The sequence below is a fragment of the Chiloscyllium punctatum genome, chromosome 36, assembly GCF_047496795.1.
Source record: "Chiloscyllium punctatum isolate Juve2018m chromosome 36, sChiPun1.3, whole genome shotgun sequence".
NCBI lineage: Eukaryota > Metazoa > Chordata > Chondrichthyes > Orectolobiformes > Hemiscylliidae > Chiloscyllium > Chiloscyllium punctatum.
Window position 1 is genome coordinate 69390717 of NC_092774.1, and position 72089 is coordinate 69462805.

At 45.8% G+C, this 72089-nt stretch overlaps 1 protein-coding gene across 2 annotated transcripts; it reads right to left on the reverse strand.

Annotated features, from left to right (window-relative positions):
- Window positions 1–35575: 35575 nt before the first annotated feature.
- LOC140460639 (uncharacterized) lies at window positions 35576–43804 on the reverse strand. 2 transcript variants are annotated; one of them, XM_072555256.1, is made up of 3 exons: window positions 43689–43804; window positions 38511–38665; window positions 35576–36873 (listed from the first exon to the last, which is right to left on the reverse strand). In XM_072555256.1, exon 3 carries the CDS (start codon window positions 36530–36532, stop codon window positions 35636–35638), a length of 897 nt encoding a protein of 298 aa, XP_072411357.1. In that variant the 5' UTR covers window positions 36533–36873; window positions 38511–38665; window positions 43689–43804; the 3' UTR covers window positions 35576–35635. The 2 variants fall into 2 exon arrangements, with proteins under 2 accessions (XP_072411357.1, XP_072411358.1); XM_072555257.1 differs by lacking the exon at window positions 38511–38665 and having other exon boundaries at window positions 43689–43783.
- Window positions 43805–72089: the final 28285 nt, after the last annotated feature.

Here is a 72089-nt window from a genome sequence, read left to right on the forward strand (position 1 = left end):
TGAATGACATTTCCATCACTGAACCTCTTACCAGCAACATCCTGTGATTTAAACCTGTGACCTCCTGATTCAGAGAGAAGGCTGATCCCTTGTAGCAGCTGGTCTGGTATGTATGACTGTCACCAACACTGTGGCAGTTTGGGAAATCCATTCTTGTTGGGCCAGTAAATACTTAATTCACGCTGCTCAGCATCAAAGGAGTTGACAGTGTCATGACAGTGTCAGTATCAAAGGAGTTGACAGTCAGTAATTTGATTTACCTGAAACAGGTGAGATGTTTCCTGCCTCTGTGCCAAAAGCAAAGATCATGTCCAAAGAATCTGTCCCTAGTGGAGGTTTACGACGAACAATTGGAGTCCAAGACCTTTGTCCTTGGTTACTGAGAGCTTATTGCTCGAGAGGTTGGAACAAGGGGACACCTATCCAGTTCTTGGTCAACTATCAACTATCCAGGGGCAGAGGGGCATCAACTTGTGCAGAAAGGAGCAGGAAGAAGCTAAACAGCATTCATGGGTTAAAGGAATGAGTGGAAAAAATGTTTAATGTCACCCAATACGACAACATCAGAACCATTTACTTTTCACCCAAGAAAGACTGATTGGAGAACTGCTAAATTATTAGCAACTAAGCACTATAAAAGGGGAAAAAAGACTTTGGAGACCAAGTACACAAATCGTCAAAAGTAGCAGACAGGTACAAAAATCAATTGAAAAATACAAATAGAGGCCTCTATTACAAAGGAGATGAAATACATGGGGTTTAAAGTTAAGTTTCAGTTCCAAGCATCATAGAATTCTAACATCACAGATAGACACCATTGGCCTGTCATGTCTGATAATTGAATTCTGGTGGAGTTTCCTCGCTTTCAAATTTATGGTGTTAAATTCTAACACCACCTCTGCACACTTCTGGAGACCTCGAGTTTACAGAATCACACCACATTCCTCTCTACCTCCTCCAGGAATAACTATTTCTCCTGAGATACTGCCAGTTCCTCAGATTACTTGGTACCCCCGAATACAATCCGCATGTCAGGAAATCTCTGGTGCTGCCCCGACACCAACAGTCACCCTTGGAACTGAAGAAAATGCAGAAATCTAAGGTGCAAAGAGACTTGGGTGTTCTAGTCCGGGATTCTCTCAAGGTAAACTTACAGGTTGAGACAGTAGTTAGGAAGGCAAATGCAATGATGACATTTAATTTGACAGGACTTGAATGTAAAAGTAGGGTTGTACTTGAGGCTTTGTAACACTCTGGACAGGCCATATTTGGAGTATTGTGCGCAGTTTTAGGCCCAAATCTCAGTAAGGATGTACTGGCCGAGGCGTGTGTTCAGAGGAGATTCACGAGAATGGTCCCAGGAATGAACATCTGAACAAATAATGAATGTTTGAGGACTCTGGGTCTATATTTAATGGAATTTAGAACGATGACGGGGGATCTAATTGAAGCCGACAGAATTCTGAACAGACTGGATGTTGGGAAGATGTTTCCTTTGGTAGGAAAGGCTAGGAGCCGAGGGCACAGCCTTAGACCAAAGGGAAGACCTTTTAGAAAGGAGGTAAAGAGAAACTTCTTCAGCTAGAGTGGTGAATATATAGAACTCACTGCCACCGAAGACTGTGGAGGCCAGGTCATTGAGTACACTTAAGCTGTGAAAGATAGTTTCTTGAGTATGAAAGGGATCAAAGGTTACTGGGAGAATGGGGTTGAGAAACTTATCAGCCCTGACTGAATCGCAGAGCAGTCACAATGGGCTGAATGGCCTAATTTCAGCTCCTATGGTCTTATGATACTCTGATGTGTGGAGGGGTGAGGAACGGGGGGGGAAAGAGATGAAGAGAGGAATACAATTAAGGGGAAGCTGGATACAGATGAGGGAGAAAGGAAGAGAAGGAAATACAAGAAGCGTACATTAAATTAGAGAACGCATAGGAGATCTGGCATACAGAGGGATCTGGGCATATAGATCCCTGAAAGTGGCAAAGCAGGCAGGCACGTGGTCAAGAAGGCATACAGCACGCTTGCCTAGAGTGGAAGAGTTAGCGAGATATGTTACAGCTATTTATTCTGGCCACATTCATAACATTGCGTGCAGTTCTGGCCAGCATGCTACCGGAAGGACGTGGATGCTCTGGGAGAGGGTGCAGAGAAGGTTCACGAGGACGTTGCCTCTCATGAAAGCAAAAATCCTCTTTGGATTTCTTTTGATAAGCGAAAACAGATACTAATGTGGGTCTTTTGTAAAAGCAAAGCATAAAGCAAACGTGTGATAAGTGGGGGATACCAGTTTGCTGATGAGGGATGGGAAGGGGCAAAGAAGAGGGGTGGGTGGAGGCTCAGGCAGAGCGAAAACACTGATAGAGGCCAATTGAGCCAACCAGCCTGGCCCTGTGCTGGAGACTCAATGGGACAGAGACAAATGTATCTATTTCAGACACAACCTGCAGGGGTTGGACAAACATTACGCTCCATCAAGGGTAAAAATGTCCTCCATTTGCTCCTGCAGATCAATTCCGTAGGGAAGGTGCTGTCAGACATCACTGGAAATAAAGTGGGTGCGAGATCAGCAAGTCCGACAGAAAGGATCCTCTTGCACCTCCCACTTCACCCACTAAACAGGGTTCAAGGAGTGACTCAGCGGCAGTAACAGCAGAATATACTGGCACTAGAGTGTGTCCAGCAGAGATTCACACGGTCGATCCCTGGAATGGTACGCCTCACATACGATGAATGGCTGATGATCCTGGGATTGTATTCATTAGCGTTCGGTAGGTTGAGGAGAGATCTAATAGAAACTTACAAGATTATGCTTGGCTTAGAAAGGGTGAATATTGGGAAGTTGTTTCCATTCGGCGGAGGAGACTAGGATCCAGGGACACAGCCTGATAATTAGAGGGGGTTAATTTAGAACAGAAATGAGGAGACATTTCTTCAGCCAGAGAGTGTGGGCCTGTGTAATTCATTGCCAGGGAGCGCAATGGAGGCCAGGACGTTAAATGTCTTCAAGGCAGAGATTGATAAATTCTTGATTATGGAATTAAGGGCTACGGGGAGAGTGTGGGTAAGTGGAGCTGAAATGTCCATCAGCCATGATTAAATGACAGAATGGACTCAATGGGCTGAATGGCCTTCCTTCCACTTCTGTGTCTTATGGTCTGAATTCATTGATGTTGACTAGATATTCTAAATTAATCTAGTTCTAAATTAATCTAGTCCCAAATGCCAGCACATGGCCCATACCCCTCTGAACCCTTCCTATTCAGAAACCATCCAGATGCCATTCACATACTGTAATTGTACCAGCCTCCACCATTTCCTCTGGCAGCTCATTCTTTACGCTCACTACCCTGAGTTAAAAAGTTGCCCTTAGGTTTCTTTTAAGTCTTTGCTCATCCACCTCACCCTAAAGCTATTACACTTTAGTTCTGGACACCCCCAAACCCAGGGGACAATATCTCGTCTATTTACCCAATCCATGCCTTTCATGATTTTATAAGTGTATACAAAGGCCTTTGCCACACTCGGGGAAAACAGCCCAAAACAATTCAGCGCAAACCCTCCAACACTGGCAGCATCCTTGTAAATCTTTTCTGAACCCTTTCAAGTTTCACAATGTCCTTTTGATAGAAGCGAGAGCAAAAGTGGCCTAACCAATGTCCTGTACAGCCACAACATAACCTCCCAACTCCGATACTCAGAGGATTGGGAAAGTTGTATTTTGTGGGTTTTGAAAACTGGAAAAGAATGGAAGTATAACCTGAACTTTGGAGGGTCAGTTTGGAAGCATCAACACTTCGGGGGGTGGGGGGGGGGTGCAGAAAGATGAGGGAACGAAACCAAATGTGCCGCAGCCAACACGGAGCAAGAACAGAGGATGTAAAACTGTTGCAGCCAGCTTGAAGCTGCAATGTGGATCATTGCACGTGCTGTACTTGAACCTGATGCATTTATTTGGGGGAATCAGATGCATTTTAAAAATAAAAATAAAGTATCTCCCCCTCCCCAATTGCTATCATCCGTCCCTCCTCACCCGGGTAATTAAGACACATACCTGAGTTGGCAGAGTAGATTCCCTCCTTGGATTCACTCCAGTTGCTACAAGTGAACAGATTACCACCTCCCTCTCTCCGTCCCAGGATGAGGAGTTGCCCAGAGGAGGGTGTTTCACATTGAAACTGATACGGCCACTTCTGCGTTGTGATGTCAAAAATGGGGCAGGGAGCGGGGACAGGCCGACAGCAGAACTCTGCAGCAGATGGAAGGAGAGCAGTTTGCAAAAATCCCTTCCCTTCAAAGAATCCTCACAGTGTGGAAGCAGGCCACTCGGCCCAACAAATCCAAACCAACGTTCTGAATGGTAATTCACCCATATCCCTCCCCTTATTGCCCGACATTTATCCCAGAGTCATACACCGAACTTACACATCCCTGGACACTATGGACGGAATTTAGCATGGCCAATCCACCCTTGAAGATCTGGATCCCAAGCAGGACCCCTCCGTCTCGAGATCGGTCAAAGAACAAACGGGATGCGGACTGTAAAAAGCAAAGTTATTAGTTTAATAAAGCAAGGCAGTCTGACGCAATTCTGTACAGCAACACAGAAGTTAAAGCTTCTGAGCTCCGTGGCGAAATTGCAGAATTACTTTCGAAAAAAACATGTAAATGATGTGTAATTTAAGAGAAAGCACAGCCTTAAAAGACCAATCAAATGTAATAAGGTGACATGATTGACAGCAGGGTAGTCCAATATTTTCTAGGAAACAGATTGTTTTACTCTCAAAATCATCCCGTGCTTGCGAGTTCAGACAAGCCCCTTGCAAGGGGGAAGATGATAAAGATCGAACTTGCCCTGCTGTGTGGACTTGCCATTGCCAGCATTGGTGCACAAGGGACAGTTTACCTGTGCGATCCTGAGCAACCAGAGACTGTGTGCCAACTATGCCAGGAAGATGTCCTCGTCTGCTGAGGGACTGAGCATTACCAAGAATGACTACTGCAGTGGTCAGAGATTGAACAGTTCATTTACGGAACAAGTCTAAATGGTCTTTACCCTGTCAAGGTGTTGTGTGCCAGTTTTATACCAGTTGTGCTATGAGCTACTCTGGTAAGCCTTGCCCCATCCAAATAGGTCACACCGCAAAAGAGAAGATAGGGAAATGTTATCTTTCGATTACAATTTGTTTCTTCAAAGTCACAATAGTATATTTGGCAGGGATGAAGTGGTCTGTTATGTGCTGACTTCAGCAAAAGACTCTGAACCCGACTGACACCAATGTCTTCCCAGTTATGGGATGGGTGGAACTGTTCTGGGACAATAACCGCATCTCTTACCGAAAGACCTATCTATTGAACAGCCTCAAGGAAGTCACAAAGACAGGCATGCCTCTTATTGGCAAGGTCCCTCCCTTACCTACACTAAACCTGGTTATTATTTTGAATAAGGTAAGTACTCCTCGTGCTGTAACTGTAGGAACATAGTCTCCCCTGAGTTTTGCATAGAATGGAAGAATCCAAATACAAAACAGTAATATCACTCTTTGGGATATGCAGCTCTCAGTGACTTTTTTCTGTAGGAGCATTTTCAGGAGTTATTAGTCATCAAAACCGTACTTATATCGTTTGTGGTCTCCACCTTTTGGATAATGAGACAACTGCTGCTTTATTGAGATGAGGATTTAAAATTTGAATTTAGGCTGTTAGGAGCAACAGGTGTATGGAGGTTTTCATTAACCACAAAATTCAATTTTAAATAATATTTTTAAATAAATATAACAAAATGGCTTCAGGTTATGATTTGACATTGAACTTGAATTGCTGCTTTGCTGAGTTGGTTGGATTTAGAAATAAAAGAGAACATTGGAGTTTGCATAATATGAATCATAAGTAATTTGGTATTCGAACTAATCTTGAACTAACAAGCGTGGGATGATTTTGCGCGTAAAACAATCTGTTTCCCAGGAAATATCATTGGACTAACCTGCTGTCAATCATGTCACCTTATTACAATTTATTGGTCTTGTAATTCAGGCTGTGCTGTCGCAAAAATAAATAATGCGTAATTTTCAAATGTAATTGTGTAATTTTGCCACGGAACACAGAAGCTTTTAACCTGTGTTGCTGGACAAATTTGTGCAAGGCTGCCTTATGTCATTAAGCTGATCACCTTGCTTTAAATAGACCGTACTCCTAGTGATTCTTTTGACCGATCTCGGATCGAGAGAGCCGATTGAGGGGGTCCAGACCTTCACCCTAACCTGCAGAACCCCGAACACTCTGGATAAACTTACCTCGGCCAATCCACTCTAACCTGCACATCTCTGGACACTGGGGGTAAATTAGCATGGTCAACATACACTAACAAGAACATCCTCGGGCATTATCAGTAATTTAGCATGGCTGAACCCCCCCTAACCTGCCCATCGCTGGACAGTCTGGGGAATTAAGCTCGGCAAAGGCCGAGGTTACCACGAGGTTGGAATTCTCTCCCAGAAATGACAGTTGATGGTGCCCTCACCAAGATGGCCGCCCGCGCTCCCCGCCCCAAGACAACATGCGCCTTACCCTCACAAAGATGGCGGCCGGTTGCCCGGGCAACACGAGAGCTCCTTCGCCGGTGAAGTAAACACTGGGCCTGTGGTGATTTTATTGGAGGCCTCAGGCCTCCCCCTAGGAGTTTATAAACTCCCCAGTCTCCCTCCTCCCGCGGTTCCCAATCCTACCCTGTCTCACTGTCTCCTCTCCCCGGGGGCAGGAGCCAGGTCTTGGCGCTCGGGCCTGGCGACCTCCCCGGGATGTTCCTGAAACCTGGTCCTGTTCTGAAGGAGGATCACCGGGACCCGAAATGATTTCTCTCGGCACGAGCTGCCGGACCTGCTCAGCTTTTCCAGCGGTTCTTATTCCTTCAGCCACCGGCACCATTCTCCTCCCACACTCAGTAACACCGCCTCAGTCCCGCTGCAGGACCTGCACTGCACATGCGCCAGCTCACAAGGGGCGGGGCCCAGGTATGTGACGTCTCCTGGGTTGAGGGGGCGTGGTTGGGGAGGCCACCAAACAATCGGTGACAATGGGGGCGGGGCGATCGTTTTGCCGGCCCCCAGCCTCCAGAAAGGTGCTATTTCAAAAAGTTTCAACGTAGTGTTTTTTAAACTTTTCAGCCTGTTGTGAAATGTTATTCTGGACCTCTGGAAGGGTCAAACATTAGGAAAGGTTTAAACATAAACAAAGGGATATTAAAAAATAAAAATAAAAATAGTTAAGTTAACTTACAAAAGTGACCTCACACTAAATATCAAAAAGGACAGCAAAAGCTTCTGTTGGTATGCGAATGGGAACAGAGTCGCTAAGCTAAGAGTGGTACCTTGGAAGATGAAAACTGTAAGTTCATGGGGGAACATTGAAGTGGCAGAGATGATCTCAATTTTCATGTTGGCAGACAACAGAACTATTCCTATTAGAATTGGCAAGTCAGAGGCTATAGAAAGGGTAGAACTTAAACAATCAACATTGAGAGGGTAAAGGTACACAGGAAACTATTTGGATTGAGGACAGACAAGTCCACTGGTGCTGATGGCCTACACCCTGGCTCCTGAAGGAAGTGGCAGCGGAGATAGTGAACTCATTAGTTACAATATTCCAAAAACCTCTTAACATGGGAAAGATTCATTGCGTTTATTTAAGACTGATATATATATATGTTCCTGATTGTCAAGGGGATCAAAGGGTACGGGAAGAAAGCTGGAGAATGGAGTTGAGAAACATCTCAGCCATGATTGAATGGTGGAGCAGACTCGATGGACTGAATAGCCTAATTTCTGCTCCTGTGTCGTATGATCTTATTGTTCCATTGGATTGGAAAAATGCGAATGTAACACCTGTATTCAGAATGGGACGGAGGCCATATGTGGGAAATTGCAGACCAGTTCGTTGAACATTTGTTATAAAATCATAGAGATGTGCAGCACGGAAACAGACTCTTCAGTCCAACTTGACCATGTCAAAAGATATCCTAACCTAATCTAGTCCCATTTGCCAGCATTTGACTCATATCCCTCTAAACCCTTCCTATTCATTTACCCATCCAGATGCCCGTGAAATGCTGTAATTGTACCAGCCTCCACCACTTCCTCTGGCAGCTCATTCCATACAAGCACACCCTCTACATGAAAACGTTGCCCCTTAGGTCCCTTTCACACCTTTCCCCTCTCATCCTAAATCTATTCCGACTAGTTCTGGACTCCCCCACCCCATCGAAAAGACCTTGTCTCTTTATCCTATCCATGCCCGTCATTGTTTTATAAACCTCCATAAGGTCACCGCTCACCCTCCGAACCTCCAGGGAAAACCGCCCCTGCCTATTAAGCCTCTCCCAAATGCTCCAACTCTGGAAACATCAGTGTAAGTCTTTTCTGAACCTTTCAAGGGATCAGGCAGGAAAATGGGGGTGATGAGCAGTCTTGATCGAATGACGCGGCAGACTTGATGGGCTGAATGGCCTAATTCTGCTCCTATATTTGTGAACTTTTGAACTCTGGAGCAGGCAGGACTTGAACCCGATCCAGGGTTAGGGTCACTACCTCTGTGTGACAAGACATCCAGAAAAATATCAAATCCTCCCCATCGGGGAATTGCACCCCCAGTCTCCTGAGTCACAGTTGGGGATACTAACCACTACACTACCGAGGATGCTGGACAGTTGCAAGATGATGGAGATAGGGTTGGAGAATAGGTGGGTGTTTCAGGAACTATTATACACATGAAAGTGTGAATGGCATCCTTATGTACTGTGTAAAAACAAGGAGTGCAGATGCTGGAAACCAGAATCTAGATTAGAGTAGTGCTGGTAAAGCACAGCATGCCAGCAGCATCCGAGGAGCAGGACTAAGCCAGCCAATGATCTGACCTGTGCCACACAAACACAGTCCCCCTGGAGTGTGACCAGATGTATGTTCAGGCTGTAGGAAGAGATCCAATTCCCAGTTTGACCTGGAATGTAATCCAAACGGACACACAGGGAGCGGTGATCCACTTGCTCCACATGTGGGAAGGGATTCACTGAGTCATTCAAATTCAAACACATCATTGACTTCCTACTGGACAGAAAGGATTAAACTTCTCAGCAACAACCGCTTTAAAAAAAGTTTCATTTTTATAGTCGTAGTGAGAATCACAGTTTCTCAAACTGTGGGACAATACTAGTGATGTTGAGAGACCAGGTTTGGAATGCATGGCCGCCCAGGTAACAATGGTTGCTATGGGGCTCACAGTGATGACTGAGGGGCCGTCCCTTTAGATGCTCGGTTGTTTCTGTGTTGTTGATGAGGCGTGGCCTCATGGACTGCTCTCTGAAGTCAGATTCAAAATAAGTTTTGAAAATTATGAGAAAAATCATACCCAGAAAAGACAGTGAAAAACTGTTCACCATGGTAAAAGCATTGAGAATAAGAATGCAGATTTCAAATCCATTACAAGGAAGAAAATGTGATGTGAGAAAGAAATTTCACACAGTGAGTAAATAGATCTGGATGACATTGCATGGAACAGTGGTTGAAGCAGATTCAGTTAAGAGCATTGGAAAATTATTTGATGACAAGCAATGTACCAGTTTCCAAGGAAACGTCAGGAAAATGGCACAACATCAGAAAGCTCATTTCGAGAGCTGCATGGACACGATGGGCTGAATGGCCTGCTTCTGTGAGTTAGTAATTCAGTGGTTCATAATTGCTTATCAGGTCTTCGTCAGTTGTGAACGTCAAGCTAATATCTGCTATTTTGTATGGTCAGTCAGATCAATGTTGTATAACTGAAGGGATTGGGACTAGGACCCCAGGTATTCACAGTATGTGTCAATGATTTAGATGAGGGAACTAATTGGAATATGTCACAAATTGCAGATGACACGAAGCTGGGTGGAAGGGTGAGCTGTGAGGAGGATACAATGTTATTTGGACAGTCTGAGTGAGTGGGCAAATATATGTCAGATGCAGTTAGTGTGGATAAACGTGAGGTTATCCACTTTTCTAGCAAAAATAGAAAAGCAAATTATTTGAATAACTGTAACCTGGGAGATGGGAAGGTTCACCAAGAACTAATCCAAGATGGAGGACTGGAAAATTTGTGGCTGTAAGAGTTGCTCCTGTTTTGAGGTACTTTCAGTGTTGGAGGCGATTTCCTTGAATTCCAGGAGCAGCAATTAATGTTTTATATGCTGATGCATTGTTTTGGAACTTTAGAGTAAAAAAATCAAGACAACAGCAATTTCAAAATGGAGAAAGACAGCCAAAGGCAGCAAGCACATGGTCTGTAAGGGACAGAGAGAGAGAGAGAAACGTATACTACTAACAGATACAGCAGTTAATCTGCATCATTACTGCCTTTGCTGTTTGAAATCATATATCTCTGAACGTCTTGGAAAAATTAACAAACAGCAAACAGCTGATCTTGGAGGAACATGTGTAGGAGAGCTCACAGCACAGGAACAGATTACTGCAGAGTTTTTAACGTGTAACCTTGCCGTAAGTCTGCAGTAGTGAATAGAGTGGATTCTTTCTTGATGATATGTTTTGAGATTTTAGAAGTTCACCAGCGAGTCCACAACAGGGAATGGCTAATCACCTGCTCCAGGCACAGGAAGGGATTCATTAATTCTTCCAGCCTGCAGACGCACTAGCGGGTCCACACCGGGCACAGCATGCTCACCTGCTCTCAGTGCGGGAAGGGCATCACCCCCTCCTCCCACCAGCGGAGGCACCAGTGAGTTCATGTGCCATCACAGGGAGATTGAAGGAACAAGGGCCGAGTGCCATTATCGACTGGACTATCAACCCAGTTCTGGGGACTCCTCGGGACTCCTGGGTTTGAATCCCACCACAGCAGATGGCGGAATTGGAATTCAGTCAGAAATCTGGAGTTCAGAATCTAATGATGAAATCATTTTCTGGGGAAAGAAAACCCTCTGATTCACTCATGTTAGAGTCTGTCTGCAACCCAACCTTGAGTCAGATTGGTTCTGTTTCCAAAGTAGGGATTTATCACATGTCACATGGATTGACTGCCTGAAGATTGTGTGCTTTTTGAGCAAAATATAATGTATCTGCAAATAAAATTCTGCAATTGCAATTTCACCCCATAAACTGATGTGTGTGCATGCATGAGAGTGTGTGTGTTTGTGCATAAGAGAATGTGTTTGCATTCGACCATGCTTGGTAACGTGTGTTGAGTAATGGGGCACAAGTCTGTGTGAGTGGGGTCACTTGTAGTGTGACATGAAACCAAGGTCCGTGTTGAGGCCATCCTCATGGGCTCCGTACTTGGCTATCAGTTATACAACACACATTGGAGAGGGCAGGGTGGGGCCTGTCTTTCAATTTGCAGAAGGTGGGAGGCTCTGGATGCTGTGATCCAGGGCAAACACATCCTGGAGGACATTCATTCAGAGAGATGGAGCTGGAAGCCAGGCTGCAGACATGTTGAGGGTAAAGTGGGAAAGTTAACCAGACACTTTATTCTGGGAGACGGTCATTCCCTTCTGGAGAGAGCCTTTTGTTTACATCAGTGGACAGGGTCAGGAGGGTGTAAGTGCAGGTCTGGCAGGTAAAGGGGATCTGAGAGAGGGCTGCAGGTGGGAGGAGCTAACTAGTTGGGCAGTGGGAGTAAAAACAACATTGGGGAGGGGGAGGTGGTGGTAAGGGACAGAACAGTGACAGGGATGGTCTCTGTTCTCTGCAGTTGTCAGCAGGAGCCCAGATGGCATTGGTGTCTGTTTGGTGCTAGGATTCAGGAACCGATGTGCTCAGGGCTGGAGAAAGTTCCAGTGGGTGTGGTCCAACAATGTCAGGAGGAGAGAGCCTCTGCTGAGGGCACATGAGAAGTAAGAAACTACTAGGACAAAGCAGAACATCAAAGCTCTGGGCGGCACGGTGGCTCAGTGGTTCGTACCACTGACTCACAATGTCAGGGACCTGGGTTCGGTCCCACTCTTGAGCAGCTGTCTGTGTGGACTTTCACACGTCCTCACCCTTCTGTCTGCATGAGTTAACTCTGGGTGCAGTTCAGGGTGGATCGGCCGTGCTAAAGTGTCCACATATGTGCAACTGAGGGTTGGTTAACCATGGAGAACTGCAGGAAAAACGGGTGGGTCTGGATGGGATACTGTTTGGAAGGTCAGTCTGAATTTTATGGGCCAAATGCCCTGTCAGGATTATATGATTCTACTGCATTAGCCAAGCATCTATTTAGAAACAATTGCCTCAGGTCTGCTGTGGGTGGAGTGGGTTCCAATTCATGAGACACTGACACCAGTTCAGAGGAAGGTGGGATTTGTGCTGTCAGTCCCCCATTTTCTGCACCCCACCCTCTGTCCCTTGTCATTTTCTCTCTCTCTCTACCCCCACTCCCCTGTCCATTCTCCCTCCCTTCTACCATTCCATGCTTTCTCGTGCCCTCTTTGATTGCTGTATCTCTTTCTCAGGAAAGAGAGAGAATCGATAGTGATGACTCTACCTGGAAGACAGGGGTGCGCAAGAAATGGCTGATCTTTAAAATTAAGAACAGCTAAAATGATATATTCAGAAACATTGTTAACATCTAAAAGCATATTAATTTATTTTTTAAAAAGCTGCAGTCATGTTTCTGAAACTTGCATTGAAATAACCGCATACAGTCATACAGCACAGAAACAGATCCTTCAGTCCAACTCGCCCATGCCCTCCAGATCTCCTAAATTGATCGTGACCCATTTGACAGCATTTCGCCCATATCTCTCTCACACCTTCCTATTCAGATACCCATCCTGACCCTGATGCCTTTCAAATGTTGTAATTGTAGCAGCCTCCACCACTTCCTCTGAGCAGCTCATTCCATACACACACCACACTCTACATGAAAGTTACCCCTTAGGACCGTTTTAAATCTTTCCCCTCTCACCCTTAACCTATGCCGCTAGTTTTGGACTTCCTCTACCCTGGGATAAAGACATACAAAGCCGGACGAAATTCAAAAGGAATAAAATGTCGATCCACAGGGAAAAATAAAATTGTGGCTGCAGCTTTTTTTCTCCTATTGACATTTGGACGCTTAAAATCTGTCAGTAACGCCAGCACCCCCACAGATCGTACTGCGCATGCTTCTTGGTGTCAGTGACAACTGCGCATGTACTGCGGTGTCACCAACAACTGCGCATGTACTGCGGTGTCAGCAACAATTACGCATGCACTGCGGTGTCAGCAAAAGCACTGAGCATGCTCGTCGCTGTCCGCGGAAGCGGCGCTTGGATTCCTTCTGAAGGACCAATGGTGAGACCCGGAGGACCGGAAGGAGCCTGGTCATCCTGCCATTCAGAACAGCCTCTGTCTGAACGCGGAAGTTGGGCTGTGAGTTTCTCAAGATGCGGTTGTTCCTCTCTCTCTTTGAATGAAGATTGAGTTTCACCCCAGACTGCAACTCTGTCCAACATCTGTGGGTACGGCACTCTCTTTTCTCACCCACTTTTTCATTTCTGTTTCGTTCTGGGATTCAGTTGCTGATTTCCACGAACTGAAGGGAAAGGGAGTGAATCCAGGGAGGGGAAAGACTTTGGAAAAGTTGGTCCACGTCTGTGTCTCAATTGGCAAACGCACAACAAATGCAGTACCGCAATGTAAAGTTAAAGCTTCTTGCTTTTAAAAAAGGCAGAAAGGATGTGCATGGTTTAAATGATAATATACTGGTATGTGGAGAAAGTGAGGACTGCAGATGCTGGAGATCAGAGTCAAGTGCAGGTCAGGCAGCATCCGAGGAGCAGGAGAGTCAATGTTTTGGGCACGAGCCCTTCATCAGGAATGATGTGTGGATGTACAAAGGGTCCTCAGCGTCCTTCTGCACCAGTTGTCAGACAGGTGCAGCAAACAGTCAGCAAGGCAATAGGAATTGAGTTCAAAAATGGGGTTGACTTCCTGCAATGGGGAGGGGGGGAGGGGGGGTGGGGGGGAGGTGGTGGTCATTGAATATATTCAAGGCTGAGGTCATCTGACTTTTGAACAACAAAGAAGTGGATGGTTATAGGGGAAGGCAAGAAAATGGTTTTGAGACCATTACAGAATCATATAGCACAGAAATAGACCATTCAGTCCAACTAATCCATGCTTTGTTTGCATACTAAACTAATCCCATCTGCCAGTGTTTGGCCCATATCCCTCTGTCACAAAGCTGGTCCTTTTTCTAAAAGCTGGTCCTTCTTCTCAAGGATACCGTGTCCTTGGTTTTTTTTCAGAGTGGCGGGAAAGTGGCCACGGACTCCAAAACGGGTGGTTTCGTACAGAAATGAAGAGGGTATTAGTTGGCTTTTTAGTTTACACGTCAACAGATGAGACTTTAGGCCCAAGCTTTTATGTTTTCGAAGTGACCTGCATGATGAAAGACAAGTGATCTGTTATGAAAACTGAGGCCTTGTTTGAGTGAGTTCAGCAGTGGACTGTGTGGAGAATAGTTGTTAAACTCTCTCTCCTTCTGCCCTTCTAACTTCGACCTGTCAGCCTCTGTTTCAGTTTTACTGTATGTTTAAGGGGTTTGTTTATTGGGACTGTTGTGTACATTTGAGTTCTGTAGGTACTCTATATTCTGTTCTTTGTGTTTCATTCTGTATTCTTGTGAATACATTTATCTGTTTTAAATCCTGGTAGTCAACCTAGCTAACTTTGGGTAATTTTCACTGTGCATTTACTGAAACAAATAGCAAAGTTACGGTCTGCGCTGCCTGCTTAAGAATGTTTTGAGTGGTCTGGCCTAGTCCTTAACACATCCAAACCTTTCCCATTCATGTCCTTATCCAAATGTCTTTTAAACGTTGTAACTGTACCTGCATCCCTGCTTCCTCTGGACATTCATTCCACACACAAACCATTCTCTATGGGAAAACAAAGGTGTCCCTCCTGTCTTTTTAAAATCTTTCTCCACTCACCTTCAAAATTTGCTCCCTAACCTTGAAACCCCCACTCTAAGGAAAAGAAACCCATCATTCACCTCACCTATACCCCTCATGACTTTATAAAGCTTGATAAGATCACCTCTCAACCTCCTATGCTCCAGTGAAAAAGGTCCCAGCCTATCCACCAAGATGTAGGTATATTCATATCCAGTTCAATGTTGGTGCAGGCTTGAAAGACCAAATGGCCTACTCCTGCTCCCAGTTCTCTCTCACTATTTCCAGGACAACAAGAGACCATAAGACCTAGGAGCAGAAATTAGGCCATTCAGCCAATCAGGTCTGCTCCACCATTCAATCATGGCTGACAAGTTTCTCAACCCCATTCTCTTGCTTTCTCCCCATAACACTCAATATCCTTGATACACAAGAACCTATTTATCTCTGTCTTGAATATACTCAGTGACTTGCCCAACACAGTCTCTGTGGCAATGAATTCCATAGGTTTCGCACTCTCTGGCTACAAAGGTTTCCCCTTTATCTGCGTTCTAAAAGGTCTTCCATTTACTCTAAGGCTGTGCCCTTGAGACCTAATCTCTCCGACCAATGGAAACATCTCCCCAACATCCACCCTGTCCAGGCCAATCAGTATTCTGTATGTTTCAATTAGAACCCCCAAGTGTGGGCTGTAAATCAGCGTAAACCAGACCCTTCAGGATGAGGTACAGCATGGATTAGGTTCAGCAAAGTGAGAATGGAGGGAGAATGTGGGAATGGAGATTTTCAGCATTTAGGAAATAAGAGAGGAAAGAAAGTTCAATCTAAATTAGAATTGAATGGATGGGCTGATGGGCCGAGGAGTGGCAGATAAAGTTTCATTTAGATAAATGTGAGATGTTGCATTTTGGAAAGGCACATCAGGGCAGGATTTACACATTTAATGGTAAGGCCGTGGAGAGTGTTCCTGCATCAAGAGACCATGGAGTGCAGATTTGTAGTTCTGTGAAAGTGGAGTCACAGGTAGACACGGTAGTGAAGAAAGCGTTTGGTGGCGCTTGCCTTTATTGAGCAGAGCATTGTGTACAAGAGTTGGGAGTCATGTTATGGTTGTACATGATATTAGTGAGGCCACTTTTGGATCACTGCATTCAGTTCTGGTCTCCTATGTTAGAAAGATGTTGTGAAACTTTAAAAGAGTTTGGAAATGATTTACAAGGCTGTTGCCAGAGTTGGAGGGTTTGAGTTTTCGGGAGAGGCTGAAAAGACTGCGGCTGTTTTCCCTGAAGCGTAGGAGGCTGAGAGATGACCTTATAGAGGTTTATAAGGAGCATGGATAGAAGTCCAAAATGAGGGAGAGAGGAAAAGAAATTTACATTGCAGTGAATCTGCACAGTTACTGGACGTTGCAGTGCATCTGGGAAAGGTTAATGAACAGCAAACTTCACAGCTGACCATGGAGGAACCTGTGTGGGGGAGTTCACAGAACAGGAACAGAGAAGTGTATAGTCTTTAACGTGTAACTCAGCTGTAAGTCTGCAGTCGTGAATGGAGTGGATTCTTTCTTGATTATATGTTTTACTGACATCTGTCTCTTGATTAAATTTTAAAAATATAAACCACAAGTACTGTGTTAGCCCGGAGCACTTTTTTAGAGCAAAAAGACAGTGCTATTTTCTGGGTCTGTAGATTGTGAAGGAGCAAAGGTGGCCTTTATGAGAGTGATATGATCTTCCTGTCAGATGTGGGAGATTAGGGAGAGTATCCATGTTACTGGTGATTATGTCTGCAGGAAGTGTGTTTGGTTGCAAATCCAATTCGATTGTGTGGATAAGTTGCAGCGACAGTTCGAGGTAATGAGGATTTTACAAGACCTGGGGGTATGATGGTTTGGCAATGATAGGAAGGGAGAAAAGCCGCAGCTACATTCAGGAAGATGGGTTAACTCCAGGAAAGGTAGGAGGGGTAGGCAGGTAATGCAGGAGTCTTCTGTGGCTGTCCCCATTTCAAACAAGTCTGCTGTTTTGGAAAATGTAGGGGGTGATGGTCTCTCAGGGAATGTAGCACGAAAAGCCAAGTTTCTGGTCTCGAGACATGCTCTCATGTAATGAGGGGAACATCGGGTTCCAAGTCATCAGTTGTGATAAGGGGCTCTCTAGTCAGAGGTACAAACTGACGCTTCTGTCGTTAGCAGCGAAAAATCAGAATGGTGTGTCGCCTCTCTGGTGCCAGGATCAAGGATGTCTCCGAGAGGGTGCAGAATGTTCTCAAAAGGGAGAGGGACCGGTTGGAGGTCATTGTACACATTGTAACCAATGACATAGGAAGGGAAAAGGATGCGATTCTGAAGGGAAAGTGTAGAAAGTCAGGCACAAATTTAAAAAAAGAGGTCCTAGAGTCAAGAAAAATCTGGATTACTGCCAGTGCTATGAGCTCGTGAGGGTTGGAATAGAGAGGATAGAGCAGATGAATGCATGGCTGAGGAGCTGGTGCGTGGGAGAAGGGTTCACATTTTTGGATCATTGAAATCTCTTCTGGAGTAGATGTGACCTGTACAAGAAGGATAGATTGCACCTGAGTATTGGAAGAGAGCTAATATACTGGCAGGGAAATTTGCAAGAGCTGCTTGGGAGGAATTAAACTAGTAAGGTGGGTGCGTGGGGAGGTACCCAGGGAAATAGTGAGGAAAGAGATCAACATGAGACTGGTACAGTTGGGAAAGGGAGTGAGTCAAACAGTCAGGTCAGGAAGGGACAAAGCAGAGAGCAAGGTAGGACTAACAAATTAAATTGCATTTACTTCATTGCAAGAGGCGTAACAGGGAAGGCAGTTGAACTCCGGGCATAATTAGGAAGATGGGATATGATATCATAGCAATTACAGAAACGTGGCTCAGGGATGGGCAGGACTGGCAGCTTAATGTTTCAGGATACAAATGCTGCAGGAAGGATAGAAAGGGAGGCAAGAGAGGAGGGGGAGTGGTGTTTTTGATAAGGGATAGTATTCCTGTTGGACTTGAGGAGGATATTCCTAGGAATACATCCAGGAAGGTGATTTGGTTCGAACTGAGAAATAAGGAAGGGCTGATCACCTTATTGGGATTGTGTTGTGTTGGTCAGTGGGAAATTGAGAAACAAATTTGGATGGAGATTTGAGTTACCTGTAAGAGTAATTGGATGGTTATTGTTAGGGATTTTAACTTTTCAAACATAGACTGGGATTGCCATAGTGCTACGGGTTTAGATGGAGAGCAATTTGTAAGAAACGGACCGAAGGGGCAAGTTTTCATGCAGAACGTGGTGCGTGTACAAATTTGCCAGAGGAAGTGGTGGGTGCTGGTAAGAGTATGACATTTAAAAGGCATCTGGATAGGTATATGAATAGGAGGGGTTTAGAGGGTTATTGGCCAAATGCTGGCAAATGGAACTAGATTAATTTTGGATATCTGGTCGACATGGATGAGTTGGACCAAAGGGTATGTTTCTGTGCTGTGTCTCTCTCTGACTCTGGCTTGCCACTAACGTTTGCCACGTCTCTATGTTCAGTTTCTTTCTGGTGTCGGTGTCAATACCTTGTTGTCTCATTCCGACCCCACCTCCCCCCGGATTGACAATGATGACTTTTGTAATCTCTTTTTACAGACTATCTGAAGACGGATGTTTCAAAATCAACAGCTTATGCTTGACTCTCCTGCTCCTCAGATGCTGCCTGACCTGCTGTGTTTTTCCAACACTACACTTTTCGACTCTGATCTCCAGCGTCTGCAGTCATCATTTTCACATCAATGTCTGACAGTCACTCAATCCATCGGGACAGCAAAGATTTTCAACTATGATTCTGTGAGATGGAGCAATGCTTTTTGGTTCCTTTTTCATGTTTTCAGCATCAGTGGGACTGGATGAGAGACCCTACTGTTGCAGCGCACTGAGTGTGGAGCCAGAAACAGTTATACGGCCTGGAAAGTGGAATTCACACCGGGGAGGGGCTGTATACACGTTTGTGTGCGGCTGAAGCTTCAGCCATGGAGAAACCCGAGGAATCCTGCCCCATGGAGAAACCGTGAAAGTGTGGCGACTGTGGGAAATGCTTCAGTTTCCCGTCTGCCCTGGAGACTCATCGGCTCAGTCACACCGGGGAGAGGCCGTTCCCCTGCCCTGAGTGTGGGAAGGGCTTTAAACGCTCCTCTGACTTGCTGGACCACCAGCGGGTCCACACGGGGGAGAGACCATTCAGCTGTCCTGAGTGCGGGAAGGGCTTTACCCAGGCCTCCAACCTGCTGAGGCACCAGCGGGTCCACACCGGGGAGAGGCCGTATGCCTGCCCTAAGTGCAGTCGGAGGTTCACGTCGTCCAGTAACTTGCAGAGACACCAGAGGGGGCACCAGCAGATTCCGCCGGCGACACTGATGAGGGTCACCCCCAGGACTGAACCTCCTGCCCGTTCTGACAGTGGGTGCAGTGGGAGCGTCAGCGAGCTCTCTTTGTTTTCTGCTAGACAGCACCCCCACACCCCTCCCATCTTCCCCCAACCCCAGGTTAGCTCACGGGCGGCACAGTAGCTCAGTGATTAGTGCCACTGTGTCACATCGCCAGGGACCGGGGTTCGATTCCACCCTCAGGGTGACTGTCTTTGTGGAGTTTGTACATTCTCCCCCCATGTCTGCAAGGGTTTCCTCTGGGTGCTCCCACAATCCAAACATGAGCAAGTGAATTAGCCAAGCTAAATTGTCCCAGAGTGTTCAGGGATGTGTAGGTGCAGTGTATTGTTTAGGGGGTAATGTAGACTAGGGGAGTGGGTTACTCTTCAGAGGATCTTTTTTTTTTAAGATTAGATTACTCACAGTGTGAAAACAGGCCCTTCGGGCCAACAAGTCCACACCGACCCGCCAAAGCGTAACCCACCCAGACCCATTCTCCTACATTTACCCCTTCACCGAACACTACAGGCAATTTTGTATGGCTAATTCACCTAACCTGCACATTTTTGGATTGTGGGAGGAAACCGGAGCACCTGGAGGAAACCCACGCAGACACGGGGAGAACGTGCAAACTCCACACAGAGAGTCACCTGAGGCGGGAATTGAACCCGGTTCTCTGGCGCTATGAGGCAGCAGGACTAACCACTGTGCCACCAGTGTGGACTTGTTGGGTGAAAGGGCCTGTTTCCCTGTAGGATTCTGTGAGCTTTGCTTGCAGTGTTGCTCACTGAGCCCAGGACTGCACGTTCCCACTGAAGTTATCCGCACAAACCTCAGATGGCATCCAAACCAATGTACCAAACTAAAGGGGTAGCCATGGGCACCCGCATGGGACCCAGCTATGCCTGCCTCTTTGTTGGGTACGTGGAACAGTCCATTTTCCTCAGTTACACCTGTTCCTCCAGGACATCGATGACCATATTGGTGCCACTTCATGCTCTCACAAGGAGTTGAACAGTTCGTCGTCTTTATCAACACCTTTCACACCGACCTCAAATTCACCTGGACCATCTCCCTTTCCAGGACCTCTCCATCTCTGGCTACCGACTAACCGTGGACATCTACTACAAGCCCACCGACTCCCACAGCTACCTAGATTACGCCTCCTCCCACCCCACCTCCTGTAAAAACACTATCCCTTATTCCCAATTCCTCCGCCGCATCTGTTCCCAGGATGACCAATTCCACCGTAGAAAATCCCAGAGGGCCTCCTCCTTCCAAGTTCGCAATTTCTCTTCCCACGTGGTCGACAATGCCCTCCAGCACATCTCCTCCACATCCTGCAACACCGCCCTTGAACCCCACCCTCCCAACGGAACAAGGACAGAACCCACCCCCAACCGTCCTCACCTTCCACCCCACCAACCTCCGGATACATCACATCAGCCTCTGCTCCCTACAAACGGACCCCACCACCAGGTATATTTTTCTCTCCCCACCCCTACCAGCATTCCAGAGAGGCCATTTCCTCTGCGACTCCCTCGTCAGGTCCATGTGCCCACAACCAGCCCACACCCCACTCCTGGCCCCTTCCCTGCCACCACAGGAAGTGTAAAACATGTGTCCATACCACTCCTCTCACCTCCATCCAAGGCCCCAAAGGATCCTTCCACATCTGACAGAAATTTCCCTCGACCTCCACCAGTGTCATCCACTGTATCCATTGCATCCAATGTGGGCTTCTCTACGTCGGAGAGACAGGACGCCAACTTGTGGATTGTTTCAGAGAACCACTCTGGGACACCCACAAACCCCACCGCCCTGTGGCTGAACACTTCAACTCCCCCTCCCATTCCATCAAGATCATTGAGGTCCTGGGCTGTCTCCATCGCCAAACCCTTACCACCTGACACCTGGAGGAAGAACACCTCTTATTCCACCTTGGGACCCTGTAACCACATGGGATCAATGTGGAATTCAAAAGTTTCCTCATGTATCCTCCTCCTCCTCCTCTTCCCCCTCCCATCTTATCACAGCCCCAAGCCTCCACTTGCCCTCCTGACCTGTCCATCACCTTTCCCATCTATCCGCCCCACCCTCCTCTCCGACCAATCATCTTCATCTGCTTATCGCATTCTCAGCGACCTTCTCCCCAACACCCCCCCCCCACCTTCCATTTATCTCTCAGCCCTCCCGGCCCACAAGCCTCATTGCTGATGAAGGGTTTATGCCCTAAACGTCAATTCTCCTGCTCCTTGGATGCTGCCTGACCTGCTGTGCTTTTCCAGCACCACACTCTCGACTCTGTCCGCCGATGTTGTCAGAGATATAGGACCTGCTCCAAACTGATCCACAGTCCAGTTGATGGGACAGGAAACCGCTTCCTTTCTCGAGACAAGTCTCCCGGAGAGAACTTGCTGGTTAACTGATGTACTGAACTTCACAGTGCCCCACTGCTCTCAGTTATCTGGAAGGTGTCCACACATGTGCCTCAGGTGGTGCTCGAGACCTTTAATATCTCTTTGGGATTGATCCCCATTCATTTGAGGCTGTGTAGTCATACAGCCTGGAAACAGACCGTTCAATACATGATCCCCAACTAAACTAGTCCCACCTGTCTGCTCCTGGCCCTTATTCGATCGTCATAGTTATAGAGATGCACAGGACAGAAACAAACCATTTAATCCAACTCATCCATGCTGACCAGATATCCTAATATAATCCTACCGAAGGATGCAGGATTAAGAGTTCTCTTTGGCAAGAGACCTTAACAAGGTGTAGTAATGGACTCAAAGTATGCGATCATATTTCATCTCCTATTTTAGAGACATGGTAACTAGATTTAGCCTGTCTACAATAATGTATATAAAGAGGAGGGGATCATAACACAGGTAATGGAAAAATGAATAAGGAATGGAAGGGGTGAGGGGCGGACTGGTCGCTAAAATAGTGAAATGGGGGGATTTCATTCAAACCTAATTTAGAGGTATGTATGAAAATATAGAGACTGCAGTACTGAACATGACAGTAAAATGTCCCTTTCCGAAAGTAGCATGTGCAAGAAATCAGACAGAGATACATAAAATCCTGACAGTGCAGAAAGAGGCCATTTGTCCCATTGAGCCTGCACTGACACACCAAAGAGCATCCCACCCAGGATCATCCCATTCTCCTGCATTTAGTATGACTAATCCACATAACCGACACATCACAGAGCAATTTCGCATGGTCAATCCACCTAACCTGCACATCTTTGGACTGTGAAAGGAAACCCATGCAGACAGGGAGAACATGCAAACTCCACACAGACACTCACCTGAGGCTGGAATTGAACCTGCATCCCTAGTGCTGTGAGGTAGCAATGCCAAGCACTGTGCCACCTCAATGTGATATAAAATTTAAACAAATGCTCTAAGCTGCAAATTTGTCCATGTGAAGAACTTACTGCAAATGATTTGAAGCAAGATGCATATGAATTGTGTTTTGGGAGAGATCCAGAACATAGTTCATTAATGATTGAAAATCTTCGACCTTTGGAATGGTCTGCGAGAGAGTGTGTTGGAGTCAGATTCAATTATGGCATTCAAAAGATAGTTGGATCATTAAACTGAAAAGGAAAGTAATCAGTGTTCGGTGAAGAGTAGCACTGGATACTGTGGTGATTATAATTAGGTCAGTCAGGTGAGTTCCCTTATTGGGGGTGTTCACCTGCTCTTAACATTTCACTTCAAAAATCTTTAGGTTCCCAATATCTGTCGGGCGCTTTCTCTGTTCAAGTGTCTACTCGAGTGACTCAGTGTCAAGTTTTGTTTATGAATTGTTCCTCTGATATCTCATGAGAGGGGCTATGATATTAACAGTGGTATCTAAATAGTTGTGGGTCACAATGTGCTCAAGTGAGAAAGAATAAACTGACCATTCTTAAATATTCATTTTAAACCATGGAAATAAAATTAATGTTTGGAAAATATACAACTTGTCATGTGTGAAGAAGATCAGAAATAGGAATGGGAATAGGTAATTGACTGTTGAGATGCTCTGTCTTTCATCACCATCCATGGCTGATCATTTATCTGAATTCTCTTTCCTGCACGTTTTGTTTTCCATGTCTTCACCTGATGAAGAGGCTACGCTCCAAACGCGTGCGATTTCAAATAGACGTGTTGGACTATAGTTGTGTCACTTATGACTGAAAAAAATTGAGTATGTTATTACACAGACTGGAGCAGTGGGATTTAAACCTGAGCCTCAGGGCTCTATGGGAGACTACAGCTGCATCACAAAAAAACCCTGTCGTAAATAGGTCCTCTTCTGTTGAATGAGAGGAAACACCTTCCTCCTCAACATGAGACATGACCACTGTACCCCCACAGGCCATTACAGTAAATTGAGCCCATCTCCTGTTGAATGAATGAGTGAGAACACCTTCCTCCTGAACCCCTCGAGCCCATTGCAGTAAAGGGGCGGGGACAGTGAAGGGCCTGCGTACCTCTCCACCAATCCCAAAGGCTGCGGTCGGTGCGGACGAATCGGAGAACGACATTCCGGGTTGTGGTTTCCCTTTTGACTGCAAACCGGTCGCCATTGGTCAGGTGGAGTAAGGTGCGCTCTGATTGGAGGGAGCGCGGATGACGTGCATCACTGAAGGAGGAGACGGAAAGAAGAAGAAAAACAAAGATGGCGGCGCGAGGCTGCGGTTTTCTCATCGACTCAGCGGGCGGTTTCTGACGGAGGGAGGGGGGCAGACAGACATCATTTACCTCAGAAAATACCTTTAAAATACATTTCAAATTAAAGCCGGAACTTTTCAAACAAAAGTTGTGAAGAAAAGGAGACAGTCCCCGGTGGGGTTTATTGTTTATTTTTGTATAATTTCCGGGGCCCGGGAAGGGGGAGGTGACGGTTACCGGGTGAACGAGAAAACAAATTAAAAATGTCGGCGGTGGAGGAGAGAGAGCCGGCGCCCGCGGCTTCTTCGGCGGCGGCCGGAGCCCAGGAGCTCAACAACCCCCCGGAGCTGGAGGAAGGTCCGAGCTCCAAGAAGCGGGGGGTCCGGCTGGAGGCTGGATTTGCTCAAGGCTTGTATCTATTAACTTATTTAAATGGTACCTACTGTATGGGGCTATGGTTTACATTAAAACCGGACGATCATGTCAGAGTGTTTGTTTATATTGAGCAGTTGTAGTTGGTAAAATACACTCCCTGGAGGAGCACCTTCTATGATGCTGCATTTCTTGCCTTCTGCCCTTCCCCCATTTGTTATCTCACATCTTGATTTTACATGCTTTTTGGTCAAATTTTAATTTCACATTAATCAGCCTTGGTATTCACTGTGTATTATTAATTAATCTGTTGGAGTGTTGTAAAACAAAATTAATGGTGTAATTTCATTTATGATGTCTGAGTTTGACATTGAATGTGCAGGTGTGAATACCAGTAAGTTGTAAAAATAAATCAAGAGCTTGTCCTTTTTTAACAAAAAGAGGAGTTTAATGATATTATTCGCATTGTCTCCTTTGAGCATGATGATTCAAGTCTGACCAACAAACCATTTCATGCAGCCAATTAAAGTCTAACTAAAGTTTAATTAAAGTCTAAGAAAGTAATTCTGGCAGGCTAAGATTTATACAACCCAAACTACGATTGATTATCTTGTGTATTCTTACCTTTAAGCCGTATCGAAAGGCATTGCGTGGCAGTTTGAGACTGAAACATGGCTGGAAAGAATGTAAATTGATGAGGAAAATCAAATGGCAGTGTCTGGGGCCACAATCTATCAGTCTGACTTGATTGCATGAGTGGTGGTTCTTCAAAAGCACCTTCCAAGCCATGACCTCAATTACCAAGAATAGACAAGTGTGAACACAGGATTCCGACTGCAAGATATATCGCATTGTTTCTTTGTTATTGACCAAAATGCTGGAACTCACTCCTGAACATTGTTGCAATCCACATCATATTTGTGAAGCAATTTAAGAGGCAGGTCAGTTTGGGAAGAGTTGTTGGCACAGCCAATGATATTCACATCTCGTGAAATAGTAAGCAAAGAGCCCAGGGTGATTGATGAGGAAAGTCAAAGTGGCAGAGTCTGGGGCCACAATCTATCAGTCTGGCTTGATTGCATGAGTGGTGGTTCTTCAAAACCACCTTCCAAGCCATGACCTCAACCACCAAGAACAGACAAGTGTGAGCACAGCATTCCGACTGCGGAATATATCGCATTACTTCTGTTATTGACCAAAATGCTAGAACTCACTCCTAAACATTGTGGTAGTCCACGTCATATTTGTGAAGCAATTTAAGAGGCAGCTCAACACCACCTTTTCAAGGACAATTTGGGAAGAGTTGTTGGCACAGTCAATGATATTCACATCTCATGAAATAATCAAAGAGTCCAGGGTGTTGGAGGCTGTATGTTAGCATGGAAAGAGGATTGGCTAACTACCACAGTTGTGGTAAGGAGCATGATCAGGATGGCAACTTGTAACTAGTGGTGTACCACAGGGATCAGCGCTGGGGCCAACATTATTTGCAATATATATGTAAGAATTACTTGGATAAGTAAAGTGAACGTACTATTGCTAAGTTTGCAGAAGAGACAGTTGATGTGAAAGCAGGTGGTGAGGATGACATTAGATATCTGGAGAGGGATATAGACAGGTTAAGCAAATGAGTGAAAGCTTGGCAGATGGGAAAATGAGGTAATGCAGTTTGTCAGGAGGTGAAGAACTGAATATTAAATGGAGAAAAGTTTAGAATAGAGGAATTTGGAATCACGTCCACGAATGTCTTCATCCAATTTCAGTGAGTAATAGGGAGGCAAATGGGAGGTTGGCCTTTTCAATAGAGTATAAATGTAGGAAGGTTATAGTAAACCTATTTAAGGTCTTAGTCAGGCCACAACTGAATACTGTGAACAGTTTAGGGCCCTTTACCTGAGGAAGGATATATTGGTATTGGAGGCAGTCCAGAGAAAGTTGACCATGATGATATCAGGTATGGAAAGAATGTCTTATGAGGAGAACTGAATAGGTCGGGCCTGTGCTTATTAGAAGTTAGAAGAATTAGAGGTAACTTATTGTCACGTACAAGATTCTGAGGAGACTTGACAGGCTAGATGTGGAAAAGTGAGTGAGTCTGGGACCAGAGGAAGTAACTTCCAAATAAGAGATTGCATTTTTAGGACAGATTGGGATTTCTCCTGAGGGCAGTCATCTGTGGAACTTGATACGACAGAGTGCTGTTGAGCCTGGGTTGTTCTTTGCATTCAAGGCTGAGATAGTTTTTTTATATATCAGTAAGTGAATTGAGGATTATGGGACAATGGCAGGAAAGTGGAGTAAATGTTTGCCAGAATAATCATGATCTGAATAAATGGCAGAGTCAACTCAATGGGCTGAATTGAATAGTAAATAGTAATGAGGAAAAGGATACAACTGGCAATTACAGACCAGTCAGTGTTGGGAAGCCTAGAGATTGTAGGGAGTTGGTGGCATTTGGGTATTGTTACTGGATTTAACATCTGGAGTTTCAAATTGATACTGCTATGGCCCCGATGCAATTTGAAATCAATTTATGTATCTGGAGTATAAAGCTTATCGCTGCTTTGGTGATCTTATCAATTGTCATAAGTACCGATCTTGTTCACTAATAACCTTTTTTTAAAGGAAGGAAATCTTCAGTCCTTTCCCAGTTTGGTGAATGTGTCACTCTTGATCAAAAGTCATGTGGTTGACTCTTAACTGCCCTCTGAATTGGCACTTGGTTTGTTTTGGGAGACAAAGTGTCACGTTCCATGAATGAATAAAGAAAAATATTCAGGACAAGATTGTCAATATCACTGTCAGTGAAGGGAAGATTGTGATCTAGTGATACTGGTTAAGTAGCCCAGAGATCTGTCTTCTGAGAACAAAAATTAAAATCCCATCATGGATGCTAGTGGACTTTAATTTCAATGAATAAAAAGATCTGGAAGTGAGAGTTTGTCTCAGTACTGGCAACCAGGAAACCATTATTGGCTAAGACAATGAATTACAGATGTTGGAGATCAGCAACAAAAGGCACAATTGCTGGAGAATCACAGCAGGTCTGGCAGCATCTGTGGAAAGAAAACAGTTTAGTGTTTTGAATCCAGCCTAATTTTGAAGGGCCACCGGACTCAAAACAGTAACACTGTCGTCTCCTCATAGATGCTGCCAGAACTGTTGCTTTTGTCTAATCATTACTGATTGTCGTGAAAGTGTTCTTTAAGGGAGGGAAATCTACCATTCAAAACCCTACGCACGTCTGTGCACGCTCACATCATGTGACTCCAGACCTACTACAATGTGGTTGACACTCAACTGCCTTCTAGCATGTAGCCAATTGCTTGGTCCAAAGGCCACGAGGGATGGTGAGCAAATGTTGGACGTGCAAGCAACAATTGCATCCCTCAAAATATTTTCATATATATTATAAAACATCGATTAATGAAGGACAACCAAAATAAACTGCTATGGGAAAGTCATGCCCAACTAACTTGATTTGCTTGTAGTTATAACTATTGTTTTAAAATCCTCTTCAGAGAGGACATTGATTCCATCATTGTTGCAATACTGCATGCAATTCTGTGCTTTCTGCTACAGGAAGGGTGTTGTGAAACTTGAAAGGGTTCAGAAAACATTTACAAGGATGCTGCCGGGGTGGGACGGTTTGAGCTACAGGAAGAGGCTGAATAGACTGGGGCTATTTTCCCTGGAGCTTTGGAGGCTGAGGAGTGACATTTCAGACATTTATTAAAATCATGAGGGGCGTGGGTAGGGTAAATAGGCAACGTCTTTTCTCTTGGGGTGGGGGAGTCCAAAATTAGAGGGCATAGGTTTAAGGTTAATGGCAAATGGAGTTTAATATAGATAAGTGTGAGGTCTTACATTTTGTATAGTCAAATCAAGGTAGGAATTTCATGGTGAATGGCAGGACCTTAAGGAGTGCAGTGGAACAGAGGGATCTTGGAGTACAGGTTCACAGTTCTCTGAAAATGGAGTCACAGGTAGAAATTTTTTGGCACACTGGCCTTCATCAGTCATGGCATTCAGTATAAAATACCAAATTAGAGTCAAGTTAAGCACACATACCAACAGCCACCGAATCTGTTTCATATGCAGTATTTGAAACCAAGAGATGTAGGGGTGCAGGTTCATAGCTCCTAGAAAGTGGAGTCATGGGTAGATAGGGCGGTGAAGAAGACTTTCGGCATGCTTGCTTTCATCAGTCACAGCACTGAGTACAGCAGTTGGGATGAATTGTTGCAGCTGTCACAGATTCCACACAACAACACAAGATGGGACCCTGTCCTCCCTTGACTGACTGTCCCTTTGCATATCAGGGGGAAGACCCCTTTAATTGTGATAATCAGGAAACATGCCATCCTTCAAAAAAAGGGCTGTGTTCACAAATATTTGGACAGAGGAAGGAAGTTGCAGTCTGGGTGAAGATCAATCTTCATTCAGAGAGAGAGGAAGAGCAGCAGCAGCTTCAGAAGTTCATGGTCCAACTTCTGAAAGGACCTTGTCTGATTTGCAGTTGTTTCTGGGCTTGTAATATCATACTGCAGCATATTGTAGATCTTCAGTAAGAGTGTCAATACTGCACTACAGAGGTCCATTTAGCAACTTGAGTCCATATGAACTCTTCGTGGAGGTCTGCAGTCTGCCCCATAACCATGTTGGTTTACAGTTACATATAGATCTACACAAAGATCTTTGGGATTGAGAGGAAAGAATGTTCCACAGTAACTAGAATTACGTTCATATTTTCTATCATGGACTGACTGTGATGACCTTTGCAATCACTTCACAGGAATATTACAAGAGAAGAATTTGGCGGCAGAAATCTCAGACCAAACCTCACATCAAAGTCTGACAGTCACTTGATTCACAAGGACGTGGATATTGATGGCCTTATAAACAAAGGGGAGAAGGTCTGTCTGCTTTGTTAGGTTTTAAACGTCAGTGTGACTGGAAACTCAGAGTCTCCCATACCCACACACCAGAGTAGTGACTGGAACAAGCTTTACAGACTGAATGAGAGTGTTCCAATTATCAGCGGGTTCTTCAGTAACACCACACACAGGCTGTAAGCGTGAGCGAGTTTTCAACTGATTGTTCAGGTCTGAGACAGATGAGGGCACCTGCACCATGGAGAAACCGTGGAAATGTGGGGAGTGTGGGAATGGTTTCCCTTTGCCATCTGCGCTGGAGATTTATCGGCGTTTGCACACGGGGCAGTGACTGTTCACCTGCACTCAGTGCAGGAAAGGCTTCACTCAGTTACACCACCCCCTGGCCCACCAGTGTGTCCACACCAGCAAGAACCCGTTCATCTGCCCCGTGTGTGGGCAGGGCTTCACTAGTCACACCACCTGCTGCTGCACCAGCGGATCCACACCGGGGAGAAACCGTTTTCCTGCTCCGTGTACAGAAAGGGCTACACCCGGTCGTATCACCTGCTGCTCACCTTCTGCATCCACACTGGGGAGAAGCCGTTCACCTGTCCCATGTGGAGCAATGACTTGTGCGATTCCTCCACCCTGCGCAAACACCAGCACATCCACACCAAGGAGAGGCCATTCACCTGTCCAGTGTGTGGGAAGGGCTTCACCCAGTCGTGCAACTTGTGGAGACACCAGCAACTTCACAAGTGAGATGGCGCAGGGATTCGGGTTGGATTCTGCTGTTACCATAGCTGAGAGTCACATCTTGAACCCTGTTTAGTGGGTGAAGTGGGAAGGGTAAGGGGTTCCTTTATGCTGACTGGCTGTGCTCTCACCCACTTTACTTCTAGTGGGGGCTGACGCTCTCTGAACCTGGGATTGCACCTTCCCTACGGAAACAGTCCACAGAAGCGGCTGAAGTGCAGGTCGATCTGAAATACATACATTTGTCTCTGTCCCATTCAGTCTCCAGCACAGTCGATCCAATTGGCCTCTGTCAGTGTTTATGCTCCACCTGAGCCTCCACCCGCCCCTTCATCAGCATACAGGTATTGCCTGCTTTTAGAAAGTTAACTTTACCCCCTACCCCCTCCCCACCCAAGCCTGTGCCAATTCTTAATCCTAACTTAGACCTTTCTATTTATTACCGATGCGTGGTTTCTGTCCCTGTATTCACCTCCCATTCATGTGTCTATCCATATACACCTTAAGTGTTGCTAAGGTGCCTCTTTCCACTCCATCCACTGGCAGTGCATTCCAGGCATCCACCATCCAACTGTGTGAAAAATCTTCCCTTTCAATTCTCCCCCAGACTGTCCCCCTCTCACCTTGAACCTGTGCCCTCTTGTAGTTGACTTTTCCACCCTGAGTATCTAACAGACTATCTGGCCCAACACCAAACATCCAAAGAATAATCCGCACAGAACCATTTCCCTACCCCTATTACTCGACATTTACCCCCTGACTAATGTACCTAAATTTCACATTCCTGAACACTGTGGGACAATTTAAGCATAGACAATCCAACTTAACCTACACATTTGGATTGTGAGAGGAAACCGGAGGAAAGCCATATCGACACAGGGAGAATGTGCAAACTCCACACAGACAGTCACCTGAGACTGAAATCGAACCAGTTTCCCTGGCACTGTGACGCATCAGTGCTAATGATTGAGCCACCATGCTGCCCCCGTCCAGCCAATCTGTGTGTCTCATCATTTTGTTGAGGTCATCCCTCCACCTCCATCTTTACAGTGAAAATAATCCAGGTTTATCCCATCTCTTCTCATAATGAGACCTCCAGACCAGGCAACATCCCAGTGAACCTTCTCTATACCCTCTCCCCAGAGAATCCACGTCCTTCCAGTAGTGTGGCGACCAGAACTGCACGCAATATTCTGAATGTGACCGGAATAAATAGCTGTAACATAACTCGCTAACTCTTACACTCAAGGCAAACGTGGTGTGTGCCTTCTTGATCACGTTACCCGCCTGTGTTGCCACTTTTGGAGATCTATATAGTCAGATCCCTCTCTATGCTAGTGTTTCTATGTGGTCTGAAATTTATCGTACAATTCGTGTATTTCCTGTGTATCTGTATCCAGCTTCACCTTAATTGTAATCCCCTCTTTATCTCTTTTCCCCCATCCTCACCCCTCCACACATCAGCATATCATAAGGCTATAGCAGCAGAAATTATGCCATTCAGCCCATTGAGTCTGCTCCACCATTCAATCATGGCTGATAAGTTTCTCAACCCCATTCTCCCCGTAACCTTTGATCCTCTTGATACTCAAGAACCTAGTTATCCTATCTTATATATATTCAATGATCTGGCCTCCTCAGCCTTCTGGGACAGTGAATTCCATAGATACACCACTCTCTTTCTGAAGTTTCCTTATCTCTGTTCTGAAAGGTCTTCCCTTTACTTGAAGGCTGAGGAGGAGGCAGAGAGGAGCATGGTGTGCACCTGTAAACTCCAGAACTTCCCCAACTTCACAAGTCAACAATAACGCTTTCTGGACCAAGAAACGAAAGGGCTGACGAGAAACTGTGACACCACAGAAAGTGAAATTAGGCCATTCAGCCCATTGAGTCTGCTCCACCATTCACTCATTCTTGAGTATCAAGGGGCTCAAAGGTTACAGGGAAAATGGGGTTACGAAACATATCAGCCATGATTGAATGGCAGAGCAGAATCAATACGATAAATGACTTGTTAACCATCCCTGGGAAGAAGGAGGCAACACAGTCTCTCCAAGATCTCAAACCGAAACGTCCAAAGAGTGGCACATTGCCCTTTAATCTGTAAAGTCAGTGTGATAAGTGGTGTAACCTGCTGTAGTGTTAAATGTAAGTCCCTGACACTTTAAAATCAACAATCAGCAATTTATTGAACCAACTCTCACGGTGAACAAATGAACGAAACTACTAACAAACTGAATAAATCCTTCTTAACTACTGAGTATTCTGGAATAAATCAAGATTCTTCTGGTATGCTGTTCCAATCAATACATGTCCCACTCAAATAACACAAAATAGAATTTAATCTCTCAGATTACAACCAGGTTATGTGTCTTCCGGAATATTCTGTGCCATCTTCTGTGGGGGATGCCTCCTCCGATTCCTCTCAGGAATCCCCTTCTTTATTTTTCTAAATGATGCTTTCTCGAATACACAGATGACTGAGAGCACCAATTCTTTATGATAGGATTGGTCCTGTTGTCAAAACTTTAGGATTTAAATTTAATAAGTTTTTGGTAGCCAATGGGGCTGATTTAAATTGATTGGTGAAATTGAAAACCTGTTGTCTTGTCCTGCTAACTGTACAGCCCTTTGATACAAATGTTTCAGTTCAGGTGCTTTCTGTTGTGATGATGCTGCTCCTTTTAAGAAGATTATGTTGTTCTTGGTTTATTTTCAGGAGGGGTTGTAAAAGGCAGAGCTTCTCATTCGTCTAGGATTAAGGATTTCGCTAATGGTTAACAGATACTGGCTAAGGCAACAATCAGAGAAAAGGGTTTGACATTTTATTTTCTAAAACACTTCTACAATGAAAGGGCAGTTGTCCCATTCTTTTCCCCTGGTTTGGGTTTTAGCAGGCAGTCTGTCTGAAGCTGCTGCAGGAAGAGATGTTTCCTGATTCAACAGATGTTTCTGGCTGACTCTGAAGCTTCAGGGAAAATAGTACCAGCGTATTCAGCCTCTCCCTGTAGCGCAAACCTTGCAGCCCTGGCAACATCCTTCCAAACATTTTCTGAACCCTTTCAAGTTTCACAATGTCTTAAAAAGATGTCAACTTTGCTCGACTACTGTGGGAGAATTTTGTGCATGATGCGTTCTGTCTGAAAGAGCCCTCCCCTGTGCTGTGACAGAGCTGCAGTGACTTTCAAAAGCCTGACAAATGCTGTTATCAGTCAAAGATTCAGTGGGAGAAGCTTCTCAATCACATCTGTAATTGGAGAAAGTGTTTTTAATAATGAGACATGAATAAAGGATGCATTAATTTTTTGTTCTAAAGATTTACTCATACATCTCAAAACAGAGCATATGAACCCGGTCACAAGAAGTCTACGGGAATATAAGACACCACTGCCTATTTACTGACCAGGACCGACTTTACACAGAAAACATGGACATTTTAAATGAATGGGGTGCCATTCGTTTTACGATCAGGTGAACTTAGGAGGCACAGCATTGGCTTAGAAATGAGAGATCCTTGACACACACACAGCCAAAATCATCACTGCCATTATTATCTAATCAGAATTTAGGCTGGAGAGGCTGGGATGTTTTTTCACTGGAGCAGAGGAAGTTGAGGCAATATTTTCAAACCAAGAGCGGTAGAGATGGCTTAATGGTAGCTGTCTCTTCCCTAGGGGGAGGATTTCAAGACCAAGGATGCGTTTTTATGGTGAGAGGAGAAATATGGAAGAAAAGATGTGGGGCAAAATATTTACAGAGTGTAGTTCGCCTGGGGAAACAGCTGCCAGTGGAAGTGGTTGAAGTAGGTACATTAACAACATTGAAAAGGCCTTTCAACAAATACATGGATAGGAAAGCTTTAGAAGGATATGGGCCAAGTGCAGGGAAATGAGGTTAGTGTTCACAAACATTTTGGTCAGCATGGACCGGTATGGGCTGAAGGGCCTGTCTCTGTGCTATAGTAATCGATGACTGGTGTCTCTTTGTCACTCTGACAGTGTTGAGTTTCCACATGAACCAGGAAAAAGTGAGGACCGAAAATGCTGAAGATCAGAGTTGAGAGTGTGATGCTGGAAAAGCACAGCAGGTCAGGCAGCACCCGAGGAGCAGAAGGATCGATGGTTCAGTCATAAGGACATCCAGATGAATATCTCACTAAATCATGCTGAATAAAATGTGATCTCATTCGTCAACTCTGATGCAGAGGTGCTGGGGGTGGACAGGTCAGAAGTCACACAACACTAGGTGACAATCCCAATAGATAGATTTGAACTCACGAGCTTTCGAAGCACTGTTCCTTCATCAGGTGAAGTGATGAAGGAGCAGCACTGATGAAGGAGAAATGCTCCCAAAGCTTGGGATTTCAAATAAACCTGTTGGACTGTCACCTGGGGTTGTGTGACTTCTGACTTCTTCAACTGCGCATTCATGTTGAACTTGATGGGATACTTTATCCAACTCGGCGTAGTTCAATCATATCGCTTGGAGGAGTTCATTTGAAACCTTCCCAGAGGTGAATTCAACAAGATTGAATTATTCAAAGTTACTCAATTGTAAACTTACATCTGGACCGGTCGTCAGAGAGGTACAGCACGGAAACAGATCCTTCAGTCCAATTCGTCCATGCTGACCAGATATTCTAAATTAATCTAGTCCCATTTGCCAGCACTTGGCCCAAATCCCTCTAACCCTTTCTATTCATGTCCCCAACCAAATATCTTTTAAATTCTGGAATTCTACCAGCCTCCTCCACTTCCTCTGGCAGCTTATTCCATACATGCACCACATTCTGCATGAAAAGTTTTCCCTTTAGGTCCGTTTTAAATCTTTCCCCTCTCACTCTAAACCTATGCCCTCTAGTTCTAACAACATCCTGATAAATCATTTCTGATGGAGATGTCAACGTTTCGGGTAGAACCCTTCTTCAGTCCTGAGGGATAATATCTGAAATGCTGACTTCTCCACGTCCTGTTGTGCCCAGCCTCCTGTTTGTCTATTTTAGATTCCAGCATCTGCAGTTTTTTATTTTGTCTCTAACAAATGGTGGAGCAGATTCGATGGGTCAAAATAGCCTAACTTCTGCTCCAATGGTCTTGTGGTCTTAGGATTGTGCGGGTCCTAGGCTCAATGAGCAGCAGCGCCCACTGGAAGCAATGTTCACAGAATCATGGAGTCCCTGCAGTGTGGAAATGGGCCCTTCTGCCCAACAGGTTCAGAGCGACCCTTTGAAGAGTAACTCACCCAGACACATTCTCCTACCCTATCACTCTGCACTTACCCCTAACTAATGCACCACACCTACACCCCCTGAACACTATGGGACTATTTGGCTTGGCCAATTCGCCCAAATATGCGCATGTTTGGAATTTGGGAAGACACTGCAGCATGCGGAGGAAATGCACACAGACACTGGTGGCCGGGGCGGGTGGGGGCGGGGGGGGGGGGCGGGGGAGGAATACGTGCAAACTCCACACAGACAGTCACCCTGAGGATGAAATCTGCATCCCTGGTGTTATGAGGCAGCAGTGCTAACCAATGAGCCACCACCACTCCCAACCCCCCCCTCCCCCCCTCCCCCAGTAGAAAACAAAAAAGCCTATCAGCTCTCCCACTGCACCCACTGTCAGAAAGGGCAGGAGGTTCAGTCCTGGGGATGACCCTCAGCAGTGTTACCGGCAGAATCGGATTGTTGGGAGCATTGGTGCCTCCGCTGGTGCTTGTTCAAGCTGCAGGACATTGTGAACTTCTGCCCACATTCAGGGCAGGCAAACGGCCTCTCCCCAGTGTGGACCCGCTGGTGCATCAGTAGAGTGGAGGAGACAGCAAAGCCCTTCCCGCACTCGAGGCAGGTGAATGGCCTCTCCCCAGTGTGGACCCACCGGTGTGTCAGCAGGTGGGAGGCCTGGGTAAAGCCCTTCCCGCACAGAGAGCCGCTGAAGGGCCTTTCCCCAGTGTGGACCCGCCGGTGCTTCAGCAGTTCAGAAGAGCGCGTAAAGCACTTCTCGCAGACAGAGCAGGTGAATGGCCTCTCGCTGGTGTGAACCCGCCGGTGGGCCAGCAGGTCAGAGGAATCGCTGAAGGCCTTCCCACATTTGGGGCAGGGGAAGGGCTTCTCACCGGTATGGACCCGTCGGTGAATCACGAGGTGGGAGGAGCGAGTGAACACCTTCCCACAATCTGGGCAGCGGAAGGGCCTCTCCCCTGTGTGCACCCGCTGGTGCCTCATCAGGGCAGAGGAATCACTGAAGGCCTTCCCACACTTGAGGCAGCTGAAGGGCCTCTCCCCTGTGTGCACCCGCTGGTGCCTCATCAGGGCAGACGAATCACTGAAGGCCTTCCCACACTTGAGGCAGCTGAAGGGCCTCTCCCCTGTGTGCACCCGCTGGTGCCTCATCAGGGCAGAGGAATCGCTGAACGCCTTCCCGCACTCAGGACAGGAGAATGGCTTCTCCCTGGTGTGACTGCGCCGATGTGTCTCCAGGGCAGACGGGACACGGAAGCCTTTCCCGCAGTCGCCACACTTCCATGGTTTCTCCATCGCCGAAGCTACAGTTGCATACAAACGCGTGTATGTCCCCTCCCTGCCTTGAATTCCTCTATCCAGCCAGATAACTGATTCAGGCTCCACACTCAGTGCGTTGCTGCAACAGTAGGGTCACTCTTCCAGTCCCACTGATGCTGAAAACGTACTGAAACAGGAACCAATTGGATCATAGTTGAAAATTGTTGCAGTCCCGATGGATTGAGTGGCTCACAAATGCTGGAGAATCAGAGTCAAAAACTATGGGTCAGGCAGCATCTGAGGAGCAGGAGAGTCAATGGTTCAGGCATAAGCCCTTTATGTGTTGATTTTGAAACTTCATCTTCAGATCAAATACTCTGAAAAGAGATTACAAAAGTCATCACTGCCAGTCCAGGGTAGAAATTCAGAACTAGCAATTCTACTTTCTGCAGAACATTGTTTTCTTTTGTTATTCCACAAAACTGAAAGCACCATCCCACTCTCTCTCTCTCTCTGTTCTCACTCCATTCTAATTCTCCTGAAAGTGCTGATTCAGGATCTGACAGGGACAGAAGAGCAAAACAGTCACAACTGACATCTCTCTGAATTTTGGATACCTCCATCTGAAACTTAATATCTTCCACGACATTGGGATACTGTTGAGAGTGAGTATGTCTGATTTTGGGAAGCAAAAATATAGTGTGTACATTCAGGACTAACTGCAATTCAGCAGGAAGCCGAATGTGCTGGAGCCAATGCGGAAGAGGAGGACACAAAACCTTGAAGCTGCAATGAGGAATACTGCATGTGCTGTACTTGTACCTGTTGCATTTATTTGTGGGAATCAAATGCATTTTAAAAATAAAAACAAACAAGATATCTACATCTCCCCTTTCCCAATCTCCCAATGCTGTTCTGGACACAGAGTGAGAGAATTGGGAGGAGGAGTTGGCCATTTGGTCTTTTGAGCCTGCACCAGCATTGAACAGATCATATCTGGATATGAATATACCTACAGCCAGGTGGATAGACTGGGATTTCTTTCACTGGAGCAGAGGAGATTGAGAGGTGATGTTAGAGAGGATTATAAAATCATGAGGGGTACAGATGAGGTGAACGGCAGGTGTCCTTTCCCTTGGGTGGGGCTTTCAAGATTAGGGAGTAAATTTTGAAGGGGAGAGGAGAAAGATTTTAAAAAAGACATGAAGAGCTCCATTTTTTTCACACAGAGAGTGGTTTGTGTGGATGGGTGTCCAGAGGAAATGGTGGATGCAGGTACAGTTACAATGTTTCATAGACATTTGGATAAGCACATGAATAGGAAAAGTTCAGAGGGAAATGGGCCAATCACTGGCAAATGGGACTAGTTGGGTTTGAAAACATAGTCAGCATAGACTAGTTGGACTGAAGGGTCTATTTCTGTGCTGTATGACCCTGTAGGTGTTCTGTACTGGTCTTAAAACCATTTTCTTGGAAATCCAAGATGGCGGTGGTTTGAGTGGTCTGCCACCCCCAGCAAGGTGGACCTTTACCCCCTCCCCCCCACCTCATTAACCATCTGTAAGAGAAAAAAAATTGCTAATAGAAATTTACTGAACATCTGGAGCTGCTATAATTGTGGTTTGCCAGCTTTAAGACCATAAGGAAAGCAAATGAAGGAAAGGAGCCGACAGAGGTGCAGCAGGCAGGGCATTCCCCTACTGCATCAGGGGTGCCTGGAGCCAATGCTCAAACTCCCAGGGCCGTCCCTTTAGATTTAATGGGGCAGCAGCAGTTACTCTCGGAGATGGCAAACTCTGAGATAAGATTGAAGCAGCAGTGGAACCACTATCTACCACGCTGGAAAAGCATAAACAGAAAATTCAAATGTTGGACAGAAGAGAATAGGCAGTGGAGGAGAGGACCGTGGCAGAGGTCTCAGGAGGAAGGATCCAAACGATGGAAGACCAGGTTCGGGTCCTTCAGGAGCAAGTGGACGACGACCTGGAAAACAAAAGTAGAAGAAAAATCTTACAGCTCGTGGGTCTTCCGGAATGCAAGGAAGGTGAAGACCTCGTTGGATTCCTGGGGCTGGAGTCGGAGTCGGGTCTGTTGAGTGTGGGGCGGGCCCACTGGATCAAAATGCGGTCAGGGCCGGACCCGCGCCCCCGCACGGTCCTAGTGCAACTCCTGCATTATAAAGAAAAACAGTTAGTGATTGAAACAGCAAGAAGACAGGTAAGAGATCCAGAGGCCTTAATGCACAAAGGCTCAAGAATAATGTGTTTTTAGGACTTCTCGGGAGCCTGGATGAAGAACAGAAGAGCATTTGATGAAGTTAACAGAAAATTAAGGGATCTGAACATTCAATATTCCTTGAGGTACCTGGCCGTGTTGCATTTCTCTCATGGAGGGACGGTATATAATTTTGATTCAACAGAAAAGGCGAAGGGCTTTGTGAATTCACTGAATTAAAGGACTCAGGTCGGGGTGAAGGCGGGACATCATTACAGACAATGCTACTTTTTGCCCCTTTTTGTTGTGGTTATCGGCTTGATATGTACGGGGGGGAGTTCTCTACATAATTGGGGTTATTTGAGTGTTTGCTTAAGTTATATGTGGTTGTTAGATTTTTATTTAGAGTAGTTTTTAATAGGAGTAGTTTTTAGACTTTATCCAGTTAATGTCTTTGTCGCTCACCACACCTCAGATAAGCTTCCTCCTCTTGGGTAACCACGGGCTGCCCTGGATGACCATGGCTACTGATTCATTCAGGTGGTGCACCTGGAAGGTAAAAGGGAGCCATTCCCCCATTAAAAAGATGCTGTTAAGCCTTAGAAAGGAAAGGGTGGACATCACCCTGCTGCAAGAGACACATTTAAATGATAAGGAACATCTAAAACTGCAGCGGGGGCGGGGGGGGGGGTTATGATAGGGTATTCTTCTCCTCCTTTAGCTCCAAGTGTAGAGGAGTGGCTATACTGGTAAGAATGAACCTCCCTGTCCAGGTAATTGAGCAAATTAAGGACGAACATGGATGGTCCATCATTCTTACAGCTCTAACACATGGAGAAGAGTATGGCGTCCTGAATGTATATCGTTCCCCGGTGCACCCTCTTAAATTTCTAATTGATGCAGTTGCTAAATTAATAAGTCTAGGGTGCGCCGCATGGTCATTGGAGAAGATTTTAATCGCCTAATAGATCCCGAGGTAGACAGGGTGCGAAGGGGCCAGGCAGATACACCGACACAACCTAAGCAGTTGGTGGACATGTGCGAGGAGTTGGGATCTCCACCCTAATGTGGAGGCATCTCCACCCTAATGGAAGAGACATAACTTTCTCTTCCAACCCACACAAGTGCCACTTGGGAACTGACACTTTTTAATGCCATTGGATTGCTTGAACAGAACATTGGCTTGTGAAATTGGCAATATAGGTGTCTCGGACCATGTGCCAGTGTATTTAGATGGTAAAGTCAAGGGTGGTGGAATGGATGCACAGCACTGGTGCATGGACCCATTCCTGTTAAGGCGTAGCAAATCCGTTGAGTACAGCAGAAGAGAGTTCAAGGCCTTCTGGGATATCAACCCAGGTATGGCCAGTAATCCAGCAATACTGTGGGAGGCCACTAAGGCATATTTATGAGGCCTGATTATTTCGTATTCAACAAATGGAAGGAGACAGAGGGAGGAGCAAAATCAGATGCTGGAGACCCGGCTGCAGATAGCTGAGAAAGCATATTATAATAGGCCTTCCCTGGTCAAACTGCAGCTCTCCGGACTGCTCTCGACTCATTGCACACACAGGTGGCAAAAAAAGGGTCTCCTTTGCTGAACAAAGATTGTTTTAATCTGGAGATAAGCCAAGTCGATATCTGGCTAGAAAGAAAAATGCTTCCCAATCTTTTATGTCTGTTAGAGAGAAGGCTGGCACAGTGAGTTGAAGAAGATCAATGTTAGATTTATGGAATACTTTGCACAGTAATATCGGTCAGAGGGAGACGAACACGGTGCAGCGAGGATGCAGTCCTTTTTTGAGGACCTGCACCTCCCCAGTATAAAGGCAGAACAGGTTTCCCTGTTGAATAGGCCTATTACGATACAGGAGGTGCAGGAAGCAATAAAGCATCCCACTGGGGTCAGATAGATTCCCAAGTGAATTCTATAAGGAATTCATAAATGTGTTCGTGGAGCCGCCTCTGGGGATGTATTGCTATTCATATACACAGGATTGTCTTCTGCACTCTCTTAGGGAGGCTAATATCTCCCTCATTTTAAAGGAGGGGAAAGAGCCTGAAGAATGTGCTTCACGTAGACCCATTTCACTGTTGAATGTAAATTTTAAAATTGTTACCAAGATGCTGGCCCTGAGGTTGGAAAATGTGTTGCGCTAAATTATGAAAGATGAATAGACGGGTTTTGTCAAGGGCTGTAGCTCCTCCAACAATATCAGGAGGGTACTGACCATAGTGCAGGTATGCCAGCAAAGATTGATCCCGGGTTCAGTGTCTCCCGAGACGCAGAAAATGAGTTTGACCAGATAGAATGGCCGTACCTATTTGGGATCCTACAGCGTTTTGGTTTGGGGGGGTCCTTTGGTCGATGGGTGGTGGAGTTGCATAATGATCCTAAGGCAAACATCATCACAAACTGCACTAAGTCAGATAACTTTAATACTGGGAGAGGTAGTCGACAGGGGTGTCCTCTTTCACCACTGCTACTTACCTTGGCAATTGAGCCATTAGCTGGGGCTGTCAGGAGGGATCCTGAAATAGTGGGGCCAGGGGTGGGAATGGGCGGGAATAAGATCACCCTATAAGCTGATGACATCCACTTCTCCTTGGCCCATCCGGAGGAGTCCGTTCCTCGATTGATTCAAACAATTAATGTATCTGGAGTTTTTCGGGCTGTTGGATCAACTTTACAAAATCGGAAGCCGTGCCAGTGGGGGGTATTAATGGAGGTGCCTGATCTGAAGGATGGAATGCAGTTCCTGTTTAGACGGTCGTCAAAAGGGTTTTTTGTATTTGGGAGTTTTTATTACCCCTGTCTTCCACCAGCTGTATAAAGCTAACTATGTACAATTACTGGAGAGGATAAAACGGGGGTGGGGGGGGGGTGGTGGGGGTGGTGGTGGTGGACCTTCTAGACTTGGAGATATCAAATAAGTGCTTTATCAGCAAATGTGGGTGACTGGGCACGGGGGGATTCAGGGTCGATTTGGCTTGACACTGAAGCTTTGCAGTCCCCTAGTTAATCTATTATTCATGGATAAGATGAAATCCGTGACCGAGCAGTGTAAGAGTCCAATCATTTTAAATACGGTGAAAGCCTGGAAGATAATGAGGCAAGACAAGGGCAATTGGCTGAAGACTTCGCCATTTACCCCATTGGCTGGAGCCCAAGGATTTCAATCTGGGGCTGTAAGTCATGGGAGAATAAGGGAATCTCCTGTCTGGGAAACTTATTTGAGGCGGAGATCTTGATGTTATTTAGCCAGCTAAGTTAGAAGTATGGATTGTCTAAGAGGAACGTTTTCCGGTACTTTCAGGTAAGGGATTATATACAGAGGAAGACCACGCTCCTGGCTCAGCTTTACAGGCCACATGTGGAGAAAAGAGTGCTCTGGTGTACGGGTGCTCTTTCAGTTAATATTTTGCATCATTTACAGAAGGGACGTGCCTTAGGGATGTGGACGGACTCTGGAATCGACCTTAGGACATGGAATCGGGAGCTAGGAGAGGATATTTCATTGGAAGTATGGGAAGATATATGGGAAAATGTAAGGAAAATTTCAATATGTAACAAAGCAGAGGTCATGCAATTGAAGATTTTACACAGGGCTCATTTGGCGCCAGAGAGGCTAGCGAAGTTTAAGAGAGGAGCGTCACCAGGGTGTCCCAAATGTAAAATTAGTATAGGCACTCTCCCACACTGTTGTAAGATCCAGAGATACTGGAGTGCATGGTAAGAACATCCTGAGGATTGAAGTTCTTTTGGGGTTGCCAAATTTGCTCTCTCTGGGGGAACACGGGAAGAGACTGTAACATTCTTACCCACTGTGCGAGAAAGCACATTTTAATGAATTGGCCATTGGAAAAGCCCCCAGGTCTTATGGGGTGGCATATGCTGGTGATGGAGCATCTCCCCCAAGACTACCTCACAAATATGGTGCACCACAAAACAGAACACTTTTACAAGACATGGTGGCCCTTTCTCAATTATATTGATGCAGACTTTTCCGCAATATTAATTAGGGGTGTGGTACAGCCATGGGAATCAGTCTGGGCAACCGTGGGGTCCTGGGAGGGGGAGATTGGGGGAAAAGAATATTGGGAGAATGACTGGTGCTCCCAGGATTGGGAGCCTCAGTGGAGGTGTGGTGAGTGAAATAGAATAAAGTAATGTGATATAATCTACTTTAAGTTAATATGCATTCAGTTTAATTTAATTTTTATTTAATTTGATTATAGTTTAGCTTAAGCTCAGCAGATATGGTTGTTCTGGTAGGGTAGTAGGTAGTTCATTATTAATAGCATTGTGATATGACATTGTTGTATTGCCTCTATCTTTCTGGACTTTGGTTTAGTTCTTTTCTGTGTCTAGATGTTTTGTAAAGGATTTGAAAAAGTTTCCAATAAAATATTTAATAAAAAAATTCTTGCCTTCCCCCATAACTATATTTGACATTTAAAAGTCAGATGAACTCAGCTTTGAATATATTCAATGACCCCTAACTGCAGGGAGACATTTCTGAACTCAATTTCTCTTGCTAACATACCATTTGCCTTGGTCATTGCTTGCTGCACCTCTGTGACAACTGGCATTGACTGGAGTAGAAAGCCTGAGTAGAAGGCAGCTGAGGCACCTTTGTACATCCACACATCATTCCTGATGAAGTGCTTGTGCCCAAAATGTTGACTCTCCTGCACCTCGGATGGTGCCTGACCTGCTGTGCTTTGCCAGGACCACAGTTTTCAACTCTGATCCCCAGCATCTGCAGTCCTCACTTGCTCTACATCCCAATATATCACCATTTAAACAATGCATCTCCTTTCTGCTTTTATTTCACAGGAAAGGCTACAACTGCACACTGTGTTACTGCATTTGCCACGTGTTTGCTAATTAAGACACAGACATGAACCAACTTTGCTGAAAGTCGAGTTGAACACGAGAATGGAAAAGGGGGTGAGAAAAATGTGTTGTACTCACAGATGTTGGATAGAGGAAAGAAGTTGCAGTTGGGGTAAGGCTCAATCTTCATTCAGAGAGAGAGGAGCAGCAACGGCACCAACACAAACTCATGATCCAACTTCCGCATTCAGACAATGGGGGCAGGCTCCTTCCGGTCCTCCAGCACATTCCATTGGCCCATCAAAACAATATCGTGCGTCGTTCCCGCTGACAGCAAAGAGCATGCGCAGTATTCTACTGACACCGAGAAGCATGCGCAGTGCTTGCTGACACCGAGAAGCATGCGCAGTATGCCAAGTGGAGTTGCCGGTGCAACTGACAGATTTTCAGTGTCCAAATGCCAGTCAGAAAAAAGAAACGCTAGAGCCACAATTTGTTTTGTTTCCCTGGGGCTCAACACTTTATTCCTTTTTCATTTTGTCTGGCTGCTCAACATTTGTATGTCTTTTCCCCAGAGTAGAGGCAGTCCAAAACTAGAGGGGGATAGGTATAAGGTGAGAGGGGAAAGGTTCAAAAGGGACCGAAGAGCGTGGTATAGGTATGGAATGAGCTACCAGAGGCAGTGGTCAAGGCTGGTACAATTCCAACATTTAAAAGGCATTTGGATGGGTATATGAATAGGAAGAGTTGAGAGGTATATGGGCCAAATAGTGGCAAATGGATCACTAGATTAATTTAGGATATATTGTCGGCGTGGACCGAAAGGTTTGTTTCCGTGCTGTGCAACTCTATGGCTCTATTTCTACATAATTTGAACCAATTTCACAAGACTAGGATTCGGCCCTTGCACCCTTCCAGCCTGTCCTCAACTGTGGCCTAACTACACAGATTTTTTATGGAAATTTCAAAAAGATGGCTGCAGCTTTTTTTTTTCAACAATTGAATATGCTTTCAGACTTTACCGATGTTTCTGAGTACATCGTTTTAGCTATTCTCAATGTTAAAGATCAGCTATTTCTCAAATCAACCCCTCCTGTCTCCCAGGTAGAGTCATTACCATCCACTCTCTCTATGCTTAGAGGTCTCGAGGCAAGAGAAAGGATGGGGGTTGGGGGTGCGGGGTCAGAGATTGGATGGGAGGCAGAGGCTTGGAGGGAAAGACAAAAAGAAAATGGACACGGGGACAGACCATCGGGGATAGAGAAAGCCTGGAGGTGCACAGGTTGGGGGGTAGAGGGTTTGGCAGAGAGAGAGAATGGGGGGGGTGCAGAATGTGAAGCGAGAGGAATTGGGGGTTGCAGAGTGTGGGGAGAGAGAATGGATGGGGGGCAGAGTGTGGGGGGAGAAAGAGCAAAAATGAATGGCAGGAGAGGGTGGGGGGAGGGACAGAATGAGTTTGGGGAGAGGGACTGGATACAGGAAGGCAGAGGGTGGGGAGAAAGAGAAGGGGAATGGATGGGGGGCAGAGGGTATGGAGATAGAATGGAGGGGGTTGCAGAGAGTGGGGTAAGAAACAGGAGGGTGTGTGAGAGAGAGAAGAGACGGGAAGCTCGGGATAGTGAGAAAGAATGGACGGGGCCGCTATAGTTGGCGATGGGTAAATGGACAGGGGACGCTGAGGGGATGATTGGGTCTTGATTCAATGGGGAGGTGGTGAATGCATACCACCCACTCCCACCATCCCCCCCACTCCCAGGATCCCCTTCTCTGTACATGTGCAGTGCAGATTTTTGTAAGTGACACTACACAGAGTCTGGAACACTGTGTGAGCGCAGTCACCCTCACGTCCTGGCATCAGCAAACCACTGCCTTTCTCTTTTAAAAACTAAATAAAGACATGGGCGACATACTGGGGATGGAAGAAGTGGCTGAGAAACTGAACTGAGAGTCAGCGCTTTCAAGAGAGGGGAGCTGGGCAAAAACAGGAGGACGGAAGGATGAATTCGGTTTGGAATCCATCGAAAGGTGGAGGAATTGGGAGACAGATTTTGGGTAGAACAAAGAGAAGGATGTTCCGTACAAACCAGAATTCTCTCATCTTATTTTCTGCCCTGCACTGACAGCAGTGATCTGATCTCTCAAGGTATTAGCAGAGAAAGAGATTTGCTGTTCAGGCATGCACAAGGAATTTACTCAGGGCCTGAATATCAGCAGCATTTGAATCCAGGAGGGGAAATGTTTGTCTGCAGGAAATTATTCCAAACTTGACATGCATCGAGAAGCCCCGCGATTACACGCAGCCTGCGTGGGAGTGCCCCAGGGTTCTGACTGTGGAGAGAACTTGAACTTTTGGCAAAATGTGGACTGGGTATTCTCACTGTAGATGAGCCCTTCATTGGATCGTTGAGGCTGCCAAGACACACTGACCCCTACACCGTGGAAACTCTGTGGAAGCAAATTCAATTTCTCAAATGGACTGAAGTGTCACCAAGGGCCTGTTTCCACAGGCTTTATGATTCCCCCAACATGTTTGCAGCCTGGTTTCCAGCTCCAACTCTCGGAGCCGAAGGTCCTCCAGCATGTGTTTTCCCTAGTTTCCAGCATCCAGAACCTCCCACCTCCTGCAAATCGAAAGATAAGTCCCACTCTGCCCTCTCCAGTGTGTGTTGTGCAACTGCTTCATCAATTTTAGTGGACCAGCAGAGGCTTACAGCCAAGTTTGGAACCCATAAGGATGGCCTCAACCAGGACCTTGGGTTCATGTCACATGACAGGTAACCTCACTTCACTGTCACACACAAAGCACATACACTCACATTCACACAGACCCCTCTCTCAGACACACACATATACCCCCCACACTCACACCCTCTCACAGGCTGATACTCTATCACACACACACACACTTTATCAAGCATGCACACACTCTCACCCTCTCATGCACGCACATTAACATATCAGGCTTTGGGGTGAGACTTTGAATTTGCAGAATTATATTTGCAGATATATTATAATTTGCTCAAAAAGCACACAATCTACAGGCAGTCAATCCATGTGAGATTTTATAAATTTCTACTTTGGAAATAGAACCAGTCTGATTCAAGTTTGATATACAGACCTTAAGTTGTCTTGAGAATGTGTTTTCAAAGTTCTGGGATTTACATATTAATGAACCAAAACCTGCAACCCATTCTAAAAGAGAAAAGACTTAACAACAATCTAGGTTTGTTCAATATATCATTTCTGTTGCATGAAACTGCAACCTTTTGCTATAAATTCTCTTATGCTCCTGCTCCACAAACACCTGATGAAGGAGCAGTGTTCCAAAAGTTAGTGCTTCCAAATAAACATGTTGGACTATAACCTGGTGTTGTATGATTTTTAACTTTGTTTCTTGTGAATACATCCCACACCTCCCAGTGCTGCCAGTAAACCTAACAATGCTGATGAAACGATGCAGTACCTGCACTCCGGAAAAATTTACAATATCTAACAATACTAGCTACTCATCCACTGCTCATTCTGATACATGACATTGGAAACTTAGTGCAGGAGTTTGAAAGAAATGAGCAGCTTTAAAACAAAAACCTGTTGGATCTCACAGCTTTCAATGAGAGTCTGAGACCGGGGTTAAGTTCTGTTTAACCCAACTTTGCCACCCAACTTTGTTACAGTTTCAGATCTCCCCAGCAAAAAAGTGTATGAAAAGTAGCTTGTTTTTGAAAAAAAAAGCAGCTCAAAGTGCACACACTCCTCCCAACTCCACTTCCTTTACTGTTGGTCAGCTGAGTTGTCCCTTTATAATTCTAAACTCCAGATTTCTGACCGAATTCCAATTCTGCAACCTGGCACAGCAGGATTTGAACCTGGGAGTCCCCAAAACTGGGTTGATATTCCAGTCGATAATGACACTCAGCCGTCATTCCTTCAATCCCCCTGCGATGGCGCGTAAACTCGCAGGTGGGCGGAGCGGGTGAAGCCCTTTCCACACTGAGAGCAGATGGATGGCCTCTCCTCAGTGTGGACCCTTTGATGGATCAGCAGTGTAGATGACTGAGTGAACCCCTTCCCACACACGGAGCATGTGAATGGCCTCTCCCTGGTGTGGATCCGCTGGTGCCTCCGCACGTTGCTCACATGACTGAAGCTCTTTCCACACTTGGGGTAGGTGAACCCACTGTGTACCCACTGGTGGGTCCGCAGAGAGTAAGAATCGACAAATCCCTTCCCACACTCAGAGCAGGTGAACAGCCTCTACCCCATGTGAACTCGCTGGAGTTTCAGGAGATGGATGCATTGATGAATCACTGCCCACACTGAGAGCAGGAGAACGGCCTCTCCCCCGTGTGGACCCGCTGGTGTGTCTGCAGCCGGGACGACTGAGTGAATCCTTTCCCACAATAGTGACAGATGAATGGCCTCTCCCTGGTGTGAACTGCACAGCCAACTGAAACTCTTCCCGCACACTGAGCAGGAGAACGGCATCTCCCCAGTGTGAACATGTCTGTGGGTGTCAAGCGCTGATGGGAAAGGGAATTATTTCCCACAGTCCCCACATTTCCATGGTTTCCCCATGCGGAGAGCTTTCCTTGTGTCACTCTGGGTTTGAAATTTATAACGGAGCGGGTACACAGTCTATCCCCACCGTGCGGGGTGAGACTTTGATTCCCCAAGCTGAGTAAATGGTTTGAAGCACTTTTCACAGTCTGGGCACTGAAACTTCCTCACTCAATGTCTCAGTATTCTTCCTGCCACAGGACTGTCCAAACTCTCTCAAGCAGACAAAAGCAAACATTTCTTCTCGACTGGAATGGCTGCTGAGATTCAAGTCCCAATGAATCAAATGGCTCTGTCAGAAGTTGATGTATCATTTCCTTTCAGATTTCTTTCGACACGTCTTCCTGCAAAAAAAAATCACAAATTAATTGATCACTGTCAGTACTATTAAATGAACATAACATCGGTGGCAATTCCTGTAGATTGCTAGATGCCTGCTGATCATATATTACGCAGGACACAGAAAGCCCCTCATGCAGCCAGATAGCCTTAGGTGTGAATGGAGAAAAATGTCATTTAGATGACAATGATCTGGACAAAGCTGCCAACAAAGGTGCTGGAAATGAAGCTGAATCAAGGATATGATAATAAAATGGCAAAGCTGTTTGAGAAAAGAAAGCCGGTAAAGTTGCTGAATGACTTCCTGCTGGCCTAGTATATAGAAAAATGCCAAAAAATACATGGCATAAATCCATTACTACATTAGAAGGTTAAAAATCATAGCCACGAAGCTTTTACAACAGCCAACAATATCAGATACACACTATATGAAGCAACATGCGTCTACATTTTATATCAATGTGCCAATCCCTTAAAAACTGCTCAGTTCCATGAGAAACTACCCTTTCAATTGTGAACATGAGGAAAGAAGCAATCCTTTTCCAGGGTGCAAACTCTATATGTGCCAAACTGAGGGATACACAATGAAAATACCTTTGAGACAGAGAGCATCTGAGCACCTTTGGAGAGTCTGCTCCCTTCCTGGATTCACTCCAGTTACAAGTGAATAGTGTCCCCCTGTCACTCTCTCTAGCCCCCCTCCACCTCCCCCCCCCCCCAGATAAAGAATGGAAAGGGGGAGACATTGCTTTGCTCCCAGATGTTGCCCAGAGGGAGGGGCCTTCACTATGAAACTGACAGGGCTACTTACATGTTGTGACATCCACAATGGCAATGGGGGGTGGGGCGACAGCGGGCCAACACTGCGCCTGTGCTGCCCTGCAGCTGAGGTATGTGGGGAGGGGAGGACACTTTGCAAACTCCCTTTGCTCTCCTCCAAGTCAATGTGGTTCGAGTTCAACCAAAGCACGGGATTTAATTTTAGCTTCACACTCACAGAAAACCACCTTCTCAGTGAATCAAGCAATTTATTTTCCCTCCACTCCATGGAAATACTGATTTGTGAGACTCCAGGGTTGAAGTTGTTACCATATCTGCCACAGGGGGTTGGGTAGAAACTGTTTATTTTATGAACCATTTCAATTCAACCCCATCCTTGCCATTCAAATATTAATGTTAGACAGAGGGCGGTTCATGTGTGGAATGAACTTCCTGAGGAAGGGGAAGGTCCAGGTACAATTCAAAGACATTTGTTTAAGTACATGAATAGGAAAGGTTTGGAGGGATATAGACCAGGAGCAGGCAGGAGAGACTGGTTTAGATTGGGATTATGGTTGGCATGGACTGGTTGGACCAAAGGTCCGTGATCATTCTGTATGATTCGATGGTAAGTTCATAGTTCCTTGAAAGTGGAGTCGCAGGTAGACAGCACAGTGCAGAAGGGGTTTGGTATGCTTGCCTTTTTTTGGTCAGTGCACTGGGTGTAGGATTGGGAGGTCATATTGTGACTGTAGAAAACATTGGTTAGGGCAGGTTTGGAGTGTTGCATGCAATTCTGGTACCAGTGATCCCACCCTGACACACCATAAACCAGAGATAGTGACTGAAATTGACTCTGATACAGAATCAAATAATTAAGTCCCTGCAGTGCAGGAAGAGGCCATTTGGCCCATTGAATGCATTGGGTATAGGAGCTGGGAGATCACGTTGCAGCTGTACAGGACATTGGTTAGGCCACTTTAGGAATGTTGCATTCGATTCTGGACTCCCTGCTCTAGGATAGGAAAACTGTTGTGAAATCTGAAAGGGCACAGAAAAGATTGATAAGGATGTCACCAGGGTTTGTGGTATAAGGAGAGGCTGAATAGGATGGGGCTATTTCTCTGGAGTGTCAGAGGCTGAGGGTGACCTTAAAGTGGTTCATAAAGTCATGGAGAGAGTGAATGGTCCAAAGGAATTGGTGGAGGCTGGTACAATTAAAACATTTAAAAGGCATCTGGATGAGTGTGTGAATAAGAAGGGTTTGGAGGGATATGGGTGAAATGCTGGCAAATTGGTCACTAGATTCATATAGGAAAGCATAGATGTGTTGGATTAAAAAGTCTGTTTGTATATCACTATGTATATTTGATTTCTGTTGATGTAAATATCGTTATTTCTGTTGATGTAAATATCGTTATAAATCATAGCTGGGTACTAATACTAGATACAAGGGAGAGAAAATTTCTCAAGTGGGGCACAAGAAGAATCCTGGGAGACCCCTAATTCTGGTTTACTATCTAATGAACAAACTTTAAGCATGAGCACCAAATGTTCGTTTATGTCTAATTTTGTTTCATTGTCCTTGTTTTATTCCCTGCTACAATGACTCACTCAGCCTGGATGGTTGACAGGCTAAGAGATGTGGGTTGGACCTTGACTGACTGAATGTTTTATTGTCCTGGAAGCTGTAAAAGGGGGTCAAAGCTTCAGCAGAAATCCAGCAGAGCTGAGAACAGATGACATCTCACTCTGTGGGAACAGGGAGATCAACAGAAGGACAGTGAAATCAGGACCTGAAATCTGAGCTGACACCAGACTGCTGTGTGATCTGTGCTTCGATTAGCAGTGCCAACCCTCTACTTTTACAGACCTTCCCATTCAACTTGAATGCCATGCACCCTTGTCATCCTGATGCCATGTCACTGTAAGGAGTCTTAGATCATATTCTCTTCAATGTGTACAGTCAATTCATTCACAGTCTTCAGTTTTGATTGTTGTGATCTTTTCAATCCAGTTTTGATTGCTGGGACATTTCTGCTCCTTGTCCCTTTCTATCATTCTCTAATGTTCATTTTCCACATCACTACATTGCTCACCTGCCTTGATTTGAATTGGCCAAGAGAAATGTAGATCTATCCGTTTACATGAATAGAAACAGGAGTAGGCCATTTGGCCCATTGAGCCTACTCCACTATTCATAAAGATCATGGATGACCTATCCATCGTCTCAGCTCCACTTATCTGCACTATCCCGACTACCCTAAATTCCTCCCTTGCAAAATCCCATCGAACTGTATCTTGAATATGGCTGCTTCTATTATTTCCTTGGGCAAAGAATTCCATGGCTTCACCGCTCTCTGGGAAAAGCAATTTCTCCCTCTCTATCTCCTCTACTCCCCCTAATCTTGTGACCTGGTCTTACCCACCAGCAGAAATGACTAGATAAACTGGGGCTGGGTGGCATGCTCTTTGGATGGGTCAGTGTGGATTTGATGGGATGAATGGCCAGTTTCCACACTGTAGGGCTTCTACGATTAACCGCAGTTGTGTTTGCCTCAGATCACAAACCTAGAACCTCCCACCTCCTACAAATGGAAAGACAAGTCCCACCCTGCCCTCTCGTATGTGTGTTCTCTAACTGCTTAATCATTTCTAGTGAATACAGCTCACACCTCCCACTGCCGCCAGTAACCTTTACAATGCTGATGAAACAATGGTATACCTGCAGGACTGAAAATCGTAAGGCTTCTAATGATACCAGTTACTGATTCACTGTTCCTTCTGATGTACAGTATTGGAAATATAATGGTGGAGGCTGAATGAAATGAGCAGTTTAAAACAAAAACCAACCTAACCCTTCACTAGGCTCAGGACGCTTTACTTAAAATACATCCTCACATTTCAACAAATTCCCATCTTCCACCAAAATCCCAGATGCCCTCACTCACTCAACTGCTGTCTCACAAATGAAAGATTTCATTGTAGCTTCTGCTCCCAGTAAGGGCAAAACATCTTTGAAAGTTGCTCTGAAAGTCCAGTCTTCACAACGACATTTGTGCTTTCCTTCAGTCGAAATTGTCTGTGCGGACCAGATATTCCGAATTAACATAGTCCCATCTGTCGGCACTTAGCCTGTATCTCTCTCAATTCACCATATTAACAGATGCCTTTTAAAATATTGTAATTATACCAGCTTCTAACACTTTGTCCAGCAGCTCATTCCATGCTCGATTCACCCTCGGTGTGAGATAGTTGTCCATAAGGTTCCTTTTAAATCTTTCCCCTCTCACCTCAAACCTATACCTTCTAGTTTTGGACTCCCGTACTATGCGGAAAAGTTCTTGGCTATTCACCCTATCCATGCTCCTTATGACCTTCAATAAAGTCACCCCTCAGCCTCCAATGCTCCAGGGAAAACAGCCCCGACCTATTTAGCCTCTCCATATAGCTCAAACCCTGAAACTCTGGCAATAGTCTTGTAAATCTTTATGAAACCCTTTCAAACGTTCACAACACTTTTCCTGTAGCAGGGTAACCAGAACTGAACACAGTATTCCAAAAGTAGCCTAATCAACGTCCTGTACAGCTGCAACATAACCTCCCATCATCTGTACGGAAATACACTGACTTATAAAAGCAAGCATACCGTACTAATTCTTCGCTATCCTGTCTACCTGCGACTCCACTTTCAAGAAACTATGAACCAGCACTCCAAGGTATCTTTGGTCAATAACATTCCCCATTAACTTTGCAGATCCTGCCCTGATCTGCCTTTCCAAAATCCAAATTTCAAAATGGGGCTGAAAAACTTATCAGCCGTGATTGAATGGTGGAGTAGATCTGATGGGCTGAATGGCCTAATTTCTGCACCTATGTCATATGTTCTCTTGCTGTCCTGGACACAGAGTGAGAGAATTTGGAGCAGGAATAGGTCATTTGGTCTTTCCAGTCAGCACCAGCATTGAACAGTTCATAACTGGATATAAATATACCGGCATCTAGGTGGACAGGGTGGGATTTTTTTCACTGCAGCATCGGAGGTTGAGAGGTGACCTTCGAGAGGATTATAAAATCTTGAGGGGTATAAATGAGGTAAACAGCAGATATTCTTTCCCTGGGGTGGGGGTTTCAAGGTTAGGGAGTAAACTTTGAAGATGAGATGAGAAGAGAAATATTTAACAAAGACATGAGGGACACCTTTTTATTTTAAGACAGAGAATGATTCCACACAAGAACCAATGTCCAGAGGAGATGGGTGTAGGTACAATTACAGTGTTTAAAAGACATTTGGATAAGTATATGAATAGGAAAGGTTCAGAGGGATATATGGGCCAATCACTGGCAGGTGGGACTAGTTTAGTTTCAGAACACGATCCGCATGGACTAGTTGGACTGAATGGTCTGTTTCTGTGCTGGATGACTGTGTAACTGTTCTTAAAACCATTTTCTTACCTTCCCCCAAAGCCATCCACTTCTTTGTTATTCAACACCAAATGATCTCAGCCTTGAATACATTCAATGACCGACCTAACTACAGGAAGACATCCCAATTCTGAACTCAACTCCTCTGGCTAATATACCACTTGCTTTGCTCTTTGTTTGCTACACCTGTCTGACAACTGGCATTGACTGGTTTCAAAGGACTCTGAGGCCCCTTTGTCTATCCACACATCATTCCAGGTGAAGAGCTCGGGCCCAAAACGCCGACCCTCCTCCTCAGTTGCTGACTGACCTGCTGTGGTTTTCCAGCGCCACACTTTTCAATTTTGATCTCCAGCATCTCACTTTCACCACATCTCAACATATCACCATCTAAACAATGCACCTCCTCTCTGCGTTTTTTAAAATACAAAGACGATAGATTGTGTCACTGCATTTGCCATGTGTTTGCAAATTGAGACACAGACCTGGATCAACTTTTCCAGAGTCTGTCCCCTCCCTCGATTCACTCTTTCCTTTCAGTTGCTGCAAGTCAACAATCGAACCCCAGAATGAAACAAAAAATGGGAAAAAAGTTGAGAAAAAGACAGTTGTACTCACAATGTTAGAAAGACAGAAGAAGGAAGTTACAGTCGAGGGTGAAGTTTAATCTTTATTCAGAGAGAAAAGAGCAGTAGCAGCTTTAGAGCTTACAGTCCAACCTCGACATTTCGACAATGCCCAGCTCTGATTGGCAGGAGGGCCAATCTCCTTCCGGTCCTCCAAGGTTCTTCATTGGTCCACGGAAAGGAGTTGGCATGCAGTTTCTGCGGGCACCCAGGAATATGCGCAGTGCTTTGCTGACATCAGCGGTCATGTGCATTGCTTGCTGACACCTGGAGCATGCTCAGTATGCAGAAATTTGTTACTAACAAATTTTAAATTTAAAAATCACAAAACACCTGGTTATAGTCCAACGGACTTATTTAGAAGCACTAGCTGTCAGAGCACTGCCCCTTCACCAGGTGATTGTGGAGTAAAAGATCGCAAGACACAGAATTTATGATCTTATAAATGATAAGATCTTATATCTGTGGAATATTCTTTTCTTTTGTTATTCCACAAAATTGAAAGCACCATCCCACTCTCCCTTCCCTTCTGTTCTCACTCCACTCTAATTTTCCTGAAGGTGCTGATTCAGGATCTTACAGGGGCAGAAAAGCAAAAACGTCAAAACTGACATCTCTCTGAATTTTGGATACCTCCACCTGAAAGTTAATATCTTTCACAACATTGGGATACTACTTAGAGTGAGCAGGTCTGATTTGGGAAGAGTGTCAATTCAGGGTGAACCTGCAATGCAGCTTCTTGAAGAAGAACTAGACACAAAGTGGTTAACGTCCCCGGGAAGCGGGGGAGCAAAGTGAGACATCAAGGTATTAACATAGACACCAGAGAGAAACTGAACGTAAAGATGTGGCAAATGTTTGTGAAAAGCCAGAGTCACAGATATACAGCACAGAAACAGACACTTGGATCAAACTCTTCGGTGCTGACCAGATATCCGAAATTAATCTAGTCCCATTTGCCAGCACTTGGCACATATCCCTCTGAGCCCTTCCTATTCATATCCCCAACCAGATGACTTTTAAAATACTGCAATTGTACCAGCCTGAGCCACTTCCTCTGGCAGCTCATTCCATACATGCACCACCCTCTGCGTGAAAACAATACCCCTTTAGGTCGCTTAAATCACCACCGCCCCCACCCCCGTCCTCACCCTTAACTTATGAACCTCCAGTTCTGGACTCCCTCATCCCAAGGAAAAGATCTAGTCTAATTACTCTCTTCCCCCCGACCTCTTCATTTTATAAAAGTCTTTCAGGTCACCCCCCCATCTATCCGTCTCTCCCCACCTTGAGTTTGCAGAGTCTGCTCCCTCCCTGAATTCACTCCAGTTACTACAAGTGAACAGATTCCCCCCCCTCCCTGGATGAAGAGTTCCACTTAGGGATAGAGTTGCACTCTGAAACTGACATGGCCACTTCCGCATTGTGACGTCACCAATGGAGCGAGGTCGGCAGCGGGGGGGGGGGGGGGCACACTGCGCCTGCTCCGGACGGCGGCCGTCTGGTCCGCAGTGCGCCTGCGCAGTTTGCAAAACATCTTCCCTTCGGAGAAACTCCATAGTGTGGAAGCAGGCCACTCAGCCCAGGGAGTCCACACCGACCCTCCGAAGGGTAACCCACTCTCACCCATTCCCGAACCCCTATTGCTCTGCATTTAACCTGCACATCCTATGGCTAATCCACCCTAACCTAGACAGATATCCTAAATTAATGTAGTTCCATTTGTCAGCATTTGGCCCATATCCCTCTGAACCCTTGCTATTCATATACGCAGATGCCTTTTATATTGTGTCATTATTCAAGCTTCCACGACTTCCTCTGGTAGCAGATTCCATACATCCACCACCCTCTGCGTGAAAAAGTTTCTACTCACTTCCCTTTCCCCATTCACCTTAAACCTATGTTCTTCTAGTTCTGGACTCCCCTACCCAGGGTAAAAGACCTTGTCCTGATCCATGCCCTTTATATACTTTTATAAGGTCACCCCTCAGCCTCTGATGCTCCAGGGAAAATATCCCTGGCCTTCAGCCTCTCCCTGTACCTTAAACATTCCAACTCTGCCAACAAACCTTATAAAAGTTTTCCCACCCCTTTCAAAGTTTCACAACATCTTTCCTATTGCAGGGAGACCAGAACTGAATGCAGTATTCCAAAAGTGGCCTAACCACATGTCCTGCACAGCTGCAACAGGACTTCCCAAATCCTGTACTCAATGCTCTGACCAATAAAGGAAAGCATACCAAGGTCTCTTTGTTCTGCCACACTCCCCTTAGCTGTTTAAGTCCTGCCTGGATCGCTTGACCAAAATGCAAACCTCACATTTCTCTAAATTAAACTCCACCTGCCACTCTTTGGCCGATCAGCCCATCTAATCAATTCTGATGTATATCTCTTTCCTCCCTTATTCCAGAGAAGCTGAAAATCTCCACCCCACACACTCTCCCTCCATTCTCACTTTGCTGAACCTAATCCCTGCTGTACCTCATCCTGAAGGGTCTGGTTCATGCTGATTAACAGGCCCACACTCACCAGGTGGGGGGAATAGAATTGAAACATACATAATACTGAACGTCCTGGACATTGGGAAGATGTTTCAATGGGTAAGAGAGACTAGGACCAGAGGACCTTTTAGAATGAAGTAAAGGAAAAACTTCAGCCAGAGAGTGGTGAATCTATGGAATTCCTTGACAAAGAAGGCTGTGGAGGCCAGGTCACTGAGGATATTTAAAACTGAGATAGATAGGTTCTTGAGTATCAAGGGGATCGAGGGGTATTGGGAGAAAGCAGGTGAATGGTCAGCCACAATTGAATGGTATGAGCAGACCTGATGTGGTGAATGGCCAAATGTCTGCTCCTGTCTTATGGTCTCTTACTGTCCTGGACATAGTGAGAGAGTTGGGAGCAGGAGTAGGTCAGTTGGTCTTTCGAGCCTACACCAGCTTTGAACAGATCATAACTGTTTATTAATCTACCTACATCAAGGTGGATAGGCTGGGATGTTTTCAATGGAACACAGGAGGTTGAGATGCGACATTATAGAGAATTATAAAATCATGAGGGGCATACATGAGGTGAATGGCAGGTGTCATTTCAAGATTAGGAGCAAATTTTTAAAGGTGCGAGGAGAAAGATTTTAAAAAAAGATATGAGGAGCACCTTTTTCCTTTGAGAGAGTGGTTTGTGTGTGGAATGAATGTCCAGAGGAAATGGTGGATGCAAGTACAGTAACAACGTTTAAAAGATGTTTGGATAAGGACATGAATACAAAAGGTTTGGAGGGATATGGGCCAAACACAGGCAGGTGGAATGAGTTTAGTTTGTGAACATAGTCAGCACGGACTAGTTGGGCTGAAGGGTCTGTTTCTGTGCTGTCCAACTCTAACTGTTCTATACTGGTCTTGAAACCATTTTCTTGCCTTCCCCCAGAAACATCCACCTCTTTGTTGTTCAAAAATCAGATGAGTTCAGCCTTGAATATATTCAATGATCCCCCGAACTGCAGGAAGATATCCCCATTTCTGAACTCAATTCCTCTTGCTAATATAACACTTGCCTTGCTGATTGCTTGCTGCACCTGTCTGACAACAGGCAGTGACTGGTGTAGGAGGACGCTGAGACCCCATTATACATCGACACAGCATTCCTGAAGGAGGGCTCGGGCCCGAAACGTCGACTCTCCTGCTCCTTGGAAGCTGCCTGACTTGCTGTGCTTTTCCAGTGCCACACTTTTTGACTCTGATCTTCAACACCTGCAGTTTTCACTTTCTCCACACCCTAATATATCACCATTTAAACAATGCACTTCCTTTCTGCTGTTTTTTTCCCCCCACAGCAAAGGCTATAACTTCACACTGTGGGACTGTTTTTGCCAATTGAGACACAGACCTGGATCAACATTTCCTGAGTCTGCTCCTCCCTGGATTCACTGTCTTCACATTCAGTTGCTGCGAGTCAACAATTGAAGCCCACAATGAAATAAAGAAATGGAAAAGAGAGTGCCGTACTCACAGATGTTAAACAGAGGAAGGAAGTTGCAGTCTGGAGTGAAGCTCAATCTTCATTCAGAGAGAGAGGTGCAGTAACATCAGCTTCAGAAGCTCATGGACAACTTGCGCATTCAGACAATAGTGGATGTTCTCATTGGCAGGAGGACTACCCTACTTCCGGTCCTCCAAGGCTTCCCATTAGCTTCTAAAGAAGATCGCGCCCCTTGCAGCGGACAGCTAGGAGCATGCGCCGTTCTTCCTGACACCGAGGAGCATGCGCTGTACACTCTGGCAATGCTGCGATTACTGACAAATTTAAAAGTGTCCAAATGCCAATAGGAGATAAAGAAACGGTACAGCCAATATTTATTTTTCCCCGTGACTCGACATAACCAAACATGCTCCTCACTATTTTTGCTAGTCACCTTGCCTACACCCCTCATGATTTTAAAAATCTCTATAAGGTCACCCCTCAACCTCCTCCACTCCAGTGAATAAAATCTCAGCCTCTCCTTATAACTCAAACCCTTCAGTCCTGACAACATCCTGGTAAATCTTTACTGAACCTTCTCTAATAGTATTCTTCCTATAACAGGGCGACCAGAACTGTACTCAGTGTTCTAAAAGTGGCCTCACCAACATGCTGTACAATTTCAAAATGATGTCCCAACTCCAACTTTCAACAGTGTGAACAATGAAGGCAAGTGGGCTAAACAGCTCTTAACCACTTTGACTACCAGTGATGCAAATTTCAAAGACCCATGTCTCTGTTCTACAACATAACCCAGGGCCCTGCCAGTAACTGCTACAAGTCCTCCCTTTTTTTTCAAGCAAAATGCAATTCCTCACTTTTATCTATACCTCTCTCGTACACACGCTCTCTCTCAGACACAGACACACACCACCCAACACTCTCATAGGCTTATACTCCATCACACTCATACATTACCAAGCATGCACATAGGCAAACATATACTCTTCGGCAAACTCTCACACACAAAGTCACATGCGCGTGCACACACACACACACACAGATGCATGCACATATGCACACAGGTCTATGGGGTAAATTTGCATTTGCAGACACATTCAATTTTGATCAAAAAAAGCACACAATCTGCAGGCATTCAATCCATGTAATATTTTATAAATTCCTACTTTGGAAATGGAACCAGTCTGATTCAAGATTGGGATACAGACAGAGTCAAACCTCACATCCTTCATGTACTGAGCTGAGATGACACTGATTTCTATAAAACCTTAAGTCATCTCAAGAATGCGACTCAAAAGTACTTCTGAGCTTTACATATTAATGAACCAGAACCCGCAACCCATTCTAGAAGATGAAAGACTAAACCACAATCTTGATTTGTTCAATATATCCTAGCAGTAGTATGACACTGTGATCGGTTGCTATATATTCCTGCTACATAGCTACCCGATGAAGAAGCAGCACTCCGAAAGCTAGTGCTTCCAAGTAAATCTGTTGGATGATAACCTGGTGCTGTGTGATTTTTTCACTTTATCCACTCCAGTCCAACACCGGCACTTCCACAGCGTTTCCAGTGAACTCAGCCCACAGCTCCTGGTGCTGCCAGGAAACCTTACAATGCCGATGACATGGCGCACTCTGCACTCCTGAAAAAATTCTAACGATACTGGCTGCTCATTCACTGCTCCATCTGATACACGACATTGGAAACTTAGTGCAGGAGGCTGAAAGAAATGAGCAGCTTGAAAACAAAAACCTCTTGGAGCTCAAAGCCTTCAATAAGAGTCTGAGCCAGGAGGTAAGTTTAGGTAACCTTTATTGTGACCCAACTTTGATACTGCTTCAGATTCTCCCCAGCAAACAAGCAGAGAAAACATAGCAGATTTTTAAAAAAACATCTCAAGATCAAAGTGCACACAGACACCACCCCCCTCCCCCCGCTTCTTTAATATTGGTCAGCACAGAGTCGCTCTTTGTAATTGGATCCTTGGTACAACTGTAACCCGGAGGGAGTATTTCCTCACTCAGCAATTTCAACCCGTACTCTGTATCCAAGTAAGTTCCTCCTCACCCATTTGTCAGGGGCTTTTTGAGGGGGGGGGGGTGGAAATCAGCCACACTGCTGTGGGCCTGGAGTCACGTACAGGCCAGACCGGGTAAAGGATGCAGCTGGGACGACTGAGTGAATCAAATGGGGGTTTCTTCCACCCCCACACCCCTAAAATGGTTTCACCGTTAGATTCTGAACTCCAGATTTCTGACCAAATTCGAATTCCACCATCTGTTGCAGTGGGAATTGAACCCGGGATCCCTGCAACTGGGTTGATAGTCCAGTTGATAATGGCACTCGGCCGTCACTCCTTCAATCCCCGGCAATGGCACGTGAACTCGCTGGTGGCTCCGGAGGTGGGAGGAGCAGGTGAAGCCCTTCCCACACTCAGGACAGTGGAAAGGCCTCTCCCCCGTGTGGATCCGCCGGTGGGTCAGCAGGTTGGAGGCCCGGGCAAAACTTTTCCCACACTTGGGACAGCAGAAGGGCCTCTCCCCAGTGTGGACTCGCCGGTGCTACACCAGGGCAGAGGAATCGCTGAAGGCCTTCCTGCACTCGAGGCAGCTGAAGGGTTTCTGCCCCGTGTGGACCCTTTGGTGCTTCAGCAGGTCGGAGGAATCGCTGAAGCCCTTCCCGCACTCGGGGCAACTGAAGGGCTTCTCCCCGGTGTGGGCACGCTGGTGCGTACGCAAGTTGCCCACCTAACTGAATCCCTTCCCGCACTCAGCGCAGGGGAACGGCCTCTCCCCTGTGTGGACCTGCTGGTGGGCCTGCAGGACGGAGGAATTGCTGAAGGCCTTCCTGCACTCACGGCAGCGGAACGGCTTCTCTCCGGTGTGACTGCGCCGATGAATCTCCAGGGCAGACGGAGCACGGAAGCCTTTCCCACAGTCACCACACGTCCATGGTTTCTCCACGGGGCGGAATTCCTCAGGTTTCTCCATGGCCGAAGCTTCAGCCACGCACAAACACGTTGTGAATTCCTCTTTCCAGGCTGTATAGCTGCTCCACGCTCCACATTCAGTGCGCTGCAACAGTAGGGTCTCTCATCCAGTCCCATCGATGCTGAAAACGTACTCAAACGGGAACCAAAAAGCTTTCCTCCTTCTCACAGACTCATAGTTGAAAACTGTTGCGTTCCCAATGGACTGAGTGACTGTCAGACATTGACATCAAAGTGAAGACTGTAGACGCTGGAGAGTCAGAGTCGAAAAGTGCAGCGCTGGAAAAGCACAGCATCCGGGGAGCAGGAAAGTCAGCTTTTCGGGCATAAGCCCTTCATCTGTTGATCTTGAAACTTCCGTCTTCGAATCTTCAAATACTCTAACAAAAGAAAGAGATTACAGAGGTCATCACTGTCAGTGCAGGGTAGAAGTTCTGAACAAGCAATTCCACTTTTACGGAATACTTTTTTTTAATTCCAGAAAACTGAAAGCACCATCTCACTCCGCTCTAACTAATTCTCCTGAAGGATCGTCCAGGGGCTGAAAAGCACAAACGTCAAGACTGACATCTCTCTGCATTTTGGATAACTCCACCTGGAAGTTAATATCTTTCACAATATTGGGATACTGCTGAGAGTGAGCAGGTCTGATTTTGGGAAGCAAAAGAAAAGTGCCAATTCAGGGTGAACCTGCAATGCAGCTTCTTGAGGAAGAACCAGACACAAAATGGTTAACGACCCGGGAAGTGGGGAGCAAAATGAGACAGAGGCATTAACACCGACACCAGAGAAAAACTGAACATACAGACGTGGCAAACATCATTGGAAAGCCAGGGTCATAGAGACATACAGCACAGAAACACCCTTTGGTCCAATACGCCTGTACCAAACAGCACAAAGAGATCTGGGTGTTCTTGTACACCAGTCAATGAAGGCAAGCATGCAGGTACAGCAGGTAGTGAAGAAGGCTAATAGCATGCTGGCCTTCATAACAAGAGGGATTGAGTATAGAAGCAAAGAGGTTCTTCTGCAGCTGTACAGGGCCCTAGTGAGACCACACCTGGAGTAGTGTGTGCAGTTCTGGTCTCCAAATTTGAGGAAAGACATTCTGGCTTTTGAGGGAGTGCAGCGTAGGTTCACGAGGTCAATTCCTGGAATGGCAGGACTACCTTACGCTGAAAGACTGGAGCGACTGGGCTTGTATACCCTTGAGTTTAGAAGAATGAGAGGGGATCTGATTGAGACATAAGATTATTAAAGGATTAGACATTCTGGAGGCAGGAAACATGTTTACGCTGATGAGTGAGTGCCAAACCAGAGGACACAGCTTAAAAATACAAGGTAGACCATTTAGGACAGAGATGAAGAGAAACTTCTTCACCCAGAGAGTGGTGGCTGTGTGGAATGCTCTGCCCCAGAGGACAGTGGAGGCCCAGTCTCTGGATTCATTTAAGAAAGAGTTGGACAGAGCTCTCAAGGACAGTGGAATCAAGGGTTATGGAGATAAGGCAAGAACAGGATACTGATTAAGGATGATGAGCAATGATCATATTGAATGGTGGTGCAGGCTCGAAGGGCAGAATGGCCTACTCCCGCACCTATTGTCTATATTCCAAATCAATCAAATCCCATTTGCCAGCATTAGCCCATATTCCTTTAAAACCTTCCTATTCATATACCCATTCAGATGCCTTTTTAAATGTTGTAATTGTACCAGCCTCCAACACTTCCTCTGGAAGCTAATTCCTTACACGTACCATCCTCTGGGTGAATACATAGCCCTTTTGATCAGTTTTACACCTCCCCCTCTCCCCCACCCTGAACCAATTACCCTCCCATTCTGGACTCCCCCACCCCAGGGAAAAGACCTTGCCTATTTACCCTCTCCATGCTCTTCATGATTTTATAAACCTCTAGAAGGTCACACTTGAGCCTCCGATGCTCCGGGAAAAACAGCCCCAGCCTGTTCAGCCTCTTTCTATAGCACAAATCCTCCAAACCTGGCAACATCCTAGCAAATCTTGTCTGAACCCTTTCATGTTTACAACATCCTTCCAATAGGAGGGAGACACAATATTGTAGAAGTGGCTGTGGTTCTGTTGGACAATGGCAATTTAATTCCAAAGTGTTAATTCCTTCATGAGAAGGGAATAATCGGCAATGTAGCTGTGAAAGGCCCCTTACAGAAGAGTGAAGAACTGAGTGAGCGAACATTCCATTAAGATGAAGAGGAACAGAGTTGATTCAGAGTCTGGGGACTTAAATCTAAAGCAATGGCATAAACAAGAACAGGCTGCAACAAATGAGGGAACATTATTGAAAGAAATGACAAACATTTAAATAGCACCGGGAAAAACAGTTGTTCCATCCTGTCTGAAAAAAACAAAACACAAAAGGTGGCCTAGCCACAGCTAACAAGGGACATTAAGGATCACACTGGATCCAAAGAAGTGGCGTACAAATTGGCTAAAACTAAAGTAGCAGATCTGAAGCCTGGGAGCAGTTCAGGTTTCAACAAAAGGATTGATTAAAAGGGGAAATGGGGTATGTGAAGATGGAAAAAAAGCATTAGTGAAAACAATTACACTTAGAAACAGGCAAAGGTCTCATGTGGAACAAAGAGATGGCAGACCAATTCACTACATCCGTCGCTTTGATCCTCACAAAGGAGGACACAAGTAACATCCCCAAAATGTTGGGGAACACATGGTCCATTGAGATCAGAACTAAAGGAAATGAGCAGTTGTGTCGAAATGGTGTTGGGGAAATTGATGGGATTAAAAGTTTACAAATCCCCAGCACCTGATGATCCAAACCCCAGACTATGGCCCAAGTCATCCAATTGTCAAATCTTGAGCTGACCTTAGCAGGACTTATACACTTAATGGTAAGGTCCCAGGAAATGTTGCTGAACAAAGTGACCTCGGAGTGCAGGTGCATAGCTCCTTGAAAGTGGAGTTGCAGGTGGTTGAATAGTGAAGGTGTTTGGTATGCTTTCCTTTTATTAGTCGGAGCATTAATTAATGGAGTTAGGATGTCATTTTGTGGTTGTACAGGACATTGGTTAGGCCTCTCCCTATAGCTCAAACCCTCCAACTCTGGCAATATTCTTGTTCATCTTTTATGAACCCTTTCAAGTTTCACAACATCCTTCCAAACGGAAGGAGACCAGAATTGCATGCAATATTCCACAAGTGACCTAACCGAGGTGTGATACAGCTGAAACGTGACCTCCCAACTCCTGTACTCAACGCTCTGACCAATAAAGGAAAGCATACCTTCTTCATTATCCTATCTACCTGCAACTCCACTTTTAAGGAGCTATGAACCTGCACTCCAAGGTCTCTTTGTTCAGCAACACTCCCCTGGACCTTACCATTGAATGTACAAATCCTGCTCTGATTTGCTTTTCCAAAATGCAGTCCCTCACATTTATCTAAATTGAACTCCATCTGCCACTCCTCAGCCATTGGCCCATCTGATCAAGATCCCGTTGTAAATCTGAGGTAACCTTGCTCGCTGTCCACTACACCTCCAATTTTGCAAACTCACTAACTATACCTCCTACGTTCACATCAAAATAATTTACATAAATTATGAAAAGTAGTGAACCCAGCACCGATCCTTGTGGCACTCCACTGGTCACAGTCCTCAAGTCTGAAAATCTACCCTCCACCACCACCCTCTGTCTTCTACCTTTGAGCAAGTCCTCCTTGTGTTCCATGAGATCAAACCTTGAACACCTTACTGAAGTCCACATAGATCACATCCACCGTTCTATCCTCATCAATCCTCTTTGTTACTTCTTCAAAAAACTCAATCAAGTTTGTGAGACATGATTTCCCATGCGCAAAGCCATGTTGACTATCCCTAATCAGTCCTTGCCTTTCCAAATGTGTAAATACTGTCCCTCAGGATTCCTTCCAATAACTTGCCCACCACTGACATCAGGCTTATTGGTCTATAGTTCCCTGGCGTTTCCTTAATGCCCTTCTTAAACAAACAGTGGCACCACATTAGCCAACCTCAGTCTTCTGGCACCTCACCTGTGACTATCAATGATACAGATGTCTCAGCAACTTCCCTCGCTTCCCACAGAGTTCTAGGGTACCTGTGCTGGTTCGGTGAATTGGCCATGCTAAATTGCCCATAGTGTTAGGTGAAGGGGTAAATGTAGGGGAATGGGTCTGGGTGGGTTGCGCTTCAGCGGGTCAGTGTGAACTTATTGGGCTGAAGGGCCTGTTTCCACACTGTAAGTAATCTAATCAAACTGCAGAAAGGCATCCCCACTTCTGAATTCAATTCCACTTCCACAGATTGAGAGAGAGGGGTGCTGGCAGAGAGAGAGAGAGACAGAGAGAGAGACGCAGGCACGCAGACAGTGAGAGAGGGGCGCAGGCAGGTTGAGAGAGAGGGTGCAGACGAGCAGGTAGGCAGAGAGAGGGGTGGAAGCAGACAGAGAGCGAGGGGGGCGCATGCAGGCAGAGAGAGAGAGAGGGGCGCAGGTAGGCAGAGAGAGAGAAAGAGCGAGAGAGAGGGCGCAGGCAGAGAGAGAGAGAGAGAGAGAGATGCAAGCAGAGAGTGAGAGAGGCGCCGGCAGGCAGAGAGAGAGACAGGCGTGCAGGCAGGCAGAGAGAGAGAGGCACAGGCAGAGAGATCGAGGCACAGGCAGGCAGAGGGAGACAAAGGGACAGGGGTGTAGGCAGGCAGAGAGAGAGAGGGGCGCAGGCAGGCAGGCAGAGAGAGAGAGAGAGAAGGGGGTGTGCAGGCAGGCAGAGAGAGAGAGAGAGAGAAAGAAAGACACACATGCAGGGAGGCAGAGAGACAGACTGACAGGGAGAGACTGCCTCAGTGCCAAAACCCTGCAGCTTGCAGAAAGGTTAACACTTTGTAATCTGGTTTGAATGCACATTCGCCTGGGTCTGACACTGAAATCACAGGGGAAGCCCCTGCTGAAGAGCACAAACTATGGTCTCAAATAGGGTAGTCCCTCCACACCCAAACCAAAATCTGGGTGACCCTTGCTGGACTGGTTTGTGTTCCTTCTTTGCTGCTGCCTATTTTAGTTGATTATGTGCATTATTGTACACACTTGGGCAAGGAGGGAATGGTTAATACTCTGTTACAAACTTGGTGGCACCTGGATTTTCAGAAAGCAGCAAGGAAAAGAGCTGAATGTGTTTAACTTTTAAATTTTAATTTGATCTTTCTGCCTTTCACTACACTCTTTCTTACCTTTCTTTCACTAACTCTGTTTGATTGGGCCTGATAACCTCTAGTAAACGGGAATTACACTTTAATGCTTTTCTGTATACACAGTAGGTCAACCACACTAGCTGCTGAGTATGTACCCATTATCCCCATCCATCCCGAACTCGTACTAAGCGAGACCTTATTGAGTTTGAGCAACTTGCAGCTTTCTTTCCCCCTGCCTTTGGAACTGCTTAACTGGAAATCAAAGTCACCCTGTAGACAATCCTGCGCTCGGCTCAGTTCACTGTTGTGGCCCTCCTCTCCAGTGATCTCTCAGATGCCGAGATTTCCCATTCCTGATGAAACCCCTGATGATGATTCCCAATTGCTGGAGTCTTCTGCCCCTGTCCTTACTGAACCCGAGGACTCTTTGTCTGATCTCCAACCACCACCCACTGGCTCTGGGTATAATTCTTCTTTTGCTGATGCCCATAATCTCTGATTTTTAATAAAAAGGAGGCATTGTGGGAGAATTTGATCAAAATTCACAAAACTGCATGGAAGCCATTTTGTCACAGAGTAATGTTTGCAGCAAAATGTAGCCTGTTAACATAATGCTGTCTGAGCCCTGGCTAAGGAATTCTGTTTTGATAGCCGGACCTTGTAGCTGCGGGCTGTCTCTGCTCCTCAGGCCATTAGACTGTGCTGCTTCATAGAATGATGGATTGGTTCTCTCCGTCCCTTATTAGTAATTCGAGCCTAGCTGAACCTGCAGTATAAGATAACATTCAGATTTGTAGACATTAAGAAACGTAGGTCTGGACAATGTACGTGAAACATTCGACTGCCCCTCAGTTGCATAATTAATGGAAAGTGGGGCTTGTGACTTACCATAAGACTTGTAACATTCTGTATTACATTAGAAAACATTAGACTTTGTTTTGAACTAAGAGGTACTCACCATGGCAACAAATAAAGCTAGTTAATTGCTCAAGGTCTTCTCTCCTGACTACTTTGCTTTAAACGATTTGACACACAAGTTACTTTTCCCCAACAATACTAATAGTTACATCGAAGGGAGAGAGAATTCCTCAAGTAGGGCACTCTCAGAATCCTGGGAGACCCCTATTTCTGGTTTATTTCCTAATGAACAAACATTAAGCATTTATTTATTTCTGATTTTGTTTCATTTTTCTTGTTTGATTCCCTGCTCTGACTACACTCTGTGTCTGGATGGGTGACAGGCTGAGATTGTGGGTTGGCTTTCGATTGACTGAATGTTTTCTTGTTCTGGAAGCTGTAAAACAGGCGTGAAAGCTTCTGCAGAAATCCAGAAAAGTTGAGGACAGACTGACATCTTACTCTGTGGGAACAGGGAGATCAGAGGACAGAGAAATCAGGCCCTGAAACCTGAGCTGACACCGTGTGCTCAGTGCTTTGATTAGCAGTGCCAACCCTCTGCCTTTACCTCGCTTCCCATCTGACTCCCCCCTCGATATTCAGGATCCAATCCTTGCCATCCTGAAGCCATGTCTCTGTGAGGAGTCTCAGACCATAATTATTCATTTCAATGTGTGCAGTTAATTCATTCACTTTTGTTACAATGCGGCACACATTCAGACTCACCATGTATCATTTCAGTTTTTGTGATCTTTATAATCCAGTTTTGATTGCTGGTATATTTACTCTTCTTGTCCCTTTCTATTGTTCTCTGATGTTCATTTTCCACATCACGACATTACTCACTGGCTTTGATTTGGATTGGCCATAATGTCCAGGGATGTGCAGGTTAGGTGGGTGAGCCATGGGAAATGCAGGGTTATAGTTTCGGAGTAATAGAAGCAGGGGTAGACCATTTTGCCCATCCAGCCCGCTCTGCCATTCATTAAGATCATGGCTGATCTATCCATTGTCTGAGCTCCTCCTCCCTGCATTGTCCCAATTACCCTTAATTCCCAGACTCAACAGAGACACTCGGCCTTGCAACTGTACAGTTACCTGATAATTTCCTAATTATTACCTAATTATTTCCTTGCATGGGAATATTCTTCTCTTTGCAAGGACCTATTGTATACTTATCAGCTACTAACCAACATTGTCCAGACACTGCTTCGCTGGGCAAAGTGACTTAGTTTGCTCAAATTCCTGCAATTAACCGTTTACTAATTGTTAAATGACTGTAACCTATATAATCACATAACTCTCTGTTTCTCGTCGGAGTGACTTGTGACTATTAGGTCGACTTGGCTCTCCCCGTGAGCTCCCGAATAAACAGTCAATAACTCAAGGTTTGTGAGTCATGATTACTTATCCAATACTTATTGGACTACTATGAGCAAGTCACCCACAGCATAATCCACTTCCATCCCCAACATGGTTCAAGAGGCCATCTTTTTTTGCCAGACAAGTGAATGTATCAAGCTCAGGAAACAAAGCCTGTCAAACATTAACAGGCACAGATCTAGACCAACCTTTTCCAGAGTCTGCCCCTTTCTCTCGATTTACTTTCTTTTTCCCTCAGCTCCTACAAACTAACAGCTGAACCCAAGGATGAGAAAAGAGAGTGCGGTACTCCCAGATGTTAAACAGAGGAAGGAAGTTGCAGTCTGGACTGAAGCTCAATCTTCATTCAGAGAGAGAGAGGAGCAACAACAGCTTCAGAAGCTCATGGTCGACGATATCTCATGGTCAGAAGATATTTGGTGGGGGAGGGGGTGTGTGTTCTGATTGGCAGGAGGACCAGGCCCCTTCCAGTCCTCCAGGGTTTCCATAAAATTGGTTTCCCCATCCATCAGAACGGCGGGGTGCGGGGCCCCATTTCGATCTCACACATGCGCAACATGAATACTGCTCACGGTAAATAGAGCGATATCTGGATCGCAAGGGATTGTGGGAAGTAAATCAGCCATTAAAGAGATGAAATCAAGGGTCCCATATGCCGTTTTAACCATCCTTTTTCATGTGTTGGTGACGAATGCATCAAGAGCTAATCTTTAATCGATTTTCGATTGATACACTGAGTGAAAGACCACAGATGTTTAACTCTCTTTTTCCAGTATAACGCTCTTTATCTGTCCTCAAGTAAGGACCAAATCAAAGCCCGACGTCTGTTCCTCCTGAACGTTGACTTTTTTCAATTTGCAGGTTCCAACCCTCCGTTTCAACCATTTATTAAAAGTTACTCATGGTGAATGGGCATCGCTGGATTGCCAGTATTTAGTTCCCCTTAAGAAGGTGATGGTGACCCGCCTTCTTCAACTGCTGTGATCCATAATGGTACGGTGACCCACAATGTCCTTAGGGAGGAAATTCCAGGATTTAGACCCAGGGACACTGAAGGAACAACAATATATTTCCAAGTTAAGATGGTGAGTGGCTTGGAGGGGTACTTGCAAGAGGTTGTGTTCCCAAGTATCTGTTGCTCTGGTCCTTCTGGTTAGAAGTGGTTGTTGGTTTGGAAGGCATTTTCTAAGGATCTTTGGTGAATTTCTGTGTTGGGTCTTGTAGATCATACACACTACTGCTTTTGAACAATGGGGCAGAGGAAGTGAATGTGTGTGGAGATGATGCCAATCAAGCAGGCGACTTTGTCCTGGATGGTATCAAGCTTTTTGAATGTTGTTGAAGCTGCACCCATCCAAGCTGGTGGGAGAGGATTCCATTACACTGCTGACTTTGTCTTGTAGAAGATGGACAGGGTTTGGGGAGTCACAGTATTCCTGACCTGTTGCCTTCTCTTGTTGCCATTGTGTCTGTGATTAGGCTAGTTGAGTTTCTGGGTAAAAACAATGACTGCAGATGCTGAAAACCAGATTCTGGATTAGTGGTGCTGGAAGAGCACAGCAGTTCAGGTAGCATCAGAGGAGCAGTAAAATCGATGTTTTGGGCAAAAGCCCTTCATCAGGAATACAGGCAGAGAGCCTGAAGGGTGGACAGATAAGTGAGAGGAGGGTGTGGGTGGGGAGAAAGTAGTATCGAGTACAATAGGTGAGTGGGGGAGGGGATGAAGGTGATAGGTCGGGAGTGGATAGGTGGAAAAGAAGATAGACAGGTAGGACAAGTAATGGGGACAGTGCTGAGCTGGAAGTTTGGAACTGGGGTGAGGTGGGGGAAGGGGAAATGAGGAAGCTGTTGAAGTCCACATTGATTCCCTGAGGTTGAAGTGTTCCGAGGCGGAAGATGAGGCATTCTTCCTCCAGGCGCTGGTGGTGAAGGAGCGGTGGTGAAGGAGGCCCAGGACCTCCATGTCCTCAGCAGAGTGGGAGGGAGAGTTGAAATGTTGGGCCACAGAGCGGTGTGGTTGATTGGTGCGGGTGTCCTGGAGATGTTCCCGAAAGTGCTCTGCTAGGAGGTGTCCAGTCTCCCCAATGTAGAGGAGACCGCATCGGGAGCAATGGATACAATAAATGATATTGGTGGATGTGCAGGTAAAACTTTGATGAATGTGGAAGGCTCCTTTAGGGCCTTGGATGGAGGTGAGAGAGAAGGTGTGGGCACAGGTTTTGCAAATCCTGCAGTGGCAGGGGAAGGTGCCAGGATGGGAGTGTGGGTTGAAGGAGAGCATGGACCTGACCAGGTAGTCATGGAGGGAACAGTCTTTGCAGAAGGTGGAAAGGGGTGGGGAGGGAAATATATCCCTGATGGTGGGGTCTGTTTGGAGGTGGCGGAAATGTCAGCGGATGGTTTGGTTAATGCGAAGGTTGGTAGGGTGGAAGCTGATCACCAGGGGCGTTCTGTCCTTGTTACAGTTGGAGGGGTGGGGTCTGAGGGCGGAGGTGCAGGATGTGGACGAGATGCGTTGGAGGGCATCTTTAACCACGTGGGAAGGGAAATTATGGTCTCTAATGAAGGAGGCCATCTGGTGTGTTCTGTGGTAGATCTGGTCCTCCTGGGAGCAGATACGGCAGAGGCGGAGGAGTTGGGAATACAGGATGACATTTTTGCAGGATGTAAGATGGGAAGAGGTGTAGTCTAGGTAGCTGTGGGAGTCTGTGGGTTTGTAAAAAATGTTGGTATCAAGTCGGTCGTCAATAATGGAGATGGAGAGGTTTAGGAAGGGGAGGGAGTGTCAGAGATGGTCCAGGTAAATTTAAGGTCAGGGTGGACTGTGTTGGTGAAGTTGATAAATTGCTCAACCTCCTCACGAGAGCACGAGGTGGCACCAATGCAGTCATCAATGTAGCGGAGGAAGAGGTGGGGAGTGGTGCCGGTGTAATTATGGAAAATCGACTATTCTCCATGGCTACAAAGAGACAGGCATAGCTGGGGCCCATATGGGTGCCCATGGCTACCCCTTTTGTCTGGAGGAAGTGGGAGGATTCGAAGGAGAAATTGTTAAGGGTGAGGACCAGTTCAGCCGAACGAATGAGAGTGTCGGTGGAAGGGTACTGTTGGGGACATTCGGAGAAGAAGAAACAGAGGGCTTGGAGCCCCTGGTCATAGCGGATGAAGGTGTAGAGGGATTGGATATCCATGGTGAAGATGAGGCATTGGGGGCCGGGGAAACAGAAGGAGGTGGAGGGCGTGGGTGGTGTCTCAAACATATGTGGGGAATTCCTGGAATGGGGGATAGGACAGTGTTGAGATAGGTAGAAATGAGTTCAGTGGGGCAGGAGCACGCTGAGACGATGGTTCGGCCAGGGTGGTCAGGCTTGTGGATCTTGGGAAGG

What these genes read in the sequence shown, in the direction of transcription:
- LOC140460639 (XM_072555256.1), bottom strand. Translation starts at nt 36,532, where the DNA reads ATGGAGAAACCATGGAAGTGTGGCGACTGCGGGAAAGGCTTCCGTGTC.